Source organism: Engraulis encrasicolus, chromosome 9 (assembly GCF_034702125.1).
Source record: "Engraulis encrasicolus isolate BLACKSEA-1 chromosome 9, IST_EnEncr_1.0, whole genome shotgun sequence".
Taxonomy (NCBI): domain Eukaryota; kingdom Metazoa; phylum Chordata; class Actinopteri; order Clupeiformes; family Engraulidae; genus Engraulis; species Engraulis encrasicolus.
This window is the reverse complement of record NC_085865.1, coordinates 30,183,610-30,255,698: the sequence shown is the minus strand read 5'-3', so window position 1 is coordinate 30,255,698 and position 72,089 is coordinate 30,183,610. Positions and strand designations below refer to the sequence as shown.

Here is a 72,089-nt window from a genome sequence, read left to right as displayed (position 1 = left end):
GATCTAGGCTATAATTGCTGGAACTGACTGCTATCTTCTTGCCCCATATAGGCCTACACTATATTACTGCAAAGTGCAGTACCCAGAGAGCTTCATAATATGGGGTTCCATGTCGAAATTGAGTTATTGCCATAGTCATATTATAGTAGCACTACTTTACATCCTAGAATGTGTTTTTTTTTTAAGTTTTATGCATTTTTCACCGTTTAATCCTCAGGACCATAAGGTTCTATCTGCAAAACTGCACTTCAACTTAGAATTATAGGGTTCTATCTGACGCAAATGAATGTAGCAGCTTTGCAAAGCGGCTAATCAGCTGCTTTTTCATTTGTTATGATACCAACGCATGTCTCCGGTCTCAGTGCTAACATTGCCTCGCAAAATGTTGCAAATATGAGCTTCTGTTTGCCATTCAAAGCAAGGACGGCGACTCCTAGTACCCCCGCTTATTTGATCAGCAAAAGGCGGAGCTATGCACCAAGTTGGATAGATCTTGCAACTTAAGGGCAGATTATAGTTCAGCAACGGCGCCTGTTGCTTACGGTCGCTAACCACTGTTGATGTTATAGATCTGCGCACGAGGTGTCATGTCGTTAGCTACATTTGGCTACATAGCTACAAGGCTACAGTTCAGTAGTCAGACTGCAGGCATTGTGCTGCGAGTGCTAAACTGATGTAGTGTTTGTTTGCTACTTACTAATTCAGTCATTGTAGCTTCATTTATTTACACAGACTAGAAAGAAAGTGTTCGTATTCCACAGACTATTGACAGTTTGGCTCTCGTAAACTACCGGAGAACTGTGCCGCCACGAGAAGAAGGAAGTATCGAGACGACCAATCACAGCGCCTTTTCTCTGCGACCTTCGCAACCGTCTGTCGCGTAGTCAGGATTTTTTTGAGGCGCGCGACGACGGTTGCAGAGCCTCTGCGCGGGGGGTGTGGTCGCGCACAGACGGTTGCACAGGCTCTGCAACCGTCAGCGCCAATAAGTATAAATTGGCCTTTAAAGGGCAGAATAGTTCAGCAACGGCGCCTGTTGCTTACGGTCGCTAACCACTGTTGATGTTATAGATCTGCGCACGAGGTGTCATGTCGTTAGCTACATTTGGCTACATAGCTACAAGGCTACAGTACAGTAGTCAGACTGCAGGCATTGTGCTGCGAGTGCTAAACTGATGTAGTGTTTGTTTGCTACTTACTAATTCAGTCATTGTAGCTTCATTTATTTACACAGACTAGAAAGAAAGTGTTCGTATTCCACAGAATATTGACAGTTTGGCTCTCGTAAACTACCGGAGAACTGTGCCGCCACGAGAAGAAGGAAGTATCGAGACGACCAATCACAGCGCCTTTTCTCTGCGACCTTCGCAACCGTCTGTCGCGTAGTCAGGATTTTTTTTGAGGCGTGCGACGACGGTTGCAGAGCCTCTGCGCGGGGGGTGTGGTCGCGCACAGACGGTTGCACAGGCTCTGCAACCGTCAGCGCCAATAAGTATACATTGGCCTTTACAGTGACACTGATGTAGCCCACGTTAGAAAGTTGAGGTCGAAACACATTCAAAGAACAAACGTGGCAATACTTAATCCCATGCTTGCCAATTAGCTGTGCTTACGTGAGGCAACATTAGGTTTTGCGTTGCGTTGGGTCAGAATTGCTCATAAAGTGGCCTATCATGGACATGACCAAACTTACCTATCAATATTAAGCCTACCTTATCACATAGCTTTTACGATGAGATGCTATCACAATTTATTTTACCAAGCTAAGCAGTCCCTGTAGGAAGATAGTAATGACAGCAATCTTTACGCACGTGTTCAAGACTATAGACAGCGCTTGTATTTGACCAAACTGCTCGCTGGTTGCGCATGGTGTAGGCTACCAGCATGGTAATCTGACTAATATACAATGGCTTTGGTTCACTATTATTATTGTTGACACATTTTGGTTCCCACGCCAATAATGGGACACACGTTACAATAAAATATCGTTAGGCCTATCTATCTAGGCCTATCTATCTAATTTTGCCATGGCTAACCTTTCCCAGGTGCCACCTGTGGAACAGGTGCTGCATATCCTATTGGGCTTTTTTTGTTAATTTAATCCGATGGCAGTATAGTTAAGATTTTCTGGAGGCTTTTAGCATATTTAAGGTTGTGTAGCTTTTATTAGGTCTATTTAAGATAATGTATTGGTCTCAATGACAGATTACACTGACCCAGTGTGGTGTTGCTCACAGGAGGAATTGTAGTGACTTCAAATGATGAGGAAGAGACCGTATGTCAAGTTCATCCTTTTAATGGAACTGTCACGGGCACACTGAACAATGTGAAGTAGCGCAGTATCAATATATACCATGGATTGATTACACCTCTGCAGTGCCACCTACTGGTGGTGGAGTACATGCACCCAAGCATACTTAAGTAATACTGTAAACACAACATCTCCCCTGTTTCTCATAAGATTACTTTACCCATATGAAACTTAGATTAGATTTCACTGAACCACATTTGTGCATATAATGATCCATTCATTCTTTAACCATAAGTAACCTGTAGAAACACCAGATTAGAAGTGCCAACCTAAAACGGCAACATTAATGTTAACTGCAAGCATGACATTGTAAACTTAATCATCAAGCATCAGAAATAACTCAGGTAAGTATTATCAGCAATAACTCAGGTAATCATTATATCAGTGCATCAGAAATAACTCAGGTAAGTATTTAGTGCATCAGAAGTGTATCACTGAAATAAGGCAGATTAAACTCATACTGAAAACATTCAAAAGGTTTTTTTTTTTCATTGTCAAAATCAACACATTGAACAGTATTAAATTCTTCTTTTCATTGTCTTTTTTTTCATAGGGCAGCGTTCGGCGTGCACCCTGTATGTTTCATTTCTTTTTTTTTTTTTTTTTTCATAGGGCAGCGTTCGGCGTGCACCCTGTTTATTTCATTTGTCACTTCATCACGTAATCCTTCATCCATGAAGGTGAGTGACTTTCTCTGTGCCGTGCCGCAGGTCTAGGAGATGTCTCTGCTGGACTGGCACGGTCGTTGCTCTCGTCACGCCGAGGTGTCTCCCTGTGGAGAGACAGGCGCGCAGCATTCCACCTCTTCCCATCACTCAAGACGAAGGTGCTCGGGCCGGTACGCCTAAGCACTGTGAGGGGTTTGGTGTACCGTCTCTCTCCCTTTCCCACATGGAAAGGCTTGCGGATGCGCACTTTGTCACCAAGGGAAAACTTGGGGACTTTTGCGCCTCTCTTGGAGTCGACGTACAGCTTGCTCCTTTTCTGTCGGCGGATGACTGTAGCTCTGACGCCGTCGTACTCTCTGCTCTCTGTCGGCGGTAGGACGTGTAGCTTTGTCCTCATCGGTCGTCCTCTGAGCAGCTGGAAAGGACTTTTGCCGGTGGTTGCATGATCAGTAGCTCTGTAGTTCTGCAGCATTTCCGTCACTGCAGGCTTCCATGGACGCTGGGCTACCTCTGCTGCCTGGATACAGTCTTTTAAGACACGGTTGAAGCGTTCCACGCACCCGTTTGACTGTGGGTGGTATACGCTCGTTCTGATGTGTTTAATGCCTCTTTCCTTTAGGAAGTCAGCAAAAGCAGAGGACGTGAACTGGGGCCCATTGTCGCTGGTAATTTCGAGGGGGTTGCCTTCACGTGCGAACACGTTGGACAGGAATTTCAGCACTGTTGCAGTAGTTGCATTTGAGGTGAAGGCTACCTCCGGCCACTTGCTGAAGTAATCGATGAAAGTAATGGCGAATCTGCAGTCATAGGCCGCACGCTCGAATGGGCCTACAATGTCAATTGCCACATGCTGGAAAGGGCCGCCAGGAAGGTCAACAGGCTGTAATGGGGCTGGAGCAGCTCTGGCGGTTTTGTCACATGACTGGCAGATCGAGCAGGACAGCAGGACTTGATGGACAAGATCGTCCATGTGTGGCCACCAGTAGAGCTCTCTGAGGCGTTGCTTTGTGCGGACCACGCCTTGATGGCCTTCGTGCGCCAGATGCACGATTCTCTCCTGAAGAGCCTCGGGAACCAGCAGGCGTGTACCTCGTACGATCATCGGAGCCTCAACTGCAAGTTCATGTCGCACTAAGAAGAATGGCTGTAGTTCAGCAGGGAGAGCTTTCTTCACCTTGGGCCACCCTGAGTGAATCACTTGCCGCAGCTGTGTAGGTGGCGGGCCAGAAATCCTATCTTGCAAGTTCGTCGGAGTGATCAGGTGGCAACTTGGTTTTTGCTCATATATATCCATCAGAGTGCATAAATCAATATTCTAAGTGTTGCCATCGTCAAAAGTTGCACATTCATATAAAAAACAAAGGTTGAAATAGCGATTTTTGGTAATGTAGGAATATAATTAAAATTGACCTCTTCAACAAGAAAAGTGTCACCAAATAAATTTGAAGTGATCCACAAGAGCAAAACTTCACATATAAGTGTGTATTATGCCTATCAATATTTCTTTATGGGTGTAATGGCAGTCAGGCATAGCGCCCCATATGGTAGGTAATTGAACTGCTTGAAATGCACTGCAGCTACTGTTTATTCCATATAGGAAAAAGTGGTGAAGTTGATGTGTAGATTCTATTAAACATGGCCTATGAGTGAAATGGCAGTCAAGCATAGCGCCACCATTTGGTAGGCGATTGAACTGCTTGAAATGCACTGCAGCTACTGTTAATTCCATATAGGAAAAAGTGGGGAAGTTTTTTCTTTCTTTATTTTACTAGGGTAAAAACAGTTGATGTGAAAAAAGTTGATGTGTAGATTCTATTAAACATGGCCTACTTTGTGAATGGTTTGTTGATGTCTTGTAAAATAAGGAAATTGTGTGTGGTGACAAACGTACCACAGGTAAACCGTTAATTGTTAATTCAACATTCATTGCCCGACATGAATGATAATTAGCAGATCATGGCTGATTGTAATTATGAACACAAAACACATAATCACAACTTAGTTACTGTCATTTGCCTTTGCATGGCTCTTTCACTCAAGACTGATAGACACAAGGTAGGATACAGTAGGCCTAATTGCCAATTATGGGCCAAAGGTTTTCACAAAATTCTCAACATTTTAAGTAAGACTCTATTATTAGTTGTATTATTATGATTTATAATTATGATAATTATGCAAATATAAAAATATAAATCCAAGGTGGTCACAATTCTTCAACATGGTCACCCTCTCCACTAAAAAAAGGCCTGGAATAGTTCACTTAATGATGCAAGCATGCACTTTGGCACAAACTTTTCATCAGAATCCACTCTGAAAAAAGGTTGCTGGCCTCAGGGAATTCCAAGATGGCCACCTTCCACCAATGACTCATTAGCCTATATTAACTGATTTGCAGTACAATTATTTTAAGAAAAAAAAATCTGTTTGATCACTATCCTATCATACAGTCTGACCAAAAAGATCTGCTATTTTTGCACAATGGCATTTTTAAAGCAAAACAACAAATATTAGAAGTGTAGTCCTATAACAATCTCGAAAAGAGAACACTTTCAATTATTTTCCTATCCCCAGTCAGCTGGATTTTCTAACTAGTCTTGGCCTTATCAGCAGATATATTCCAAAAAACTTTGAACAGCCTCATTTCCCATCCTCTGACAAGTCAAGTGGAGTGTTCTGACTGCTCATTGGTGCTTTGATGCATTGGTGGCTTTTAAATTCCACTGAGGAAATTGGCAAAGGTGTTGTTATCCAAGTTGATAAGTTGTGGGAACCCACAGCTACTTTCTTGTTAACTACACAGCATTTACAGTCCTTCCATTTTGGCCAAGTTGTACAGTAGGTAAGGAAATTGGAATGATTGGCATGATGCTGTGCTGGAAACACAAGACCCTATCTCCGATAGAATTGATTGTGTTTAATATCTTTTACCAAGTGAACTTTGATGATGTTGAGATTTTCCTGAGTAAGTTGGGAGCTGTATATCTTTTGCCGTCTGCATCAGACTTGGTACAACCAAAACTCTCTCTGAATGAGATAGGCCTACATGGTCCTAGGAGGAAGCCAATAGCCACATCTTTTCCCATGCCAAATTAAGGTAAGGCAGATCGCCGAACCACGTCTGTGTAATAATAAAAGAATGTTAATGCATGGTGTGACCTTTTCTTAGTTTTCCCTGCCAAATTATACCAATGGCAATTTTCTCCACTCAAGTCTAGATGTGCAACATTTAAGGCTGATGTGTGGCCAAACCCAGAGCCTTCAATTCATTGTCATCCACAAACTTTATAACACAATTGGACAAGAGAAGGCCTAATACATGCTGTTCTGCCATGCTTTTACATGCTGTGACGTGGTCACAGCCTTCAAAACCAATGATAAAGGAAAGTAGTGGAATGAGAGATTCAGCACTTCAGATGAGTGATGCGAGCCATTAACTATTTTGCAGAAAGGCCATGTGAAGACATCCCTCCAACAGCAGCAGCACTGATACAACACACTACATAATATGCAACAAATCAAGCAGAGTCCCTGTGGGTTTTGAAGCATATGCCAACCAGAACTCAAAGAAATGAGTATAAATATATATAATATATATAAATATTGGCAAAGAATGAACAGGGCAGCCATTGCAAAGAGTAGTAAAAGTTTGCTAAGTGCGGCAGGTGCACATGCCTCAGGCTTGGTCTTACATGCATAGTCTAGTGAAGCTGCAAATGTGAAGTACAGTTCTGCTTAATCCTTTTACTTCAGTCCTGTCAAGATTTTGACATTATATTGTGCAGTTTTAGTATTTGTGAATCATGTTTTTGAATAAGAAATCACAGATCCTTTTCAGACTGTATCATGTATACAGTATTGTTCTTCAGTAATTTGTTGATTTCATTGAAGTAATTGCATATAGTATGTTAGTTAGCACTAGCAATTGTTGGTGGAGAGGATAGCATCTTGAAACGTGTCAAACATCTTGGATTTTCTTGTGAACAATGTCGTTGTTTCAAAGAGTATATTCTAATGAACAAGGGTGCGAAATGGCATGCTAAAATGGTGGCTTCTTTGGATTCTTTTGGTGGCCATCACACTTTTTAAAAGGGTGTATTCTATAGAACATTTGTGCCAAATTCCATGTTTGCATCACTAAGTGAACGATTCTTTGCCTTATAAGTGGAGAGGCTGGCCATATTGAAAATGGTGGCCATCTGGATTTTATCAATGGACAGTGCTCTTCTTTCAAAAGTGGATTGTAGATAACATTTGCAGTATTTCATGCTATCATAATTAAAGCTATTCGTGGCCTCATTATAAGTGCAGAGGGTGGCCATCTTAAAATATGGCCGCCAGCTTGGATTTTCTGCGCGGCCAAGGCCATTTTTTTAAAGAGTGCACACAAATGAACATTTGTGCCAAATCTATACTTGCACTTTTCTGTGCACTTACCGGTATATAAATAAGCAAAAACCGAAGTAGCGCCCCCTGTGGTGGCCAAGGGAGCAGGTTTATGCCCTGGCAACAGACAGATTTGGATTCAGCACCCCCAAATTGACCAAGTACACATATTTTTAAGTTGCCACTAAGAGGTCACAACAAAACTCATTTTCCAGATGAGCTATGATTTCATATCATATTTAGATGAGCAATGATTTCATATCATATTTAGGTATTTTCTTCCATCTTGAGTCTAGTTTGTAATGTATATGTATGTTGTTCTATAATTCAACCAATTAGCTGTCATGTTTAGAGAAAAACATGGCTTGAAGTAAAAAAACGGTCCAAAACCAGCATTTTAAGTCTGTTTGAACTAGCCCCCTGCACCCCCACCCCCCCCCCCCCACCCCATCCCGCCCACACACACACACACACACCAAGTCTTCAGTTTCATAGAAAATGTTGTTACAAAGCAATCTGTAAAATGTTATAACTGAACAGGAAAGAAAAAACTTTAAAACTCTGTTTCTACCCATGAATAAGCAAAAATGAATATAGCGCCCCTTGTGGTGGCCAAACGTGCAGGCTGACGCCGTGGCAACAGGCAGATTTGGATTCAGCACCCCCAAATTGATCAAGAAAACATGTTTTTAAGTTGCCACTAAACGGTCACAACGAAACTCATTTTCTAGATGAGCTATGATTCTTGGCCCGCTGCCTAGTGTAAGTATGGGGCAATTTTCACATTCAGCTTTGAAGTCTGCAAGCGGCAGTGCATTGTGAATCGTGATCTCAGCTATCTCTGTGCTCAGGTCTCCGTCAGCTTCCGCAGCAGTGTTGGAATCAGTGAGGGGAAGACGGGACAGGCAGTCTGCCATGACGTTTTCGCTCCCTGGCTTATACTGTATGTCGTACTGGTAGCACATCAGCTTAGCAGACCATCTTGCGATCCTCATGCCGGCTCTGTTCATGCCTTTGGTGTTGAGGAGAGTGGTCAGCGCTTGGTGATCTGTTCGAAGAGTGAATCTGTGTCCCCACACATACGTGCGCCATCTTTCCACAGCCCACACGCAGGTGAGGGCTTCCTTTTCTGTAGTGGAGTACTTCCTCTCGGCTACAGATAGTGTGCGTGAGGCGAAGGCCACTATGCGTTCTTGGTTGCCAGAGTGTAGCTGAGTCAGTACGCCCCCCAGGCCATAATCAGAGGCGTCTGTGGTAATGAAGGTAGGTAGCTTCGGGTCAAAGACAGCCAGGACAGGGCTCTCTAACAGCATCGCTTTCAGCTTGGTGAAACTTTTCTCTGCGTCACTGTCCCACTGTAGGTCAGACTGTGGACTTGAGAGCAGCTGACGCAGTGGCTCGACTAGTGTTGCATAGTTTGGCAGGAATTTGCTGAACCATGATGTTAACCCCAGGAAGGAATGCAGGGCAGGCATGTCTTTTGGGGCAGGTGCATCGGCAATGGCAGTAAGATGCTCAGCACTTGGGCGTAGGCCCTCCTGGGAAATGACGTGTCCCAGAAAGGGAATGCTTGTCTGGCCAAATGAGCTTTTGTCGTAGTTAATCTGAAGGTTTGCATCTTTCAGGCGCTGCAGAACTGCCTGCAAGTGCTCATCATGTTGCTCTTTGGACTCTCCACTGACTATTATATCATCTAAATAGTTCTGAACTCCAGGCAGGCCTTTTAGAATTGTTTGCATCATTTTCTGGAATGCAGATGGAGCGGACGCTAGTCCTAATGGAACTCGTGTGAATCGGTAGAGGCCATCGTGTGTAATGAAGGCAGTGAGGTTGCGACTCTCAGTGTGCAGTGGTAACTGATGGTAAGCTGAGCTCAATTCAATCTGACTGTAGTGTGTGGCGCCTGCTAGTGATGAGAACAAATCCTCCATATGAGGAAGTGGATAACAGTCCATGATCACACTTTTGTTGGGCTCACGGAGGTCAACGCAGAGCCGTATTCCACCTGAGCGCTTTCGTGCAACCACAAGAGGACTCACCCATTCAGATGCATCCACACGCTCGATGATGCCGGCCTGAAGTAAGCGATTCAGCTCTGCCGACACCTCCTCTCGTATGCTCAGCGGCAACCTTCTCAGCTTCTGACGAACTGGCTGCACCGTGCTGTTCACCTGGACCTTGTGAATGAAACCTTTCACACAACCGAGCTGCTGGGGTGAAGTAGAATCAATGTTATTCACAGTGACATTTTGAGCATGCTGCCTAGCAGTGTTCACCTTGCCTCCCATGATGTTCACATTAGCCTTGGTCTCATTAGCCGCGCTTCAGCGGCCCGGGGCCGCCCGGGGCTCAGGAGAGTGGCCGGCTCGGAGCTGCCGGCCCCGGGCCATTTTTTGCCTGATCGGACTCATAGCCGACCCCAGGCACATTCAGGTACACGCCTTGTTTGTGAAACGTCAGTCGGGCACAGCCCACTTTCGCCCCAAATCACAGAAGGACAACAACAGAACAACGACAAAGAAGGAGAAGAAAACGGAGCAAACTCTGCTGGAGCAGGTCGCCGTTTGGCTCGTAGCCTACGGACAAAGACGACAAGAACTGCAAAGAAAATGGCTTGCCTTTCAAGAACAGTTTTATTACATGGCAAAGTTGTCGATTCAGAAGCTGTATGGGACGCAGCGCATGTTAAGAAGACAAAGACGCATGAAAATACGAGCAGCTCGACAACTGAGAGAGCGAACAGAAGGAGACGTGCGAACATGCCCAGTTAATCCCCCCAATAGCGCACAGAAGCATGAGCCCCGGACATAGCGAGACATGAATGTGCAGGTAATTGAATAAGTTACCATGTGAAAGGAGACCAAATCCCGGAGACATAGCACCTTCATCAGTTGCTATAGAAAATTATGAGCCCCGGACATAGCGACACACCCCCTCGTTGCGGCGTGCCACCTGTCTATTCATGGTGAATGTGCAGGTAATTGAATAAGTTACCATGTGAAAAGAGACCAAATCCCGGAGACATAGCATCTTCATCAGCTGCTATAGAAAATGATGAGCCAGGGGAATAGCGACTATTTATTAAAGTAGCCACGGAAGTAGCGTAGCCTACAAGTCGTTCAATCTGCATAACATCGGTGTGTGTCCTGCAGGGAATTCTAAGTGTGCGCACTATGGCACATGTCTGCAAAACGTATGCCTATGGTTTAGTATGTCTGCAAAACATGAGACACTAGGGCAGCAGAGTGAGGATGATTTTAAATAGGCCTAAGTCAATAACAGCTGTGCTTTACTGTGTAATAATGTGGCTGCATGGGGGACTTATCGCTAAATTCTGGGCAAATTATTAGTTTGGGGTGTTTGGCTTTCTTATGGCATAATTTCATAAGATGCAACTTTGGCACTTCTGTTTGTGTTTTTAAAGTTATTTAGCCAACATAACTTTTTTGTTGTTATCAGGGCATCATGGGCACCACTACACTTAAACTTGGGATGTCATAGCTAAGTCATGTCGGCTTTTTTCTGCTTTTAGCCGCCAACTCTTGTGCCATTATCGTGATTTGGCATGCTTTCCACTGGACACCAATAAAAAGTGTCTCACAAATACTCACACATGACATTTATGTCGGCTTATTTAGCTTTTGCGCTATTATCGCCGAAGGTCTGGTAGGCTATATCGCACGTGGGCTATATCGCCCGAGGTTGACCCCGCCTCCGAGCCTCGGCGGTGCTTGCTGGCCCATCGAATTCGACGGGCCAGGGAAAGCGGCCCTTAGCCCCACAACCTGGCCCGGCGGCCATCTTTAGCACCTAGCCCCCTTTTGATGAGATCACCGTCAGCCCCCTTTTGTCCGGGCCAGCCCGGGGCTGGCCCTGCAGTGAGACTAAGGCTATTGAGTGCTTTGATCAGGTCAAGCCCCATCAGTGGCGATCCAGCTTTCACGATGTAGAAGTGAGTGGAGACTTTGTTGTCATCTGCAATGTAAACTGTAGCAGGTAAGCAGCCAAGTACATTCAATTCACCTTTTGCATAAGTGACTAATCTGATTTTTGGTTCACAGAGTGAGCAATCTGCAAAGTAGCTTTTGTACATGGACTCAGGCAGGATAGACACAGAAGCGCCAGTGTCAACAATGAGTTTGAGGGAGTGAGAGTTTCCCTGTGGTGCTTCGACATTCACTGCACATGTTAGCTTTTCTTCTGCCGCAGCCGCGGGCTTATTATCCACGCACAGCACCTCGAGCTCAGGCACCGTAACTTCTCTGACTTCACTCACTGATGATTTGCATACTTTAGCAAAATGTCCCTTTTTGCCGCATTTATTGCATTTCACGGACACCGCTGGACAATTCTTGTCATTCGCTACGTGTTTGTTGGACCCGCATCTGTAACACTTGCGATCGGAACTCGCAGAATGGCGGTCTGTAGCTGAGGGTTTAGCTGGGCGCGCTCCCTTTTTCCCTCGAAACTGTGCACTGGTAGCCCTGATAGCTTGCACGGATGCCGTTGGCGGGTTTTTAGCTGAAGACAATAGCGTTGAATTTTTAACGGCTTCTTCGATTTGGCACGCAAGTGTCTGTGCCTTGTCTAAATTCAGATCATCCTCCATCAGTAATTTGTCTTTTACGGCACTCAGGTAAGCACAAGAGATTAGCTGATCGCGAATCATTTCCCCTTCCATAGCTCCGAATTGGCATTGTGAAGCTAGGGATCTCAAAGCAGCTACATACTGGCTAGCAGTTTCATCAGCTCGTTGCAACCGATGCCTGAACTTGTGCCTCCATGCAATCACTTTCACTTTCGGTACGAAATGCTTTTCTAGAGCAGCCATGGCTTGATCAAAAGTCGTACCTTGATCTGGTAAGTCGTAGAAAATGCGTTGTCCCTCCGGACCTAGGCATTGTAGCAGTACTGCACGCTTTCGTACGTCTGGCCATGTGTTTCCAGTAGCATGAATTGCTAGCATATAATTATCGAAGATTTTCCTCCATGTAGCCAACGTAATCGGTGGCTCACCCACTTGTGGAAGGAAAAGTGGTGGACTCGGTACCAATGTGCTCATCCTCGTCGCCAATTTGTGGTGTTGCTCACAGGAGGAATTGTAGTGACTTCAAATGATGAGGAAGAGACCGTATGTCAAGTTCATCCTTTTAATGGAACTGTCACGGGCACACTGAACAATGTGAAGTAGCGCAGTATCAATATATACCATGGATTGATTACACCTCTGCAGTGCCACCTACTGGTGGTGGAGTACATGCACCCAAGCATACTTAAGTAATACTGTAAACACAACACCCAGGCCAAGTGACCGCAAGAACCAAGGGGGTCCTAAAGCTCATCATCCACGCTACAGTTTCAATATCACTTTTAAAACATAGTGCATATCATTATTCATCCCTGGAAAGTGAAAAACAGGTAGGCTACCTGGTAAAAGTGGGTAATGTATTACATGCAGCCCTGGAATAGTCTGGCAGCAATAGTGCAGTTTTACTGCAGTATGCAATATTTTAGAAACACAACTCCATACTATACAAAAATATTTCACTTAACTCTAGTGCATATTTGAATTGTATTGCAGTGCTGACAGATCTACACCTGGTATTTTACAGTAAATTACATAACATTAGGCCTACACTTACCATATGGTTTTCATCCAAAGGGACTTACAGTACAAGGTATTGGTACAGGGTATTGGCTACAGTCCCTGGAGAAGTAAGAGGTTAGGTTCCTTGCACAAGGGCATCATAGCCAGGGAGTGAGACACTGAGTGGTAGGGTGGGTTTCAAACCTATAACAATCTGCTTTGAAGTCTCCTTAACCACTTGGCCAGGGGTGGAGAAACTTTTGCATCTGTACTATGAACACAAATCAGGATTTCCCCCTGCACTTAATGCCTATATTGAAGGCGGCCACCTTCACAACAGACCCCACCTTCACTATGTCCCCTGAAAATGCAACTTAATTGTATTGCAAATGTAATTCCTAAGAATACTTTACAAAATATGTCATATTTCATGTGAAGCTGCATAACATTAAAAGTATATCGGGCCCGGATAAGATGATTACGGCCCTTGGGACATAGGTTCTCCACCACACTGGGCCATGGGCCATGGCTAAAAAAATCGACATTTTTGTGCTCCATTCTGGTATTGTGTTAAAATTTGACTTTTTTCCCCTCATTTTCTTAGGGAACAAGCCCCTGAACCCCTAATAACCAAGGGTTTCTAATATCTAGGTTAAACTCTATCTAACTACGGGTATTGTATAAATACATACAATATATACATATATATATATATAGGCCTACAGTGGCCTGAAATCTCCAAATACCAATTAATATTCTTTAAATAGTGTTGTTACATTTGTATTAGTTGTATTGTATTAGTAATCTATGAGTTTTGTTCAGAAATCATTGTTAATTTCTATGTTTTGGTAGATAGAACCCTATAATTCTAAAAACATTTTGCGGTAAGGTTCTATCTACATTCTACCTGTTTAAAAAACACCACTTCCAAATGTTCAATGATTTAAATATTTCAGATTTAGAGTTAAGGTGTCTTTAAGTCTAGTGTATCAAATTAACATTTTCCATATGCCAATTATGATCTACAGAGTGCCCCAATTATACAGTGCTAAATCGCATCTTACAGCAATACATACAGTGGCCTGCAATCTCCAAATACCACTTAATTTTCTTTAAACAGTGTTGTTACAACTATTTTATTAGTAATCTATGAGTTTTGTTCAGAAATTATTGTTAATTTTGATGTTTTGGTAGATAGAACCTTATAATCCTAAAAACATTTTGCGATTTCAGTGTAATAAGGTTCTATCTACATTTTACCTGTTTTAAAAAACACCACTTCCAAATGTTTGATGATTTTAATATTTCAGATTTAGAGTTCATTGAAGGTGTCTTTAAGTCTAGTGTATCAAACAAACCTATTCCATATGCCACTTCTGATCTACAGAGTGCAAAATCTTTAAACCTCAATATCTCAGAACTGGTCAAAAGTCAGATAGAACCCTATAATCCTAAGGCGACGAACTGTCTTTCTTGGGGGGGGAAACCTCCAGGTGAGGCCAGGTCAATAACAATCATCTAGGCAGGTGTCCAATGCTTCTTTGGTCTAATGAGGCTAAGCAGTTTCCACAGTTTCACATAGTGGTGGGGCATCAAGTTTAGTCTGTTATTCAGCCTCAGACACAGGGAGTCTGGGTCTGAATCTGGATTGCTGGGTCTTCCAACAACATGGTAACCCAAAGCATACACTCGCCTCCAAAAGAGTTGTCGCCTATCCATCTGTTTGGAATAACAGCTAATAACCTGACTTTCAATTAATCACTTGGCTTCAGAAGTCACTCATATGAAAGCTACAACCCTCCCGAATGAAAATGTATGTACAAAAATAAATTTCATGCACCAACGAAAGATTCACCCTTTATTGAACACAGACAGGCAGATTTTCACAAGACAAAAGTTTTGTTGCCTATCGAACATAATGTGAAAATGAGCAGATAAGTCACTTCAAAACACTTCAAATACGCAGATTGGGTGTCCTACTTAATCACTGAATCACTCTCACCTCTCCAGAAAATCAACTTTGGCCTTAGGTGTATGTTTAGGGTCATTGTAATCATGGAAAGCAACACAATGAAAATCAATGGAGTTCAATGACAGATGGTGACATATTCGCTATTCGTAGAGCAATACATGTTTAACGTCATGATGTAATCAATGATAAAAGCCCTCAAACACCTGCAGCATGCATGCAGCTCCTCATAAGAGCTGTATCTGTACCATGTTTCACGTTATGCAACATTTCTCTTTTTTCATATTCTTCATCTCCAACACCATATAGTTTAGATGCTATCAGTTCTAAAATGGTTGATCTTGGGATCTTGACTTCAGAGTATGAGTCCCATTAGCCTTCATTTTTGTCAGAATTAGGCCTGACATACTCTTGGCTGGCTTTTTTGAGACAGGACAGTGGGAGAGACTTCTTTGGTGTTAAAGGTGAAGAATTTGGAATAAATACATGGTGCCTAAAGTCAAACATGGGAGGGATACAGCTCTTTTTTTTCACATTATGTTCGATAGGCGACAAAACTTTTGTCTTGTGAAAATCTGCCCTGTCTGTGGTCATTAAAGGGTCAATCTTTCTTTGGTGCATGAAATTTATTTTTGTACATTAATTTTCATTCGAGAGGGTTGTAGCTTTCATATGAGTGTCTTCTGAAGCCAAGTGATTAATTGAAAGTCAGGTTATTAGCTGTTATTCCAAACAGATGGGTAGGCGACAACTCTTTTGGAGGCGAGTGTACATTTAGATTAGTTCAGAGGTTCTTCAAGGACACTAAAACCATGATATTGGAATCACCCGCTCATAGTCCAGTCCTCAATCCCACTGAGAGTCTGTGGTTAATGTGTATGCTCAGCATCCATGTAATTTGGACCAGCTAGAACACTTTGCAGTGAAGAAATTGGCCAAAATCCCTAGTGGGGCATGTGCCAACCTAGGTAGCAACTTATCAGAGCCTGTTGTCAGTTTTGGTTCATAAATGGCGCCATATTGACTATTAATGATCAGGAGGCTAATAATTTTGTCCTTGTCATTTTTGCCCTTTTTTGTTTAAAGTCATCGTAACAATAGAAAAATCCAAATTCAACTCATTGAACATTATCTCCATCAGTGTATTTGTTTCCAGAATAACAGAAACAGTTAATAATGGTCATTCTTACTGAGAAATCAAGAGAAATGTCTAATTTCAGGAGGGGGGCTATTCATATCGTCCTCAACTGTATTTGGGATGAATTAGAGAAGAGACTGAGCCAGACCTTCATGACCAACATCAGTGTGTAACCTCACTAATGCGATTTTGGAAGAATGGTCACTATTCCTATGAACACACTGGTCAACCTTGTGGGCAGCCTTCACAGGTGAGTTGAAGCTGTAATAGGGCCTACTTGCAAAAGTACCCCCTTGAAAAGTACATGATTCATCTCAAGGGGCCATCCTTAATAAATCTGAAGCCGAAAAGGTGTACCTATATCATATTGAACCCTATGTGTTAGGAATGGGATGTCACTAAGTTCATGCTTTGGTAATAGTGTACTTCAGATGGAAGTAATGCATAGACCAAATGTGATATTTATGGTGAAATGGTGACCCCTTCTGGTAGCCTTACATGCCAAGACTGACTCAGCAGTTCACAATGATATCTAATAACGTTCCACACAGGGTGCGATTTGTCAGAAAACCAGAAGGGGGGGATATGCTTCAGATTGTAATCAATATCAATGGAATTACATTGAACTGTGATAAAATCATGTAGAAAAAGTGGCAATATCAAGACCAGAAGGGGGGACAATCCCCCCCCCCCCCCATCCCCCCCTACAAATCGCACCCTGGTTCCACATCAAAATGATGTTGACCTGGACATGCAATGTTTTTTATTGTGCATTTCTGCGCCACACAAGATGAACTCAGTATGTTGGATTCTAATGTTCAGTCACGACACAGAAACAAGTCTGCCATTACAATATGCAAGATGTCAGGTCACCTGCAGTTGTTGGTGTGCAGGTCTGTCCCACCCACCTCATCCCTTCATAGCAGATTTTTTTTCACATCAACCTGAGCTTGAGCTAAGGATGTCTGACAGTGCCAAATGTGAAAAGAAGGAAGGAGCAAGGTTGCACTGAGATTTAGGGAAAAAATATTAGAAGCTTTGAATTACATGGCAGATCTATTTAAAGGACCACTCTAATAGAAAACTATAAGTTTACATGGTTACAAACGTGTTTTCATGTGTCCAGAAACAGAACTCTAATGTACATGGGCCTATGCGTTGTGACCATAGTCTTGATCAGGGTATAGGCAAAGAAAGTAGCTCAAAATTTAAATGGCACCCATTGTCACCCACCATCAAAACATTGCAATGTTGTTTTCTATTCACTTAAGTATTTGTATTTGTGCGAGAGGTTATGCAAAAACGGCTTAAGTTATTACAAGTTTCGCAATGTGAAAGAAACGTATAGGCTTTTTCCCCTAACGTTTTTTCCTAAATCTCAGAGTGCCTCTTCCCTTCCATTCTTTTTTGGATTTTAACTTAACCCATAACACAGTATGCAAAGTCTCCTGAGCGCTCTAAGCCCCTTTGTGTAGTCCAAAATGTACTTTCTGTAGGAAAGATCTTGCGCGCTCAGCTGAAACATCTCAACTCGTAGCAGTTTACAGCTGCTCTCATGGCTGGTCATATTTCTCCTCAATTTTGGCAATAATTTGGAAAAGAATAAGAGTTAACAAAGTCACACTAAAAATAACAAAAACATGCATCAGACCCGGCCTTAAATGATTTTTAGTTTTATTTATCATTATGTACTTTTTTCCATATATGTCAGGAAAACATTACAGAACAATGAGCTGCTTTGTCCTGATTGATGAGGGCATGAACGAGTTTACAGACTGGCGCTTCGTGATGTCAGCGGCGCCGTGGCCAAGGCAGAGGTGCGTGGGATGGTGATGATGGAGTCCTTGTTGAAGTCATGAGACACAATGAGACTGAGGAAGAGTTTGGGTGCTCACACGAGAGCAGCGACACAGGAGGTCAGACTTTCAACAAGGCACTAGAAATACCCAGACCAAGAAAAACCGAAAAAATACCAAAGAAACCAAAAATATAAACCAAAACAAAAACAAGAAAAGAAAAACAATAAATCAGAACCAGTGCTCGCTTTAGTTAGAATGTTTATTACAATACATACAATTCACATTTGACCTTGTGACCCCTGCCTGTCTGTCTTTCTCTGTTCTGACCCTGACGATGAGGAAGGGTGGGGTGGGCCACGTAATGTCCAGTCCTTGCCTGTGTGAGCCCCCCTCACGTCCAGCATCCTCAGCAGCACAACTCTCCCCGCTCTCTCCCAGCCACCCACATACACTTCCCTCTCCATCTGAACGTACAGGGTGCAAATGAAAAATGTGCAGCAATAATTTATGGATACAACATATCTGATATACTAATAATCACTGCAACTTTTTTTTTTTTTTTGAAATAAAGCGGCTCTCTCTTTTTCAAATTCCATTACTACTTCAGCAACTGTACAAAGGAATGGTCTTTTTGTTTGATGTGAGGGCACGTCCTGTTCTTGACAGAACGTGTTGCACTCATTTTCTTTTTAAAGTACAGCTTTTAAAAACAGACGGACAGACGGGCAACAGAAATACACAAGAAAAAGAGAGTCTGGATGGAAAGTAAAAAAAAAAAAAGAAAAACCCAGAAACAACGGGAAAAAAAAAGAAATTCAGTTGGGAGAGAAGCAAGAGTTCCAGCAACTAACCACCACATGTCCACGCTTGGAGAACAAAGCATTACTGATTGGTGGTTTTGCGTGCTGGGTTGTTTGGGCCCCCAGGGTGGGACCATTCTGTTGCACTGCGGCACCGATGGTCCTTGCCCTCTCACTTGCCCAACTGTGCGCCCTCTCGCCAACTAGCCCCCCTCCTCAATCCTCTTTGCCCCTCAGCCTGCCCCCCTGCCCCTCGTTTTCTTTTTCCTCCCATCATACTGACAGGCATTGGTGATTGCAGTACTGGAGCGAGGTCACCAGGGGGCAGTATCGGAGCATCACTGGAGGCTTTGCGTCCGGCCAAACAGACGGCTAGTTGGACAGACAGGGGAGGCCCCCACCCCTCATAACCAGACCGCCAGTAGACAAAGAGAGGATACAGGAGACTACACTGCTAACCAGGTACGTTTCAGCATTACAGTCCATACAATGAGTAAACAGTCATTAGACTCGAGTGCGCGTTTGTTGATGTCTGTCCATGTAGGGAAGTATGTATTTATGAAACGGGAGAAGTAGCGGGAAAAACTGCAGACGTGTGTATGCAGCCTGTGAGGAAGCGGGTATCATCCAGCGCGGAGTGGACACATGACTGTGCCTCATCTGTTTTCGTGTGTGTGTGGGGGGTATGTTCATTAAGTGTTGAGGGCAAAAAGGTGACGGTAGGGGGTTGGGTAATGATTTTTTTGGGGGGGTTAGGTGTTCAGTGACACTCCCATTCTGGATCTTCCCCATCATATCCATGCAGGTCCGTGGTGCGTGCTCAGGGCAAAAAAAAAATGGTTCGCCGCTCAGTCTACCACAAAGAAGGGGGAGAGGGAAACAGCCGACTGGCGTCCCCTCCGACTCCTCTAGAGCAGGGGGAAGGTTCCGGACGTTAGCCGGCTGACAGTGGGGGCCCAGTTGATGTCGGTTCCATTGTTTGGATGTTGAAAGCTTTTTTAATTTTTTTATTCCTCCTCTTTCGTATGTGTGTTTTTTTTTCTTGTCTGATAGGCATGGCTTTCCATGGCTTCTACAAAACCTATTTACAAACATGGAAATAACATCTACTGGAAATCTACACGCCCAAAAGGCAGAGAGGAGAGGCATGGGGCATTCCTGTTTCAAACACCCGAGACTCACATCCACCCACAGCAAACACACACACGCACACGCGCACACACACACAGGCGCACACACATACACACATTCTCCCTCTTGGTCCAGAAGTGGATGCAGTTCTGTTTATGGGCATACTGGAGCCCAAATATAGCACAACCATGGCTCTCCAGGGTTCTGAATGTGTGCAACATGTTGATAAACCACACAAAACATCGAACACACATGCAAGCCAACTCTCTCTCACACACACACACACACGTGTACACACTCACTGACGCACACGCACGCAGGCCACATGCACTCACACACGCATGTTCTTTAACCCCTCTCTCCTCTCCACTCCTTTTTCAGATCCCCAACGCTCTGGCACACTCAACTTCTCACATCATGAAGGAATTCTGATTCTTCAGCTTTTCAAGTTCCTTAATTTGCTGTCTCAAGAACAGTATCCTAGAGAGAGGAAGAGACAGAGAGAGGGACAGTTAAAAAAGTAATAACTACAACGGCCTGTTAATTCATTCATAAAAGTGAACATTTAACATTTACAGTACGTGGACGGGGTGGTTAAGCTACATTCACAAACGCTACTTGCTTCTCACTCACCTACTCACCACTGGCTCATAGAACATTTGCTAAACGTTCCTGCAGGTTTGACTGCCACGGCAAAAGCGAGAAGCTAACTAATAGTTCGAACTGTGCATTCCAATTGGTTTCTCGCCTCGCTGAAAGTTAAAATGTTTTTATCTCGGCATCTGAGCGCATCACATCACTTGTACTCTACTCACCAAAACACAAAGACATTCTATTGACTTCACTCGCCGAGCTAGTAACTAGTAGCGATGTGTGTGTGAATGTGGCTTTAAAGTCACACACAATGAAACCATGCAACCTTCTGCTTTTTGATTTTGTTTCTATTCCTCATACTGAATTACAGCTTTTAAGGCTGACGACTACTGGGCTAGAGTAAGCAGTGGATAACAAGAGAGTGCAGCATAGTCACTTAACACTGCACTAACACAGCAGCAGTAATCTCTGTTCATTCATTACAATCCAGTGGCAGACATTCCAAATAACCTGCTTTTAACAGGCCAATTCAACTAGTACAGGAATGTCAAACTCGGGGCCTAGGAGCCAAACTTTTACTTGTCCCATGAGGTCATTTCAAATGTGTATTACAGTTGGCACCATCAATATTTAGTGTAGGACTTCAACATGAAATTTGGTGTCATGGATTTTGAGTGGGCCCAGGCCAGTGCAACATCTCACAATCTGAATTTAAATTTAAGCATTAAGTGCGTGTATTCACAATTTCAGTCCATTTTTTAAGGCTCTCCACTTTGAAATTGATTGAGAGACAAAATCAAAATCTGGAACAGTTTGACACCCCTGAACTAGTTGATTGTTCAACCAGGTGAATCACCTGGACTGATAAAACCAGATCATCAGGAATACGTGGCACTGGATTGTACATAATGAATCCAGATTGCCCGTCACTGTTTAGCAGTGGTATAAGAAAGGACGCACGACCATGGTTACAGGAAAGTCTTGATGAGTAGAGGTTCATTTCATTAATCAGCCAAGCACTCACATTCAAGAAATCTTTACCAGTTTATTAAAAGTCTGAGTGTGATGACTCTGAAGCGAAGCCTCACCTCAATCACTACACTAATCAGGGGTGCCTAGAGCTTATGAAAAGCAGACTACAGGAAGCAGTGCGTAAAACAATGGTGTTTGATCCCCAGAGCGAAGTGGGTCGGCTCACCTTTGCTCACGCAGCGTGGCCTGGATCTCACAAACTCGCACAAGGGAGCGCAGGTTCTTCAGCTCCGTGCAGTTCTCCGACATGTAGATGCTGCCCATGGTGTGGGCCTCCTCGCGTAGCCGAGACGCCTGCACAAGCACACAGAGGAGGAGGGAGGAGATAAGGGAGTCAGTGGCTGGCTGTGGGAGAGCAACTGTGTGCGTGTGTGTTTGTGTGTATGTCTGTAAGCATAACTGAGACATTGTGTCTGTATGCTTGTGTATGGACCTGCATGTGTGTATGTACCCGTGGCTTTGGCTCCAGTTAAAACTGAGGGACAAAAACTAAAGCAACTGGGGGAGAGAGAGAGTGGGCCAGTTTGAAGTCCCTTGTACAAACAAATTGAGCTTTTGTAGAGAGCCAGCATGCCTACTGTGCCACATTTGCAAGTGAAAGCAGGCAGCCTCCATCAAAAAGCAGACAGTCTCCATCAACAACAGACAGCCAGGCCCAACATCAGGGAGACACAGTAAAGGGTGGGGGGGAACTGGGTAGACAACTGACTCTGCTGGGGTGTGATATTGGATTAATAGCTCTGATGCGTCTCATGGGTAAAAATAAATAACTAGGCTACTTTTGTCAGCACAGATTCAACGTCATTCAGACATTCATGTTTGGCTTTTATATTTGACAAGTAGGACACAAATTGCTTTGCCAATAGATGCAGCACCACCATAATGGGGCTAAGTTTGAATTCTCAGTTCAGCGATGCAGACCCTTCCCTGAGAACCACAAAACTCAAGTCACCTAAGGCAGATAGCACCAACCAACCCTGACAACTAAGTAATAAGTGTCAAACCAAATTCCTCCTTACGAAATAACACATTTTTCAGACCTCAAAAAGGCAAAGAAATTAACCAAATAAACTACCAAATACCAATACTACTTTAATTTGATTTTCAGAATTTCTAGATGGACATGAAGCTATCCAGAGACTTGAGGTACTTCAGTCTCTTCACATGCTCCAACAGCCAAAAAAATAGAATTAGAATTTATCTAATCCATGCATGCCAATCTAACAGCATGGAAGTCATGCTCTGTACCTTTGAAATACTATTTATCTATGTGCTCCGCCAAAGACAGAAACGCCTAATAATTGCTTTAATATGACCTCCAGACTTGATGGGCATTGCAATCTGGAGGCTTGAGGTACTTCCCAGTTTCTCCACATACTCCAACAGCCAAAACATTAGAATAAAAGCACATTTATCCGTGTACAAGAACGTACACAATTTGGAAATTAAAGATCAATAAAGTTGAGGTACTTGCCTGTTTCTCCACGTGCTCTGCTGGCCATCCCTGCACGTGCTTGATGAGGTTCTCATCAAAGTGCGACGCCAGAGAGGGCGTGAAGCAGCCCGGCCTTCCTGTGGGGTCCACCTGGGCCTGCCCACCGCCTGCTGCGGCCCCACCCACTCTACTGTTGCTGCCATTGTTATTGGTGCTGCTGTTGCTCGCGGCGACATGGTTGGGCCCTGGTGAGGGGCTTCTTTGACTGCTGTGGAGTGAGATAAAAAAAAAAAAAAGATTAGTTATTGTATGAAAGGCGGTATAGCGGCCATATGCCTTTGGTTATGCGTTTTTGTAGCAACTTTTATTTTGACGTTCGCCGTGGTGTGTCACGTGACTCTAGGTTGTCGATTAGATTTGTGTTAATGCACCTGGGCACCGGTAGACTGTCAGGGAGAGGAGCTAGGAATGGGAGAGCACAACTTTTGTTGACCGCTTCATTGCAAAAACTGAAATATTGCTCTGTAACGCACAACAGCACTTTACCCTTGTTCCAGTGTCCTACTGCACGGTGGCGGGTTCTAGGATTCATTCACTTTGATGTATTGTAACTGTTGGTCGAATAAAGGACTTACAACGATGAGAAAATGTTTGCAATGTCAACTCTGTGACTCCCTCACTAGTGTCTCGTGGCAGACTGCTTGTAGCCACCACAGCCGGCGTCACACGTACACAGAAACAAGTCAGGCCTATGATGAACAGGAGTTTATGGTGGTTATAGAATGTGAACATTTTCTGCGTTAATACTCGCTGTTGCGTCACGCAGCACAACATGGGCAACACTACTGGTAACACTCGTCGCTTCACTTCCTTGTTAGCTGCTTTCAGAGTTAAGCTTTTTTTTAGCCATGCGCTGCCTTCTAGTGACTCACTGAAACCTGTGCAACTTTTTGCTCTTTTTCAGTTACTTAGTCTGTAGTCATTTTGGACTTACAATGGTAAGAAAACGTAAAGTATATTAAGTGCTATTCAGTGCGGTCTCGATTTTCTTTTTCAACTACTCATGTATACATAATACCAGGGGTCCTCAAGTAAAAAGTCACAGAGGTCCATTATTTCCAAATCTTCCCAGTAAAAGGTCTAGAGGGGTATAAATAATGCAGCACGCAGCACGCGCACACACACACACAGTAGATCTCCCGTTCTGTTTCAATATGCACCAGGCCCCTATGTCATCGCACAAGACTGCTGCATTGTAGGCCTAACATTTGTCAATACAGTACTCCACAATGCACTCTAAGTCTCCTGTGTCTGAAAGGCTCACATTGCAAGACTTTCGATATTTCATTCAAAGCAAAATAGGACATCAGCTGAGAAGCATTAATGCAGGAATTAGTGATGAGTTGGTGGAATTGGAGTTAGTGATTTCATTATAGGGCCGGGCAATATGGAGCAAACATCTTGATATTTCTGCATCTCTTCTACATTTTTTATTCCCCTAAAAAGTTTTAGTAGGCAACAGACATCAAGCCATGCTATGGTAACCTACGGACAGAATGGCTATCTCGGAATTTTCAGTGCAGCTTGCCAAGCTGATCGAAATGCATACCTGGTGAGAGCTAGGTTGCTTTCCCAGCTATCCTATCTCCAAAATACGGCACTGCATCTCGCCCCAAACCCCATGGTTTAAGAAACATTGGCCCTAGTTTGTCAAAGCAGCGTACGACGAGAATCATACGTACGTCGTGCGTACGTTCATTTTCTACAACCAGTTGGCATTTATCAAATCGCATCGTAAGCGCAGGAAAGATGAAATCGTACGACTGCTCTCAGACGGTGTACGCCATTTTCAAGTTGGACTTGCTATGACTATGATCACCAACTTGAGCAGCAGTTGTAGCGCAACAACTCATCATAAATATATGGCCTACATAATTTAAATGTTTTTACATTGTATATTTTGGCTATAAGCCAACTTCTACCCGTTTGAATTGATGCACCATACCTTGGAGCACTGCATTAATTTGGCATAGGTCAACAACTGCAAGAGACTTCTAATTTGTGATTTGACGTGATGTGTGAATAATTGTGCAATATACAGCCGCGTATTGGAATGTGCCTTCAGTCGTGGGATCAATGGACCGACGTCCCTTCTCTTGAACAGCTGGGAGTTCAGGTGCACATCAGTCAATACATACAGTAATAATCTCCCGGTTGAGTTTCGCCTTTTCACGAACAACTATTAACCGAATAATCACCTGACGTGTGTGTCCGATAACACTTTATAGTCGTCCATTTAGGTGGCAAAATGGCTATCCCCTCGAAGGACTGGAGCGCAGGAGAGAAACAGGGCACACATGAGCGCGAGAAGAACAGGTTCTTCTCAGCATTGCCGCTACTTCCTTTAACTTGTAAGAAGATCCTAATTTTCTCTGCTCGTCGTGACTAGGCATCTCTCGAGCAGTGCGCTGATCAGACTCAGCAATGTAGCCAGTGGGAGGTGGTGCCAGATGTTGATTTAAGACTTGATTGGTTTAAATGACTGAAGTTTGTCACAGCAACAGCACGCACTGTCAGGCATGGCATGGGATGAAAATTTTTCCAATTTGCTTTCAAGTATTTTTTAATATGCACATTAGAGCCACGTTCTGAACTGAGAAAATACTCTGGTATACTAAATCATTTCTTGACTTTTGTTTCTAGATCCAATTTACAAAACGGAATTGAAAAACGAAATAAACAAACCACAAAAGGACTGCGCAAGACTTCTTCCTTCTCATCACAGGCTGCAGTGCTTCTATTTGATCCCTAGATGGCAGCCTCCACCTGCTTTGACAATTTCAGCAGCCATAATAATGGGAGGCAGGGATCAAGAGGGGCCTCTCCAGTGTGCCGTCTACTCCCATTTAGGAGGGGACTCCTGAATGCACCTCGACGCTTGACTCACTAACTGACTCCAGAGCAGACTGCCATCTGCACCGCACAATGGACAGCTGCATGCAGACAGGCTGCTGAGACTGATCCCAGTGCAGTGTGTGTGTGTGTGTGTGTGTGTGTGTGTGTGTGTGTAGGAGCAGGGGGAAAGGGAAGTGGGGCATATTTTACACACTACCACACGCATGACCTACATTCTGATAGGCCGCGTGGCGTGCACACACAGGCCTGCTTACACATACACACACACACACAAGCCTGTGCAGTAGACTTCAGTTGCAGGCTCAAACATGTCAGGCTTACTGAAACTAGCATCAGAAAATAAACCAACACTGCACACATACACAATCACACACAGTGGTCTCAAACAAACACACAGACTAATGTCTCGGCAGGGGGGGGGCAACACAAACACGCACCATATGTCTGCTCAGCAAGGACCAGCACGCGCACGCACACAGACGCACATACACATAGGCAGACACACGCACGCAGTCACACACACACACACACACATAGGCACACACACACACACACACACAGGCACACACACACACACACACACACACGCACACACACACACACACACACACACACACACACACACACACACACACACACACACACACACACACACACACACACACACACACACACACACACACACACACACACACACGCACACACACACACGCACACACACACACACACAGCAAATGGTGCAAGAGCGTTTTCTTCGACCACACCATTAGTCAGCCTGAGGAGATCAGCGATAAGTGAAGGATGCCCCATTCAAGCATACTTTGCGTTTTTGTAGACAAATTGTGCTGCAGTGGTGTGCAGACAGCTCCAAAAGAGGCGAGTGATGGCATGATATGACAGATTGACTCATCAGAAATACACAGCCTAAATATGGGCTCCCCTGGGCATTTTGCTGAAGATCATTACATCAGATCTAGTGTCAAAACATGTTGTAACACACAATTACATCATCAATAATAAACCATATTTGACTAGCACCAAGGGGGAACAAAACACGACCCAGAAGTAGTAGCATAATTCTCATGAAGAGGATGTTTTTTTTCTCCCCTAATCGTTATGTCAGTGTAAATAAAACATGGGAAACCCTACTACATGCGAGTCCATTTTTCCTTGACCCATTTACCGGTCTTCTGGTGCATCCAAAGAAATGTAAGTCAATGGCTTTAAGCTCATTTGCTTTTCTGACTTCGTAATTTTGATGTGCTTACAAAAAAAACATGTTTGTATTGCACATGTAAAGGTTTACTCTGTTAACATGTTATACTTCATAACTACCTCATCTTCCAGAGGTAGGTGGACATCTCAGGCTCACAAAGTCAAAATCCTGGCACATATTTGATCAAGCCAATGCAATAGACGAGGTGATCCTGATTATACCACATTCCCTCGGCCAAGTTGATAAACCAAGTAGTGAAATCACACGCGTTAGCAGCACAGGCATTTAAGTAAAATGTAGCAGGACTCATCCTTGCTTCCTCCATTGATGTAGTCAGCAAGTATGGGCCCGCCCATGAAATTGCTTGTTTTCCCCCACGTTTGCTAATTTATATGCCTAATGACGGGCTGAGATTGGCACAGCACGACCACATGTGGAGCATTTGGATGGGAAAACAATGCCGTTTTATGGGCGGGCCAGAGGAGCCGACTGGGTCAATCCAAATGGTGCCCCGCTGGTATACTAGCTAGCCCGGTACCTAAACAGCACACTACTGTACAGCCTCCCAAAACAGCCGTGGCCTAGTGGTTAGGGAGTTGGTCTTTCAATCTGGGGGTTGTAGGTTTGAATCCCACCCTCACCTCTCCCTACACACCTCCATCCATGGCTGAGATGGCCCTTGAGCAAGGCACCTAACCCCACCAGGGACTTTAACCAATACCCTGAAAAATTTAGGAAATGTAAGACGCTCTGAATAAAAGCGTCAGCTAAATGTAATGTAATGTAACGTAACGTAACACCACTCAAACAAAACATCCCAATAACTTTGCAAATAGTCACTCAATTAAGACCTTCTCCTTATCATCCTCCTCCTCCTCATCATCATCATCCTCTGCCAAGCACAAAATCCCTGCTGTAAAGATACACTACGAATATCCCAACTTACAGTTCACAGCGATACTTCTGGGAAAAATTGGGTAAGGAAAACGGCTCTGAGAAAGGCATCGATGTGCTTTAGGGAGAATGGTTAGCTTAGTTGTTCTACCCTTCACACACAACTGAAATATGTATGAATGCAGCAAAAGCATGCCTTGCCAAGAAAAACCTTCCTAAATGTGCAAAGCTTTCAGGAGTGTCGTAATGAATAGTTATCGTCTTTGCAATGTTGGATTAAAATGAGGTTGTTGGATTTCAGGTACAGGCCAAGTGGTCTTCGTGAAGTACCCACAAAGAATGCATAGATGATTCTGAATGATTACAAATGAAAGCAATGAATTCAACTGTCATGGCTCACCTCAGATGGCCACACAGCACAGGCCTACAGAAAAACCACAGCACACTTCTGGTACACACACACACGCCCGCGCACGCACACACACCTCGAACTCTGAATGCAGCTACGCACACACACACAAGCGCATGCACGCACACGCACACACACGCGCACTCACCTCTGTCTCTGCAGGGTGCGAGGAGAGCTGGCCGTGTCGTGGTGCTTGTCTGTGGGGAGGGGCTGCTGGGGGGTGGGCTGGGGAAGAGAGCCAGCCTTCACCACAGGTGTGTTCACCTGAGAGGGAGAGAGACAACATCATCATGCACAACATTACATAGTATAGACACAGCTCTCATTCTCTTAGGAACAGTCTAACTCCTTTCAGGACACTGTACATTTGTAGTTAAGCCAGTGTAACATGAGAATACATGGGATTTTTCCTCTGTATGTTCGCATTGTCTAGTTTAACAGTATAGCCATATTAAGCGTAGCAATTGAAGTCCATGGAACTAAACAAAACCTCAAATGTACTTATAAACTTATGTACTTGAAATAAAGTAAAATGTATATTGTGCACTACAGTCATCTATAGCATTCAGGGAACTTCATTTATTTTCAACCTAAACACATGGATCCCGGAAAAACATGGGCTTGATTCATCTCTACCTTTTGCAATGTCTCTGCTTACATCACTCTCATAAACAGTTCATCAAATCCCCAACTAACATAATCATGCATAACAGTACACAATACACCACTCCTTTCCTCATATACATGGGCAGCCCTGGGTACCTTTGCCTGGGTGGCGATGGGCGGCGTGCTGAGCAGGGGCTTATGGGGCGCGGTGTTGGTCTGCGGGGTGCTGATGCGGGGGGACACGTAGGAGCGGGGCGACGAGGCGTCCGAGGTCAGGGACATGGGCGACTGGCTGGAGGGCTGAGCTGCTCACAGAGAAACAGAGGAGTAGACACACACACGCACGCACGCATAAACACAGACCCAAAATGAGATGAGTTGCCCATAGGACTGCTCTGTGACCTTGAATTTAATACACATTTTCCCTTCCTATTCACGATGGTGTCTTTTCAGATACAGGTGTGTGGCTATTGAAGCCCAATATTGAAGGAAAATGTGTCCTTTAAGCCTTATGCCTAATGGCAGCAGGGAATGCAAGCCCTTGAACAGAGTTGCACAAGTAATGTACCTACCAATAGTAATTGTGTGCATGTATAGTGTTGTGTGTGCATGTTTGTGAGTGCGCACATGCATGCGCGCGCCTGCGAATGTGCATCCGTGTGTGTGTGCACGCACATTTGACAGCATGACGGTACATAAAAAGTGTGAGTGAGGCTGGGTATGCATGCGTGTTTGGTGTGGTGCGAGCGCCTACCTTGGTTGGACAGCTGGGCAGCCTGGGAGAGCAGGGAGGTGATGTTGAAGGCAGATGGGCCGGCCGTGAGGATCTTATGCAGCATGGACTGCAGTGACGCCTGAGTCACGGCTGCTGTCAGAACTACAGCACAGCACGGAGCCCAGACAAGCAGAGCAGGAAGAGGAAGAGGGGAAGAGAACAGGGAAAAGAGACAGAGACAAAACATTGAAATTAGGGCTGGGTGACATGAGAAAAAGGTATCGTCAAAGCTTTTTCCCCACATCATCTTGGACCATGTTGAGTTCAGGGCCTGAATTTGGCCACAGGATTGCATATATAATTCTAGGACTTTTAACAATTCTAATGCAAATGAAATTCATGCCATGTAGTTAGCACAATGATTAAGAATGCACTTTCAGTAGACTTTCAAATAAAACCTGTTTTCGAACATACATCTCCGAGATACCATTAGTATGAGAGTCAAACCACATCCTAAAACCTACTGAGTACATGCATAACTATAAGCCCTCTAGGTATCCTTCGTGAGCCAGCGGGTCTATGGAGCCCTTCACAGACAACTAATGACAATAGCACAAAGAGCACAGACTCACCAGAGGCTAAAAGCCCTCTAGCAGTCTCATTAGGTTTACTAATCAACACAAATAGACAGAGCACCACATCAACACACGCCAAGTGTCGAAACATCAATCATAGCCTGTCACCAGTCCACTTCCGGAGTGTTTACTATAAAAAATGCAGGAACGGGAGAGAGATTAACAAATCACACAGCATTCTAAACCCTATGAGCAGCTAAGCAGCCAATTCAGTTCAATGACACATGGCAGCTTGGAGGGATATGTTGTGTCACCAGACTCAAACAGCTGAGGGAACAAGAGAAAGTTAAAATTCAACTATTCAACTCGAAGGGAGGTGGGAAATGAGCATTTCCAAAAATGATGAACTTCTGGGGTGATGAAACTTGCTTGACCATGTAGACCATGTACTTCTTAAAACTAACAAATCAAAACATTGAGTTTTTTTTTTTTTTTTTTTTTTTACACCTTGTAATTGTTAAGAAAGAAAAATAAAGTTAAAAAAAAAACAAAAAAAACATTGAGTTTGTTTATGATGGTTATGGGTATGCCGCAGACTCATACCTGATGAAGATCCAGGGTGATCGAACAGTTGCTAGTTTTAATGAAATTAATCTTATTTTAGGCACTTATTTGCCAGTGCGCAGACCTACATTATTCAACTGACTGACACTATTGTCTGGCGACTACAAAAAGTGTTTTTGGATGCGTGTACCCTTCCCTAAATACCTCTTCCTATGCAACACATTGTCACAGTATGGGGGGTAAAATCAGTGATGCATGGAAAATCCTAATAACTATGCATTGTTGTGCCATTTAAAATATGAAAGACACATTAAGATATAGAGAAAGTGCTGAATAATAATCACCAAGGCTCAAAATGAGCACTAAAAGACCGGCCAAATGTTGGTGAAAATTCAGTTTGGCTGGTGGAAAAGAAAACTTATTAGCAACGTTGACCCATTAATGAGTGTACATGCCATTTTGGCTGGTGATGGAAAATGTTAACATGGAGCCCTGATCACTGCTCGTAGATTTCAGCACATCCATTTTTTTCAGGCGGAGCAGGACAGGGCTGTTGCTCGTCCGTTACACTGGGAAACAAAAGTGCTTACTGGTGAGCAACTCACACTCCTATAGCATTTTTGCTTTCCTGCGAGGTTGTAAGTTTCATTGTCCAACCCCTGTAGATGTCACCAGGTTGCTCTGATAAACCTGTCATTTTAGTGTGGGAAGATTGATGGCTAAATTGGACCAGCCTGGCAGCTAATATTCATTAATTGCACATTGCACTAGTAAGAGCAGAGTGTGAAGGTTCAATTAGCAGGGTAAAAGCACAGTTTTGCTAAAATATTGCAATTCACACAACATTATGGGCGACATATTAACACATTGACTACCAAATCACGGGAAAACATGTTTTTTTTGTTTTTTTTTAGGGGATTCTGAATCTACACTTTCTGATGCACATTCTGTGAGATTTTCGTAATTATGTGATGAACAGAACTGACATAGATCATGAAATCACCTACAGTCAAAACTCCTACAGAGTCACAACTGGATATTTCATCTCTGCAACTCATCACAACGCAGTATTTGTGTGTTATTACAGCGAATTAAATCATGCACACTTCCTGTTCACGACACATCAAGTCGGCTGAGTCATCAAAACATACCAAGCGTCCTATCAGGGCTTTGCTAGCTTATCGTAACCACAGGCCTACAGAAAGATAAGGAGGTTTGCAGTCATCAAATTAGGTGTGAAAATGGAAGCTTGGAATGAAAAAAACAGCACAACACAGTAAGCGTGGGCAAAAAATCAATGCGATTTTAAAATCGAGTTTGAACGTCAAATTGGTTCGTTTTTGAGAAAATCGAGTTAACACAATTTTTTTTCATCCTCTGTCCCTATGCCGTTCATGTTTCCAAGCGCAGAGTGCACGCATTTCATTTTTACGTTCGACAAGACCTCCGGAGACAGCCTACCTAGTGCATTTCCTGTGTCTCCTCCCCTATTACATGCACAAACAAACATGGTGGTGAAACAGACAGAAATATAGTGAAACGGGTGAGGAATAGGGGGTCCTGTTAAAACAAGGTGCCACTACCTCCGTTATTTGGAACTGCATCATTTTGCCAATGATGAATACCAAACAACACCACTTTGTGAATTGTGTATGACAGTGTTGTCGTAACGTAAGCTGTAGCAGGACGACAATCTTGTTTCAATATTTGAAACTAAAACATCCCGCGGAGTGGAAGAAATGCAAAAGAAGTTACTCTACCCCTACGAGAAGAGTTGCAAGGTGGACAGCAATCATGGATGCAATTACCTACTTCATAGTATGCGTATATGCTTCTAATTTATTCGGTGGAGAAGAGAGGTTTTCAACATGTATGGTTTTCAACATAAGTTTTGGATGCGGTGCTTCCTCGCCTGTATAATCTTACCCATGAGATGTGAGTGAAAGGCATCCCTCTCCCTCCCCCTCTCTCGCTCACACACACACACACACACACACACCCCCAAACACACAGAACGCTCGCTCTCTTGCACTCTCTCTCTGCCTCTCTCTCTAAAAGTCCTATTCGGACGGGACTAGTTAAATGGGGAGACTTGGGGTAAAGTCATAATAACCGGGACATTTGGTCCCGTTCAGGCTTGCAAACGTTGCCGTCTTGAAATAGCCTAAGCATGCTTGCAGGGTGTTGCTCCAAAATGTTTTCGCTGTTTAATCAGTAAGGAGAATCAAACAGTCTTCCGATGCATCGACATGCATTCAGACTCATTATCATGGGCTCTGATGGGTTAGTAAACAAGCAGGCAATTGCTAAATTTGTTCATTAGGGACAAGAGCCTCCATAGATCTGTAATATAATGCTTAAAAATCAATAATATATTGTGGGGATGGCACAGAACTATCTCAACAGTGCGTGAGGGTTTACCCCTCCCACTTTTTGTTCTTTCATGTTCATGAAATGTTTTAATGTCGTCCCAATCGGTCATTTCTATGACCAATGTTCTGAGATAAAATCACATTGGGCTTTGGGCCAGGAGTTCCCAAACTTTACCATGACAAGGCCCCCCACCAGTAGATTCAAGGCATTGAATCGAATCGTGAATCAAGTTTATGGGGGGTGGGGCGGGCGGGGGGTGAATCGCCCAGGCCTACAACACAGCAGCAGAAACTAACGGTTAGTGTACTTCAGCGCATCTACTTTTTTCTATAGGCTACTTAAGTACGACACATGCCCATCAGAATACACTAGTAACTAGCTTTTTTTGGCCGTTATTATCACAGGACAGTGTGAGAGTAGACAGGAAATGATTGGGAGAGTGATGGGGCTCAAACCGGGGACCCCGTGGACAATGTAACCTAGCAAATCTAACCCAGACTGTATCCAAGAAACAAAACTACACCTGCCCATATTACGCCAGAATTAAATATGCACCTCAACTCTATAGAACCGTCTGTCTGGGGCTCCACAGGGCCAATGTACACGACCAGGCTGCTATAGCCAAACCTGTCGAAATCCAGGAGTTTCAGTTTCATTGTCGTCAAAGTTTGTTACAAGTCAAAGAAAACGAAGTATTTGTCAGTTCAGATCGCAAACTAACTTTCTGGTCCTCAAGATATCCGATATGCAGTGTGAAAACATCAGTCCGTTTCAGATTCAAACCCCTGCCCTGCATTTTAGCAAGCTGTCCATGTTGAATGGCTGTAAAAAAAAGTTTTGGCATAATTCAGTGAGAGGAGGAGGGGAGAGAGAGAGAGAGAGAGAGAGAGAGAGAGAGAGAGAGAGAGAGAGAGAGAGAGAGAGAGAGAGAGAGAGAGAGAGAGAGAGAGAGAGAGAGAGAGAATGTGTATGTGTATGTGTATGTGTATGTGTATGTGTATGTGTATGTGCTTTGTATCTGTTGATGCCACGGTTCTGTAGGCAAGCCTTTTTTAAGTTATGGAGGCAGAGGTGGTTCAATCCTTACCAACACAGAAGTCAAGCAACATAGAGGAACAATGAAAATTAACTCCCACTCGCCACCCCAAATTTAGTCCACGCTAGGGATGGCACAAACCGCACCGAAAACCGAAACCGTACAATTCACACACATACCGAACCGAACCGTGCAATCCATCGCAAACTGCAATTCATGTACTGCCCAGAAAAATATGTAAAACATATTCTAGACAGATCTAGAACAGATTCTAGGAGTATCTTATCCAGTCTCTCTGATTAAAACATTAGCTTATAAGACCAAATCAGAGGATGACACAATTAAAATTACACCATTTTCACATTATAAGCCTATACAAACCATATGTAGGATATTTAGTGATAAGTCTGCTTCTATTAGCCAGTGCACTATTTATCATGAACTAAAAAAAAAGAACCGTAGAGAACCGAAAACCGTGACCTTGACACCGTGATAGGAATCGAACCGTGATTTTTTTTAACCGTACCACCCCTAGTCCACGCTGTATTTTAGGTGCAGAAGGGTTGAAAATACATTCTCGCACCCCAGCGAGAATTTTTATCGCTTTGCAAAATCAAAGTTTCTGTCACAGATCCCAGAGAAGCACCTTTCAATCTCAATCTTTAGCCACCTCCTCAGAGAACCTCAAAAGTATTCTCTGCAAGGTTAAGATGGACGACTGGATTCTGGAGTAGTAAATCCAGCAATAGCATTACTCTTACTCTATTGCCCACTTTTTGGTCACTGTCATTTGACGCAGAGAATTACAAGCTGAAACCAAGAAGAGCATCAGCTTCCAATGTGTGGTCATCACCAAATCCTTGCTAGCCATAAATGCAAAATGCCAAAGTATCACTAAACCAGCTGGTGCCCAACCATGAAGGCAGCAGTAAATCATGCTGAGACATGTCCAAGATGGCGACAATTTATGGGCGCACAGACGTACAGAGGGGAGAAAAGAGGACTAGTCAGCCTCCACATATGATGAACATTAGCGGCCAAAGAGGGTCGAAGTCTCCCTTGACTATTAAAAGTCGACTTCATTCTTAATCATATGTTGGAGGACTTAAGGCTCTGGAGCATTCAGGGCTGAAGATCATCTATGTCGCTGTGGCCCAGCGTTTTCTCTGAAACCTCAGACACCAATTGGTCCAACCTGCTCAGATTGAAAATAGAGCACTCTTTTAAGAATCTCCAGCATTCCCAGACTTTTCCAGCCGCAGTTCATAGTCTGGCGTGTCACATTAGGTTAGGTAAACAGGAGAGCAGCGGAGACGGATGGATAAAACAAGCAGGGGATAAGCGTTATATAGGGACTCTTTCGATCAAACCCGCAGTTTAACATACAATACTGCACGAGCCGTCAAATAAAACCCCCAAAAGGCGCTTTGAGGGGCTTCCTGGGGTCATCCAGGAATTTTCAAACATCAAACAGGAGTATGAAAGAGGAAAAGTCCACAGCAGACATTCTTGTGTCAGCCTCTTCCCCGACAGGAGAGTGGTTTGGTGTGCGATTACCATTGCAGGCAGTTGCAGGCCAAACTATTTCGCTTTCTACACAGTCTCATCTGAAGCTAGTATTTCATTTTCTACTGTGCAGCGTTAAATGGCTTTCACTGGTGTGTACACTGCACTTGATAAGCACAACACTGACTCCTTCCAAAAAACAACAGCATCGTAGTGCTAGACAACTGCTGATCTGCACAGTGCATGATCCAGATGGAGAGCCACATGGACACTCGTGGCCTTGCACTCAACTTGTTAAAAGATGTGAAAGAACATCAGCGGAGAACGGCTGATTGAATCATGAAGTGTGTTTGCGTGAGAGACAGATCGAGAGTGGCAAATATGGAGGCCGGGCAAGTGAATAAGCGAGCGAGAGACAGTGCGCATTACATCAACTGTAGATGCCCGTTTAACTGCTGTGGTGAGACACCAAATCAACATGTGCAGTACAGCAGTATAGGAAGCGCCACATGAAAAGTAATCAGTCCAAATCAGGCGGCTAAAGTTATGGCTCATAGAAACATCAGCACCAGTTGACTCATTCCTTGTCAACTAACACGCATACGCCGGCCACACACACACACACACGCGCACATGCAAGCACGCCTCACTCACCCTCGTTGATCTTGGCCATGTCCACGCTGGCGTTGTTGAGCTGCAGGGCGGTCTGCAGGGCAGGCAGCAGCTGGCGGAGGAGGGAGGGGTCCTGGAGCAGGCTGGGCGTGACGGGGGACTGCAGCACGGGGGACACGGGCACCGTGGCGGCCGCCGAGGACGAGCCGCCCTGGCTAGACGCCGTGCTCGCCACTGCCACCGCCGCAGCAGATGACGAGGAAGAGGAGGAGGAGGAGGTGGACTGGGACGTGGAGGACAGGGAAGGCTTCTCGGGTACAGACTCTGAAGAGGGAGAGGAGTGAGAGGAGTGAGAGTGGGTGGGTGATGGCAAGGAAGAGGGGGGGGTTAGGGAGTGTGGATAGAAGAGAACATTTGTCAGTCACACATTCTGTTGTAATTACACAGTGCACGCATATTTGGATTGATCTCGGGGACGTTGAGGAGAGGAAGGAATACTCAGATAGCGACTCCGTGGACAAGAGAAGGGGGAAGCAGAGGAAGGGAGTGCATTGCTGTCAGGGTGTGCGTGGTTAGAATACATGCAGCATTTGTCACATGTACTCTAAATCACACACTACACAAATGTTTAGATTGATCTCAAAGCCATCCCACATAACCACAAGGAGGTGAAGATATCTGGTGATTCTAACAGCCTCCTATAGCATCTGTTTGTACAACGAATAGGGTCGTTTGATTGAAGGAGTCTGAGCCTTGGGGAAAATGTAGCATAAGTGCTTTAAAATCTGTAATCTATGATAACCTGACCAACTAGACTGCCCTTGACTGCGCCATATACACTAGTTTTGTTCTCATCTTCCCGCCTTAGCCTAGATTATATTTTCTAAATGTTAAACTTTTCAAATATACAAAGTTTCAATTGTTAGTTAATGATTTTTACTGTATTATTACTTATTTCTTGTTACACTAGGTCAGGGGTACTCAATTAAAAGTCCCCGAGGGCCAGTTTATCAAAATTCCTCCCAATAAAGGGCCGGGCCGGGCCGACACGCCCACCCCATAATATTTTTTTTTTAAAATAAAAATAAAATGATAAGTCCTTTGTAAGCACAATACACACGCACTCATACCCACAGCAGATATTTAGTTTCCAGTGACAGGATGGGAGAACATTTCTCTCATAAAGGGCCTGCATTTTTCTGGAGCACTGTGGGGTGCCTGCCTTGCTCTCATTGCCACCCACCCTTCACTATTTTTTTTAAATGACATAAGATTATCTGTTAGCCTATATTTGCAGACTACATTCATAAAGATTTATTTCTTAGTTAGAAAACCTATAAGCCTGAAGATAACACTTTTCAAATAAATGTTGCTTATTATGACTTTGTTTATGCAGCTCTCACATGCATAATGAGAATCAGACCCAACAAAGAGGACACATAGATAGGAGAACAACAGGTTTTGTCAACAAGAAAATGGCACATTTGATGCAATGTTGATTAAATGCAAAAGCCAATAATAAATTGTCAAGTTGCTCATAACTTTGTTTGCAGTCTTATGAGGGTCTTAGCATTCCAAACGAACTATTTGGGGACTGCTTAAAAGTGTGTAAAGTTTATTAAGCAATCCGTTTTTACAGTAAATAGGCTACCAATAGTTAGCTGCCAGCAGAGCTCAAACACAGTTTGCCTTCATTTGTGTTAGCAACTAGCTACAGCTACTGCTAAACCAATTTGAAGTCCTAACACACTGTTTACAATCAAATGTGGACCATTACTTTCAAAAACGAGTTATAGAGAACTTTGTGAATAATTTATTTACAGGCTCTGATACAGTCCTCCCCTTGTAGTCTACCTCACAACCTCTAATGCCACTGTCGTAGGTGCTTCTGTCCGAAGCCTGCAGTGACTGAGGGAGAAACTGCCTGAGGAGGAGGGGCACGGCACGCTTCTTCATAGCGTCTGTGGTGCGATTTCAAAATAAGAGCTGACAGCGCGATCGGACCAAAAAAAAAAAATATATATATGTTTTTTTTTTTTTAATTTTTCAAAATTATTCGAGGGCCAAAAATAGATGGCCGCTATTTGAGTATGGGGGCACTAGGTTATTGGTCCGGTCTTGCACTTCGGTATCGGTCCTGTTAATGTCAGTCTTTTGTATGTCTATGTCTTTGCATGGGACAGAGAGAAAAGTGATTTCAATTTCCTTGAGTGACCTGTGCATGTGAAGACACTGACAATAAAGCTGATTGGACTCGACCTGTACATATGACATTGTCTTTCACTGTGAGCTCACTAGGGACAAGCATTTAGCCAAGGCTATAAATGCTATGATGCTGTTGGGCTTGCATAACCTACATGATGTGTATCTGTCCCTATCAAATAAACCAAACTGACTGACAGACTTCTCCAAACAGCAACAAAATGCAACAGGCCAACAAATGTATCCGTTGTTCAAAGTTGAATGAGATCATAAAGTAACCACATCTCTACAAACTTCATGACAGATAACATATGCTAAAATTTCACTTTCACACTCATCAGCACAGCAAATTGAAAGATTGATGGGTTTCTGTCGAGTAGTTGACTATTGCAGCCCCATGTGACTATTTAAGCAGTGGATGTGAGCGTTCAGTCAGTAGTTTGGACTGCTTCCTGGTTCTTCTTCCTGTTGTGGTCTACACAAGGAGTAGTGGGCAGAGCCACCAGCAGCAATTTTGGCTACTTGCACTTTCGGTTTCAATATTTCATCATTATGTTATGGTAATGGGCCTTCAAGCAAGAGGCAAGGTTTCTGTTCCATACCATAGTGGACTACAGCTCTTTTCATTGCTACAATAGTTGGAGGAAATTCATGTCCATCGAAAACCCACTTCTTGCATTGTACACGGCATTGCAAACATTCTTATCGCTCATTGTACCATCATTTGCATTGAGCGCGTTTGTGAGTAGAATGTCGGAATGAAATGTGTGGCTATTTCTCTGTTTTGTTTAACATTAAGGATTTAATATTGAGTTTTTCCAGACCCAACCACAGACACATGCAACACACCCCTTACGCCCTGACATTAAACGCACACATTGTTATTTAGCCTCCCCACCCCAAGACTTTACAAAATGGTGACTGAACGATGCTGATCTGCTTACCTATACCGGTGAGTATAGTTGTGCAGTTTTCATGTTTGAGCGCATACCTACTTGGTGAAAGCCTATTTTAGCCTGTCTCAAGAGTTCTCAAGATAAAGCACTGAAGGACCATGCATGACCCATCACAATAAAAAAGAAAGCCTTTACAGACTCATTAGTTGTATTGAAACACATTATTGGGCTTGATTTACAATATGTTGATTTACAACATGTAACGCACACAGCATGAAAATTCTAGGACAAAATAAAAGTAAAGCATAGTCAAGATTGATGCATGAGGAAAGCCAAGTAGTAGCCAAATTTAGGATATGCTTTAGGATAAACCATTCAAAAAGGGCTTGGGAGATTGTAACACACTCACCGCAAAGAAGTGAAACCTTTGCTTTGAGGGCTTCAAAGAGGGTAAACTACAGCATAATTTGATTGATCATAACCTGAGGCACATTAAAATGCTCACTGAGCCATCCTTTTTGATAAAATGCACACAACAGGGACACATTTGTCATTCATCCGGTTATAGTAAGCTTGCAATTTTAAACTGTGATTTAGATTACCCTGATGGAATAGAAAGCTTTGCAAGACCTCATCTTTAACAATCATTACCCTTAGAGTAAAGCTAGATTTATGCTTCGGACGCAGAGCCTCTGCGTCCGTCCGTCTTCTGTCTGTGCGAGTCCACGCCCCCCTCGCAGAGGCTCTGCGCCCGTCGTCGAGCGCCTCGAAAAAATTCTAACTATCCGTCGGACGGACGCGGAGGACGCAGACAAAAAGGTGTTATGATTGGTCGCCTCGCCACTTCCTTGTTCTGTTCTTGTGGCAGCGCAATGCCAGTAGTTTGCGACAGCAGAGCTGTATTCTGTTTAAAACTATATTAATGCTTTGTGCGTAAATGTGTGTAAATACAAGAAGCTACAAGCTAAGTAACAAACAATGCATCAGTTGAACACGTGTGGCACAATGCCTGTGGTTTTACTACCGTAGCTTCCTCCACCGAATGTAAACACACATCGGCAGAATCAACTGTCTTTACGTGCTTGCATTTTCTGCTCGTGAAAACAGACTGGGTATGTCAAATAATGATACCAGTGCATTGCCTTTGCAATTTGTGTGAAAATACCTAGCTAACCGGGCTAGAAAGCAACATTGCTTAATAATGACCGCAGTGCTTACAATGCAGTGAAAAGTAATCGCCCAATTTCAAATGTGTCTCGCGACGAGACCTCGGACCTCGCAGAACTCGCAGATGCATGAATACAATGTTGGTTCGTGGCTACTTCCAAGCGACTTTTGACGAGCGCAGTTGCAGAAGTCTAATCTGACCTTAAGGCCAACTAGCAATGTAGAAACTACATTACCCAGAAGGCAACAGTACTCACTATTGGGGAAGCTGGAGGCAACCGTGGCCTGCATGGCCTCCCGTCTGTAGTCTCTGTCTTTGGGGAAGTTGTTGACTACCGTTGTTTTGGCAGCCTCCTTCTGCCTCTGCTCTCTGTATTGAGACAAATTAAACAGATTAAAGAAATATGAACATTACAATGAGTGGCATCTGTGAAACACTAACCAAGAAGTAAAAAGAAATTAGGAACATATCAAGAGATACTAGGCCAGCAATGCACTCACTATATCTAGGTTAAGAGTTCTAGGATGATGAATGGATCGTTAAATATTTATAGGTACATCTGGCAAGGCAAACAGAGCTGCCATTCTGCATCCGAACAGGCAGCGAGTCGACTCAAGTGTCAACAACGGTGTTCATTAACAACAATGTTCATTAAAAGTGCCAAAATGAACCTCGGATATCGGAACTCGTCATCTAGAGTCTTTGGCAAGTTTAGTGTCACAAGCTGCTAAGAAACTAAACAGTCATCTGTGATGGCGTATCGTCTCTTTGTGGTAATTGAATGGCCTGAGTGTATGCAACCTGCTCCGGGTAAGCAAGCAAGCAGTCCAGGCACAGAGCACAAGGGCCGTAACGGGTACAATGGCAGTCCCCAGAGAAGACATTCTAGATGCCAAACACTAAAGTAGACATCTGCTTGCCTTTAACATTTGTAAAAACATTTTTTTTTTAAAAAGATAGCATGTCTGACAATTGGAGTGCCAGCTGTTAACGTAAAAACATTAGTATTTAAGCAATAAAAGAGGAAAACACATTGTATGCACTGTACAGAATCGGAACAGAGTGTGTGTGTGTGTGTGTGTGTGTGTGTGCGTGTGTGTGTGTGTGTGTGTGTGTGTGTGCGTGTGTGTGTGTGTGCGCGCACGCGCATGTGTGCATGCGTGCATGTGTACAACCGCTTACCTTTCAAGCCACTCCTTGGGTTTCTCCCACTGTGACACCTCCGTCCTGCAGTTGTAGTAGTACTTCTTCCCAGAGGAACTAATGTGCTCTGACCAATCATCTGCAGGTTCATAGGGCTGCAACAAAACACAAAGACCAGGGTTAAAAGCTCATAAAAGCCCTTGTTCACAAGCCTTGTTAAAAGTAATACAACATGTATTATTTTATACAGACATGTGCGGGGCTTAATTTTCATCAAGGATCAATATTCAGCTATCAGTTTTCTCAATATACAACAGCCATGGTTACCCCATGCTTCTTTGAGAGGACAATACAGAGGGAAGGACATGGAGGAGGAAAGAGTGGTGCTCAACAACAGAAAAATAAAGGATTTGTGTCAGAGAGGCACATCAAAAAACAGGGCAGAGAGAAATATAGATGGGCTGGTTTGGATGGATGGGTAGAATGTGCATGTGGCAGAGAAACATGGCTAGGAAGGGATGGGGGTGGAGGGGGGCATAGAGGTGAGGAGTGATGCAAGAGTCGGTAATGTGATGTAGCACAGGCAGAGAGCGGAGGATCTGTTGTTGCTTTCCTGCTTAGCGACTCGCTAATCGGCCAACATCAGACTACTGCTCCTCTCATCAGTGCCAATCCAGTGCACAAAATGCTCACGAGCCAGACACACACATACACATACCAGAATGAGTCTTTCAGCGACAGAACTGAAACCCCTAATATTTTATGACTAAGCTTACAAATATGTTCCAGCCTTCTCTGACCACCCTTCTCTAGGCTAGCAACAGGCTCTGGACCAATTGGTATCCTTTTGGCGGGGCGACAGGGCACACTGTGAACACCACTGTCTGGTTCTGGGGCGGAGATGGCAAAGTGTTTAGTGATGCTAAAGAGTAACTTGGCACCTCCGGGGCTGATGGTCCCAAAACATCCTCAGTCTGAACTTGTACAACAATCAGTCTGGCTAAACAAAATGTGGACTGTTAAATATAGAACTGAATATTCTCTGTGCTAATCAATTTATATATATATATTCGGGATGCAAATGATTAATGATCAATGCGTTAATCGATTAAAAAAACATTAATCGCAATTAATCGACAATTCAACCTACAAGAGACCCAGGTGAAATGGGCATGTGAAGAGTGTGTGTGAAGAGGGGTGTGAATAGTGGGAATATTTAAAACACCTTTGGATTAAAGAATTGAAATAGAACTAAATTAAATGTGGTATCTTATCACAAATTTTAATTAATTTTTAGATTTAGTAGGTTTTTTTTTTTAGAAACATTGTGATTTCGGGGGGAAATGCAGCTTATCAATTAATCGTAAGTCGATCGATAAGGCTATCAACTAATGATGAATGAATTAATCGATAATTTGCATCCTTGATAGATAGAGAGAGATAAGGTCCGTACACACACGTCGCTGCTAGTTACTCGCTCAGCGAATGAACTCAATAGAATGTTAATGTGTCCCAGCGAGACTCGCAGGCGAGTACTGTACAAGCGATGCGATGTGGGCGGATTCTGAGTTGAAAATATTTTATCTTCGAGCGAGGCGAGTAACCAATTGGAATGCAGAGTTCGGTACTTCTCGGCTGTCCATTGGCAGTTAAAGCCGCGGGAACTTTCAGCGAACGTTCCATGAAAGAGTGGCGAGTAGGCGAGCAAGCGAAAAGCTAGCTTTGTGTGTGTACGCCGCTATAGAGAGAGAGAGAGAGAGAGAGAGAGAGAGAGAGAGAGAGAGAGAGAGAGAGAGAGAGAGAGAGAGAGAGATCTATACATACAGTGCCCTCCATAATTATTGGCACCCCTGGTTGAGATGTGTTTTTTAGCTTCCAATTATTTTATTTTTTTCCTAAATAATATGGGACCTTAATGGAAAAAAAGAGAAAAATCCAGCCTTCAATACAAGTGCATTTATTCAGTGGGGAAAAAATCCCACATAAAGAAATAATTATTTGACATCAAATAATGTGTGTCACAATTATTAGCACCCCTGGTGTTAATATTTTGTACAACCCCCTTTTGCCAACAAAACAGCACCTAATCTTCTCCTATAATGTTTCACAAGATGGGAAAAGACAGAAAGAGGGATCTTCAGCCATTCCTCTTTGCAGAATCTCTCTAAATCATCCAGAGACCTGGGTCCTCTCCTCTGTACTCTCCTCTTCAGCTCACCCCACAGGTTCTCAATGGGGTTGAGGTCAGGGGACTGAGATGGCCATGGGAGGAGCTTGATTTTGTGTCTGGTGAACCATTTCTGTGTAGATTTGGCCATATGTTTAGGGTCATTGTCTTGCTGAAAGACCCAGTGACGACCCAGCTTCAGCTTTCGGGCAGAGGGCAACAGATTTTGATTTAAAATGTCCTGGTATTTCAAAGCATTCATGATGCCATGCACCCTAACAAGGTTCCCAGGGCCTTTGGAAGCGAAACAGCCCCACAGCATCACTGACCCACCCCCATACTTCACTTCACAGTGGGTATGAGGTGCTTTTCAGCATGCGCATCTTTCGTGGTACGCCAGACCCACTTAGAGTGTTTGTTGCCAAAAAGCTCAATCTTGGTCTCATCTGACCAAAGCACACGGTCCCAGTTGAAGCCCCAATACCGCTTGGCGAACTCCAGACGCTTGCGTTTATGATTGTGAGTGAGGAAAGGTTTTCTCCGTGCATGCCTCCCAAACAGCTTGTTGGCGTGTAGACAGCGCCTGATGGTTGATTTGGAGACTTTGTGACCCCAGGATGCTACCATTTGTTGTAATTCTGTAACAGTGAGCTTTGGAGATCTTTTGATTTCTCTTACCATCCTCCTCACTGTGCGTGGTGGCAAAATAAACTTGGGTCCTCGTCCAGGCTTGTTTACCACTGTTCCAGTTGTTTTGAACTTCTTAATTATTCCTCTCACAGTGGATATGGGCCGCTGCAGTTGAGTGGCAATCTTCTTGTAGCCTCTGCCTGACCTGTGAAGGTCGACGCACATCTGCCTCACTTGTATGCTGTGTTCCTTTGTCTTTCCCATGTTTAAGAGTGGATAAGAGAAATGGCCTCGGTGTCACGTCATATTTATACCCCAGGGAAACAGGAAGTGATGGATTACTAATTAAATGTTCCTACATACTCTGGTAAACTTTGTAAACTACTGTAGAAATGACAGAAATGCTTCAATTATATTTATTTCCTGGGAATTGTTAAGGGTGCCAATAATTGTGGAACAGGTGATTTAATGAAAAATAATTATTTTTTAGTCAGGGATTTTTTTATTTTCTTACAATTCATTTGAGTTGAAGGCTACATTTTCCTACAATTTTCAGTGTGACAGTATTCTTCTGCAATAAACACTGAATTTATTTTAAGGCTTTTAACACATCTCAACCAGGGGTGCCAATAATTATGGAGGGCACTGTATCTATATCAGCCTTCCAACTTTGCTGTTTGTTGCATTTTTGATGCAAAATTCAATTATATAAAAAACGTCACTGGATCAATTTGACAGATTAAGCGTGTGATTTTAACACACTTTTTCACTCACGTGCACATGCTCACCGCATTAATGCACCTGCACTCCCGTTCTCATGCGATTTTGCTGTTAATTGGGGTTGTCTAGCCCATTTCCATGATTGCATTTCAGTAAACAATGCTAATGTTAAGTGCTTACACCAACGACTAGAAGATTGCTGTAGCTCATGGTTGACTTCGTCAGATGGTTTCATATAGACTTTCCCAATGTCTGACATTAAAGGTGATACAGTTTAGTTATGAACGGTAGATGGTACTTTCTCTCAGGATTCGTTTCAGAATCGAAAAGATACTTAGGAAAACAAACTCTACATGTGACTTTCAAGGTAGAGTCTCAGTTGGAGACTTGCAGCCAAGCAGTAGTTGCTGGGCAACCTATTAAAGACTGCTGTGCTGGTGACAAAAGCAGCCACTCAATAAGCAGCTGGGGATCATTTATTTCTGGTCATGTTAAGGTGGTCTCAAGTAGGCAGATTAGTGCTATGTACCATGGGCGACAGCCAATTTAAAAAATAAAAAAATAAATAAAAAAAAAAAAAGTCTGAGGGCGTGAAAACAGACTCTCACCAGTAGGCAATTATGCAGTTGACAATACAGTAAATTCATGCCAGTTGATATCCTCACGCACACTCGCATTGACTCTGTGGTGCCTACACCACTGACTGGACTATCCAGTTGTGATCCACCCTTTCGCATTACAGTAAAGATAGCCTGGATGACAGTAAATGTCTCAGTTACACCCATGATAAACACCTGCAGCCTCGCTGTATGAATAAACCCTTGGCCAACCTCACTTTTACAGTGGCCATTATGCTGTTGGCTGGTGAAATGCCACTGGTTGCCAGCGTGAGAAGTGTGACGGCACCTCTTAATCAGTTGTGAAATGATAATTGTTAAGTGTTAAATACATGTACAGGTAATGCTGTGAAACATTCTACCTTATTACCACCTTATTCACGTCCACAAACAAAGTTTTCTGTCACAGGACATCCAGGAATTACAAAAAACATAAAACAAGGCCTGATGGAAGAAGTAAATCCTGAGATTGGAGCCTTAACCCTTTTTGGAAAAAAAAAACCTAATGATGATATTATATTCATGCAGTTGCAAACATAAGCTTACACCGTCAAGTCTAAAATTAGGCACTGAGCATGAATACCATCAGCCCTGGGTCTACAAACCACAAAATGATTAAATTCAAAGTGGTTACTCCACATCAACGTTTCATCCCTCAAAATGTTTAGCTCGTCACGCAAGCTAACGTTAGCATTGGCACAAACACAGAAAGACAAGTGTACTTGCATATTCTTCCTGCGTATAGAACAATTTAACTGCACCTAAATGTTATCTGGGAAATAAACAACAGTAATTAACCCTTTCAGATGCTACAGTGTGTATTGACTGAGTGATGAGCAAGGCAGCCGTCAGCTGTATGCCAGCTGTTACATCTTTTGCCCGTAAGCTAAGCGGTCAGTAGGCTGGCTAAGACTGGCAATCTAATGCCGGCTTCAGCTGAATATCAATAGCCGTCTAATACCACTGAAGACCAAATAAAATGACCCTTGGGCACAACCGAAATAGAGTGGCAGTAATGGCACCACCCTTGCAATCATGGACCATACTGTGGATAGGCCTACATTAATGATAGACCTCTAACCTACAATACTGATCCTACAGTCTGGTAATCAACCCTAACTCTAATTCTGTGTTCAAAGATGACTCAAAACCTCAATGCCGACTCCCCCCACCACCCCATTTCACCATTTCCCACTGATTAACCTTGAAGGTTGAATGACTCACTAGTTGTTGAGCTCACTGGCACACATCCAATCATGTTTCCTCCCATGAGACCATCTTTACTTGTGTGTGCACATGTGCCTAATACACACAGATGCACACAGGGCTGGTCTTCTAATATGCTTACATCATCTAAATATTAGGGTCACATATATGCTGAACATGGAAAAGACTTGAAACTGCTCAGAAAGTACAAAGCCCAAAGTGTCCTCTGTTTCAGGTTACAGCAGGAAGCACCTTGCAGATATGCGCACTGGAGGGATGTGAATGTGCGCAGCATCATGCGTGCTGCCAGTAACCAGTGTAGTGGGAGGGTAGCGGCACTGATGCAGAAACAACATTATTGAGGATACTGGAGGAGCAGAGTGCATTAAAGCAATATTAAGTAGTTTCTTAACCTTGAAACGATGCTCCAAAATCGTTTCATTGATTCACCGATTTAGAACAGGGTAAAAGGCACAGCTCAATATGCTTTGACACTTTCCATTAACAATGAACAACTTATTTTTTTAGACAGAGCCATATACTACACTACACTATCTGCTTCCCCATTTCCACTTCCACTACAGGGAGAATAATGAAAACTACTTAGTATAGCTTTAAAACACTTTTGTTGGCACCCATGCTGGTAGTTTTTCACTGTAAGAGAGGTACAGGGGTCTCTGTACTTACTGCGTCAGCCGTCCTGTTGGGGTTGGAATGAGAGTTGGCGCTGTGCAGAACGCTGTGGTTGTGGGAATTCTCCTGAGGGGAAATGCTGGTCCCTGTGAAGACATAAAAAGCACCTAGATCTTAATAATGCAGCCACACAAAAACATGACTTGCCAACATGACTTGAAGCACAGTAGCGCACATACAATTCAGCAATATTTTACCACAATCACCTGAACCCAGCAGAACTTTTCAGGTTTCTACCTTGTAAATGAAGGGCTTAAATAACGGTTTTCATTTCCTCTCTAATGCCACCTAGAACTTCTTCAAAGACAGAGGCGTGCTTGAAGAAAAAGAAAAAAAAGATATGCCAGGGACACATTTAGGCCAGTCATCAAGTGAAATTCAGTGTTCCATTCTGAAAGCCATTTTTTCCTCACTCCTGTTTGCCTACCTTCGCCCCACTTTGCTTGGCCAATAAAATGAATGGCAAATTTTGCCCCACTTCACCCCACCATGTTGGAATGAAAATTTCAGCTACTGATGGTTTGTTTCAACTGAAGCACAGCATGATGTAGTCGAGAAGGTCAACAGCTAGAGCATTTTGTGCAAATCGTATTAGTGTGTGTGTGTGTGTGTGTGTGTGTGTGTGTGTGTGTGTGTGTGTGTGTGGCTGTTGACTAGTTATTTGATTTTGAGTTATATGCTTTTAACGGGTCAGAGGTGGGGCCCCGAACATTTGTGAACATTTAACAGGCATGCAAACAGGTCAGGGTGAAAAAGGTGACAAGAGTGCTGACACTGAACGTGTGTGGGATGGATGGATGGATGGATGGAATAGGAGTAGAAGAGGAAGTGACGCATTCTTGTGATTGTTGGGGGGCAACACAGCTTTGGAAATGATCAACGAAAGTTATTTCAGATGCAACAGGTTAGACCCCGCAGCCGCCGCCACAAGCCGCCAAAACCGCCATAAAGAATTTCAGCCGCCGCCAGCCAATAATTTTGTAAGCCAAAATGTGCCGCCATCTATTAAGATTCGGCTGAACCATTTATGTGCATCAAATACCGGAGGCTGTCGTCATGTTTTAGCGTATGTATAGCACCCCAATGCATTCTGCGTGTTGGTGCGACGAATTTTGAAGTTAAGTTACCGCGTGCTCCTCAGACGAAACGGTAAAGCGCTTTCATGCAATTTTGACAAGTGACAAGGTTTGCGCAGGTTTCGCGCTGTGTCAGCGATTTTCTTTCGCCAGAGTGCATTTCTGTTGCTAAACGCAAATAGGCCTATGCTTTGCTGTGTCCTAACCAAATCCATCCCTAAACCTAACCTGTCAGTAAAGCAATGTTTCTGCTGCTTTACTTTTGCCAAGAACAGCTTAATTTTGCCCAAACCTAAACCATCCCTGAACCAAACGTCTGCGTGTCATCTATAGCCTACGCAATGCATGATGACATTTTTCACCGGAATACACTGCACAAAATGAAGTCTAGGCTACAACTATCTTTTTTGTCAGTGACAGTGACAGGATTCAACAAGTTTTTGTATGAGGGTGAAAAATTCTGAAGCAAGCAGTGATGTGCTGAAATAAATAGCCTACACTATTTATTTTAGTGGGCTACAATCCCTTTCTTCTTCTTTCTAATTATCCACCTGTGTTGTGGAAATCTAGCTTGTGTGCAACCAGTAGCCTAGGCCTACACTGCATGCGGGAACCTTATTAATTAACAGTAGCCTAAAATGCAGACCATGAGCCATTTACAGCCATGAAGGTTTTGGCTGAGCCAGCTAGCCAGCCAATAATTTCACCAGCCAGCCATTATCCTAAATACAAACGGCTTCGGGGTCTACAACAGGTCCACACATTTATTTTTCATATACATGAATATATTTTAATTGGGCAATAATTGGTATTAAATCAGTCATGAGTGGTCGCTAAAATGGTCCAGTTTTCCATGGCCTACTCTGAAACCCACAGCATGCTCATCCACCAACCAGGGAGTACCAGAGGTGAAGTGAAAAGGCCATGGTACTACTAGTACATTCGTTCAACACAAAGAACCAGAACAGAGGCTAACCAAAGTTACCACTGCACAGCTACTCCTCTAACAGACTGTAGCTTCACTTAACTTACAAGCAGTCATCTCACCTGTGACCAACATCCCCATCACAAGCTTGCAAACATACATGCAGAGCTCCCAGTGGCACAATGATACTCAGTGAAAACCTGAGGTGTGAAATGGTGAGATCAGACGATAACACACATTTTAGAATACAGAATTGTACACAAGGTGTATCTACTATGCCAAATGCATACAGGTTGGCAGGTCCTCTATTTATTCATTTTAGGTCCTAGGTCTGTCTCTGACAATTGACATAACATGGTTATCCAATAGGTAAAGGAACCACGATAACACCGATAACTGACAGTCATTCGACTGAGTTCAACAAGGAAGGTGCACTTCCCTGCGAGTCAGCCAATGTAATACTTCCTGATATAGGTCAGGCTGTGATCATTTAAATGAATAAATCAGTGATGCACGTTGGTAGGAAACTATTGATGCAAATGTGGAGACAGGTGAGCCACAGGTGTGCTACTGGGAAAGAGGGACTAAAGCAGATGGACATGCACTGTGGGGTGGAGAGACTCCTGTCAGACTGAGACCAGGGGAATTGGAAGTGGTGCGTGCGTGCGTGCGTGTGTGCGTGCACACAATAAAATGTGTATGGATTGTGCCCGTACTTTGACGCACAAGGTACGTTACAAAAAAACTGTTTCAACCAAACAAAGCTAGCATGCCATTAGCAAGAGTAAGAGACAGAAAGGTTGGGAGGAGTGTTGTTTGGTGGGGTGCAAAGTAGTGAGTGAGTTAGCGGTTTGGTAGAAATGAAGGGGGCCACCAAGACTCCCCTGCACCTGCCTAGCAGGGATTACCCACCCAAAAAAACACAGACACAAGAGAACCATTACTATGGCAACCACGAGTGCAATGAGGACCCCTAGGACACTGGCAGCTGTGTGTGTGTGTGCGTGTGTGTGGGTGCATCAGACGCTGTCACACAGAGTAAGGAGGTAATGGGGTTTGAAGCCAGACACAAAGCAGTAGGGCAAAAGGATGTCAGAGATACGCTACCTAAATACTAGCATGATGGCAACAGCCAGGGGGGCCTCTATACCCTGCGTCTTCAGGTTTGCTTCTCTTCTCTACCCTTTACAATCAGTCAGTGACACAGCCAGGCATACGACCAGTGGTACAAGGTATACCTTGACGAGAGTGTTTTAAAAAATATTTTATGCCCATTATGTCTTCTACCAATGTTGCAGCAGTGCATTATGCTTATGAGATATTATTTGATTAAGGAGTATTTAAGTTCAAATCAAGTTCGAGACAAACAAATACTACGCTTTTTGCCGCTACGAGCCAACTCCCGAAAAATGAAACAATATCAGGTGAATTCTATAGCAGGCCAGTCAGACATGCACAAGTAGTCAATTTGCAGTTAGGTAGCGAGGAGAGCTCCCCACGTCCCATCTAGATATGAATATACGGCATTGCTGATGACAGAAAATAGTTAATGTATTTGAAGTTAATGTTTTTAAAGCGCAATAGCAATAGATTAGCAAAGTGTGATGTCAGTGTGGGCTAGCAAGAAAGCATGGAATGGATAACAGCACACGCTTAAACAGCAGACGCTTAAAAAAATTAAAAAGAGAGAAATGTACTTTAAAATTGATTGTCAGTTTCGTGTGCATGTGTGTGAGAACACAAGTGCATGCAGGAGTTGCAGGAGTCAACAGTGACTGCGTTCTAATATGCTACCTTGCGTCCTCCACTTGTGCCTGTGGCCTCACCCCGCCTTCTGATCCCACCTCCGTGGAGAAAACAATAAAGTTTCCCCACTGTCAGCCTAGCCAAAACAATTTTTGGGGGACTATTCTTCATTCACCATCCAGTTTTCAAATGAGAAAATGTCTTTACAATTAAGCTTTTGCGAGATATTGAAATATAACGCTGTTGTCAGTGATGTCATCATGACATTTTACTTCCTGGTACAAGGCCACAAGCATAAGTGGAGGACGCAAGGCTGCATATTGGAACACTCCCTGTGTGCATGGTACCTCCAGCCAACAGGTTTTCAAAAAAGTAGACCCTACACAGTGGACAACCTTGTTTGTCCACAAGTTATTAGGTAGCCTAAGCCATAGCAATAAGGGCCAAAACATACCAAGGCGGAACGGAACGGTCTCGGGACGAACGCTGTCTTTCTGCTTAGTTTCGGCCGGCGTGTTTTTCTCTACCTTTCACACTGACAGCGTCGGCGTGCGTGGCCAGTCCTGTTGAAAACCCTCCCCACAGCCAAAGCTAGCATGCTACTTTGTCATTCATTTGAATGAGACACCGCCGGTCGCCGGCGTGAAAAATACGCTCGAGTTCTATTTTCCAAATGCAGTGCGGAACGGAGCCGGCTCCCGTGCCGCTGACGCTCGACTACCGCCGGTTGGTGAGTAAGGACAGATATGTTTAAATGTATTTTCACCGACGCCGGTAAAAAACGCGGCCGTTCCGCGACGCTTTACCGCCCTGGTGTGTAAGACCCCTAAGAAGCGGTCACTTGGTTTTGCTGTGGTGAAAAAATTGACAACTAACTAACAAATTATCAAAAATCAGTTAACACCATTTTGATCAGCCTTGATAAGCATTGCAATTTATGCACTGGCTATGAGTTAGAAAATTGTATCTTTTCAATAGGATAATATAATAAAATATGGTTTCCTTCTTTTGGTGCATGGTCTGAAGCAGGCTGGTGTGTACCTTACTGTTCAATTCTGTTGGCGCAGCTGTTATCTGTAACCTCAGTCTGGAGCATTGATGAACCTCACACTGAACTCACTGGCATAAAGATAAGACAGATTAACTGAGAGATTTAAAGCACTTCATGGCTTGCCAGTTTGGTCAAATTTGCAAGCCACTGCCCATCTCGGCAAGATCTGTGTCTATACGCATTTATCGCCTCTCAATGCATATATTTAATGTGCAAAAGGATTTTTAAAGGAGCCCAACACTGATCTTGCATCGAAATTGTCTTGATCAATCTGAGGCATGCGTTCATAGGGAGCATACCAAGTCAGGCCATCCATACACAAGGATATTGCAATGATGGACCTCTATGAAGTTGCTTTAAGATCATGGAAAGAGTGTGTGGCTTTGAAAAGCCGATTTCAAACACTTTAAGATGCCAAGAGATGTGGCCTGGAGGTTTCAAGGCAGGCTCCCGATTTGCATTCATGTATGATTAAAATCGGTGTCGGTCGGGTCCCAGAGTGTCTGATTTCATGTGAAATGACCCATGTGCTCTGTTGCATCCTTTGCCATTAACGCCAGCCTTGACCACTTAGCATTCCAGCCTGTGCCAAAATGGTGATTCAATGAGTTGCATGTAAACTGGGTGGCCCTCCAAAACGAGTGGACTACTTGAGTGCAAGACTAATAACACAGTTGGTAGCATGAACAACACACCAGCTCCACAACTGTTTTAAATGCAGGGCAAATCTTCTTCTGGAAGACAACAATAATACTTCCAACATGATTAAAAACTACAAATTGGACTTTCTGTCCAAATACACTTTCAAATCCAAGAAAATTGACGTGTTAACTCTAACTTACCACAAGGATTTTTCTTCATTCACACAATTGCTTTGTTTGTACATGTGATGGAAATCTTCTCATTAGAATTCTAGCCCAGGGGTCAGCAACGATTGACACGCCAGTGTTGTAAAAAAAGTAACCGGCTACCTGAAAGTGAATGCTGTTTGCCAGAAAGTAGTCACTGTAAAACTAGTTCAGAATTCAGAACTTTTTGGTTTCCTACATTTACCCGTCATTAAGCCATTGTATTAGTCCCATAATCACGTTAACGTGTGTTCAGAAATATCAGACTAAGCGAGTAATAAAGCATTGACAAGTAAGTGACCGGTGAGTGTGCTTTTCAGTGAAAACATCGAAATGTGCAATATACATTTAAATCTAAAATAATTTGCTGTGATGTGGGAAATTTGAATATCTATGCATATTCTCTAATTTTGGGTAATTTTAACGTTATATATATTTAAAAGTGTCGTTTCAGTGCAGCAGCCCAGGCCTACTGCAGTATCACTGCAGTTTTACCAGGTGAAGGCAGCAACTTATACAATAACAAACTGGAAAAATACATCGATGTGGACATGAAAACACCACACTCTTGAGGGAGGTGGGGTCATCATGTACACGCAATCAAAATTCATCTGTCTGATCAGAACACTTGGTTCTGTTCACAATTCATCTGTCTGATCAGAACACTTGGGTCTGCAGTCATCCTTCCATTTCATACGAGCCCCAGTGGTGGTCACACCATTCCAGTGTTTCAGTGAAGGCGAACTGTTCAGATTTTAAGTGAAAGTGAAAGCCCATTGGGAAACTCCAACTCCCATTGTCATTGTGACACAGCACACAAGTGAACACTGCGCACAACGAAATTGCATTTATGCCTCACCCGTGCAAGGGGGCAGCCCTCAGTGGCGCCCCATGGGGAGCAGTGCGGTGGGACGGTACCATGCTCAGGGTACCTCAGTCATGGAGGAGGATGGGGGAGAGCACTGGTTGATCACTCCCCCCACCAACCTGGCGGGTCGGGAGTCGAACCGGCAACCTCTGGGATGCAAGTCTGACGCCCTAACCGCTCACCCATGACTGCCCTGCAATGTCTCTTACCTGCACAGAAAAGTCTTGAAATTACCACACTGGTGGGGACAAATTATGGTCCTTTCAGGGAGATGCATATTTTTCCACTGCTTTTATACTTTGGTAATAATATATTGCAAAAATACCTTCACAATGAAGAATACTGGACAATCAGAATGAACCGCCAGTGTTGAGAGTGCACCACCACAGCATGCCAATGTATTGCATTCACTGTGGAGGGTTGATTTCCCCTTGCAATGACGTCATGGCACAATACCACTAATTCATGTTGTGCGTTTCTAGATTTCTCTTAAGACTCTGAATGGCAAGTTTCTGGTGTGACAACCTGGTGGGTGGAGGAAGCAGGGAAAGGTATGGTAAGAGCTGGATGGCAAACGTGCAGATACTGTCTAGGTAAAAACACCACCAAAATTATCTTCCCTTTATCCTGCTTGACATTACCACTCAGACTCGCTCTTGCAGTGGATAGCGGCAGTGTGTCTTAACGTTTCTGCCATTGGCAGTGGGGAGGTCTCGGTTCCCTCTGTGAGTCATGGCCGTCTGGAGGCATAGGCCTTCAGCTTTCACACATGGCTCATCTGCTTCAGTAGCACTCATCTAAGGGCTCAGAGGCCTTGGCCATCTGTGGTGAGGCGATGTGAAGCATAACCAAAATGACCCCCCCTTAAAAATCCTTTGCTTCATTCTTGAACCTTTTTAAACTAAATGCTAGTGACACACGAAAATAAATAAAGACCAACTTTTTGCGGTTATTAAATTCTATTACCAGTCCCTCCAGGATTTTGCACTGGGATTTTGTGATTTTTGCGGTCAAAATGTCTGATTTTGCGGCGGCATTTTCCCATTTTTTGCAAAGATTTTGCGGCATTTTCTAATTTTTTGCAAAGATTTTGCACCCCTTTCTGGGTTTTTTTGGTAACTGAAAACCACAATCAGTCTAAGCAGGCTTAAGACAAAAGAGAGAGAGATTCAGAAACACACTTCCTATAATATAATAATAAAATATTGACAATAATAAAATATTGTCAAAAACTGCCAGAGTGTCTTATAAGCCAGTGCGTCCAATGTGTAAAAAAAATCATGGCCGCGACACTCATAAATGTCTGTCGATATTTTAGAACGACTTCGGGGGAAAACGGGACTGCGCGTTATGAAAAAATACTTGTGGGTATAGCCTACCAGTAGGCTAATGAAGAGCGTCGCGGGGTACAGTAGCCAGGTTGTATGCAAGCGTTACAATGTCACCTGTGAGGAAGACGCGTCTCTCTCTCTCTCTCTCTCTCTCTCTCTCTCTCTCTCTCTCTCTCTCTCTCTCTCTCTCTCTCTCTCGTGCTCGTATTGCAAGCTGTTGCATATTATTTGCTTGTGATGGCATACACGCTCTCGTTGACATGGTTGTGTGCATGGTTGCATGGATTCGCAAGACTTTATTGCAATAACACAGTGAAAGCGTGGAAGGGCCGTTCACTTCCTATCTCGGTGTCCTTGACTGAAACAAGTTGCAAAACTCCACACTTCCGAATCCTTTGCGATCGGCACTACAGTGATTGTTATCAGAAGGCTTGTGCCTACGCATAGACATAGACCCTTAAATTACAAACATTAGCGAACATTGAAAAAAGATCAGACAACGGCCGTCGGGTAGCATGCTCATGAAAGCGACAGGGAAAATGTAGCCTAACGTAAGATGTTTGCTATGCGACAGCACCGCCACTATTTCATGACTGCATACACTTTTTCGTCATGGATAAATGGGCAACAATACTAGCCTAGAAATCTAGACACCCCTAGCGCGTACGGGTCTGGCTCGCTAGGCTACAACAATACTTTTGCCAGCCAGAATTGCACTGAAAAGTAGGCTACTGCTGTTTAAAAAAGGTAACGGGTGTGCAGCACCGACGCCTGCGTGTAGGCCTATGTGTGAGGGAGGGGAGGAGAGAGACGGAGCAGCTGAGATGAGGGTCGCGACTTGCGAAATAGCAGGCAATTATTTTTCAATGTTTCAGTGACATATTAACAAAAATGCTTCCTATTGGTTTTCGTCTCCGGTGGTATTGTAGTCACATTTTTTTTTTTTTTGACGAAAATATAAATCAATAAACTCCACAGAATGTTGAAGGGGACAAAGGGGAAAATTTTGCGGGAAAAATGCGGCTTTACAGGAATTACGTGGCATCGTGAAATTATGCGGAATATCATTGAATTTGCATGAATCCACGCGATCGCTGAATCGCGAAAAACTGGAGGGACTGTATTACTGCCTTATTGAATGATAGATGGTAGATGAGGTGGATGAAATTGAACCACCAGTCTTGAAGTCAAATTTACTACCATTTAATACCCTTTTTCACTACCTTTAGATATTTTTTACAACCATCACGACACTCCTATGCGAGTATTAACAAGACATCTTTTGTAATTTCTACCTCCTTAACATTACAGTACACGTTCGCTTTTTGCAAAAAGACGCCCGAAAGAAAGCAGTGCGGCGGCACTGTACCATGCTCAGGGTACCTCAGTCATGGAGGAGGATGGGGGAGCGCACTGGTTAATTACTCCCCCTCCACCAACCTGGCAACCTGACGCCCTAACTGCGTACCCATGACTGCACCTCATACTGCCCTCAGATACAGAATCAATATATTTTTTTGTCAAAATGGTACAACTAAAAAAAAAATAAGACCCAGTTTTTCAAAAAATAATACCTTTTCGGCAAATTTACTACTTTTAAGGCCATTAAATGTATGCTTTTTAATTGATCACCTTTTAATACTTTTCAAAACCCTGCATACACCCTGTGAACTACCTATCTACCCTGATGAACTTCAGCATTGTACATGAAAATAACCAAAGGACTTCCTCTAGATTTGTAGACTCCAATACCCTCCACGTAGCTAGCAGTGTGAAAGGTTTGAAAACCCTGCAATATTCTGGGTCAGATGTCAGTACATTGGGGAAAAAGAACTAAGGTACTAATTTCAAAGTGCAATAAGTTCTTTACTCCTTGGCAAAAGGCGGGCAAGTCAATCAGAACAAGTACAACGCTGTGACCTCACTTGTAACAGGCTCAGATGTAGACACAAGCAGAATCTACCCAAAAGCCACATGTTGAATGGAGATGGAAGGACTGCAAAAAAATACCATGACTGCTTGTCTCAGGCATTGACAATACTTGAGGCAAAAAACGTGACTGTACAGGTCCAATATAAAACATGAAAAACTGATGTCCAGCACAGACATGATGTTCATGATCAAGGTTTGAAAAAAAGACCTCCACATACACCTATGCATGAATGACAACTCGCAGCTACCACCCTCAAATATTTTCCACATCTCTAACTTACTACCTTAACCTGAAAAATGCCTGAAAAACCTGTATCTCTTCTCTACTCTGTAACCTGCATCTCCACTCAGGCTGAATACATTCACCGCACCAACATCAAGATTTTGTCTCAGTGCAGGAAAAAAAGGCAGTCGTCATGGCATCTGTGTTATCTGTGGTGGCAGTCACCCAAAACTACACACTATCTGCAGTTCTTGCTATACATCATTCTATAAGGAAGGAACGTGAGGGGGGAGTCAGAAAGGAAAGATTGTAATAGAGAATCAAGAAGGGAACAAACAGAGGTAGGAGAGCAAGATGATGAGACAAAAGAAATTAGACAGGGGAGGGTTTTGCCTGGATTAAATATAGAACCGGTTTAACCACATGGATCCGTGCATTTAATCATGCTTAATTACATTGTCATGATTGGCACTCTGCGTTCATTACCCACCATGGGAGAGAAGAAGGATCCCTCCCTCCCTATCCCCATCCCATCCCTTTCTTATCATCAGACTAACTGTCCCTTCCCAGCCGGTCACGCTAATGCACTCGCATCCCAGATGTTTGAGGCAGAAATTGATAAGGTGAAGAGGACGATGAGGCGCGGGCGTGAATAAGTAATGAGCGGGGCTGAGATGAGGAGGTGGTTATCTCATCCCACTCGAGTGCGGTGGGCAGTGGGCGAGGAGCGAAGTCTGACTGATGCGGCGAAAGACCAAAATCTGACCAAGTCATCACAGGAGAAGGGAGGAAAGGCACTCAGGTGGACAGATGGCAACATACAGTATATTAGGAGGAGCTAACCCTAACCAAGCAGCTTGAGTAGCGGAGGGACACACATGCACATACCTTTAGTGCAGACATGGAAGGTGTGCATGTGTGTGATCCCTTAAGATATGTGTGGACCTGACCGAGGTGGGTTTTTTTTTTCTTTACGATCTCTTCTTCAGATAAATCAGCCATAGAGCAACTGCTCAGTCAAAGGTAATGCAGAAATTCTTGGGACTGCTAACTGAGTTGCCTGCACACCAACTTGAACAAAGCCATGATGCATCTCACACCGGGAGATGAACCTATTGGTTTGTGTGAAAATGTTGATAACTGCAAAATCATTCACTTGACTTGGTTGAGTCTAGCATACGACATTTAGGAGAGTGCATGGGACCTGAGCAATGACAGATGCCTCACTGGACAAGCCTGCCACAAACAGTGGCTTTACAATACTTCATCCTGAAAAGAACAATTTTGTAGGGGCGACATGGCACAGTTGGCTAGTACACCATTTAATTACACTGGGGACCCAGGTTTGTTTTTGGCCCAAGGTTGTTTCCTGACCCTTCCTCGTCTCTCTCTTCCCACTCATTACCTGTCTCCATCACTGTCCTTTCAAAATGATAAAGGTGTAAAGGCCCAAATGTATATAAAGCCTATTCACGTGGGCACCCTGTCCTGTTCAAATACTTGTTGATTTCTTACTTTGAAATGTTAAATAGGGACCAATTTTACCACTTGACAGCTGCAGCAGCATAGCCTGGCTATTGCCAGTCTAAATCACAAGTATAGATATTTGGTGTGTTCCATTACTTGTACTGTGTACCTTGTTTAAGTGCAGTAAAGTACCTTTTCCACCTTCCACAATTGACAAGACGAGTACATTCCGATTCCCGTTCTGTCTGATACACTTAACGGAAATGACGGTTGGTCGCGCGTCATCAGCGTTTACCAACCGCCAATATACAATTCATCACAGAAGGCACTGTTTGTTATGCTGACACTTAGTTACCCCTGCCTCTAATACACATGCCGATTGTCTTTGGAATCAAAACTATGCTGTTATCACAGAGATTCGGCCGATTGACATATCTGACACTTAACTACGAAACAAACATGGCGGCCGTTGAATGCGAAAAGTGTACAGTAACTCCACACTTCAAAAAATTGCCGTTTTGGGGACGTTATCCGGGTAATTACAGTACACTTTACCGCCGCGATTAGAAATGGAACACCCTGCATGCATACCCAAACAAAGAGCAGAGGGGGCGGAGAGTATGAGTATTGGAACACACCAATAGTCTTGGAACCATGTACTCATTTCCTCAAAGTGGAGGTCAATCTAAACCAGTGTTTCTCAACCTTTTCTCAGGCGAGGCACCCTTTCAATTCATGAAAAATTTCAAGGCACCCCAAACCAACAAGCCGTAACATGGCATCGCATCCGATACCACACCAGCTTAGAAAAGTAACACATTTGCAGACGTCACACGGCCTACGTTCGAAGTTGCAGCTGACTGGGGCGACCTAAATTGTCTTTATTGTGCATGAATGGCAGATGAAAGATTCCACTGACTAACATTAAATTAACAATTTAGACAAATATGTATTATATTACATAATTTATTTATCAGCCACGTTTCCGCGGCACCCCTGAGAGGGGCCTGCGGCACCCCAGGGTGCCCCGGCACCCCTGTTGAGAAACACTGATCTAAACTATATCTAAAGCTGGCTATTCATCTTGTGTCATCATGATGAACCTGTGAATTAAGTATGAGCTTTCGTTTGTTTCATATGTATTCCTCTCCCTCCCTACTCTGTGGCTGGGATCACAAAGTCGAGCAAAGTTTTCAGCTAGGGTTTCCATGCGGTCCTTCAGATCGGAACCATCACATCATGCAAGGCAGCAAGGGATTTCCCAGGCTGATGCCAGCACAGATCCAAAGAAGGTCCCATCAGCAGGTATTACCCTCACACCTCACATTTATCAGTGCCAGCGGGGGAAGCTATTATGCAACTAAATGCATGGATCAGTCGTATCGTTTACAACCAGCATTCATGAAAACCCATTTCCCCATCCACTCAAATGAAGTTTTGAAGGCAAATTACTTATCAGTTTGGCTTGCCAAACTGTGCCTTCCTGTTGCAAATTTTGTAGCATGGCCAAGATAACCACAGAAACACTGAGAAGAAGCAGGGCATCGGTTGAGCCCTTTCCAGAAGTTTTCTAGACTCCCCATCAAGCAGACGACTTAAGAGTTCCAAATCTGCCATGTGTAGCTAAATGGGATGCAATCACCCTCTAGAGTCCTCATTCATGTTCCCACAAGTGTGCTATCCCGCCTCATCCCCACCGTCTCTCCAGGGATGAATTACAGTGCATCTCTTAACAACTCCTGATCATGAGTAGATGCTGACTGAATTATAAGCCAGGATCAGAAAATGTATGCTTCACATGTAAATGTTGATGTGGCTGCGATGAAGACAAAAATGTAGTGTCTGCATGACAGCTGGAAGCCATGCTATAGATAAGTTAAGATGAGTAAATGAAATGCTAAGGCCCAGCAAATGTCGATTTAATGTAGCAAAAAATGTTTTTCATTCCACCTTCAAGCGTCCCAACTGATACATGTGTCTGCACATAAACTGCATACTGTTTCTAGTAATGAACAAGACCACAGTGCTTATTTATAACACGGTTCACTCAGATATTGCAATGTAATATTAAACATAGGAAATCATCATTATTTATTCAAGTTGCATCCTTGATACAACAGATGGGTGCTTTAAGTGTCTGTCAGTCAGCTGTTCTGTACACATTAATTCTCTGTATCTAGTATTGCATTGACTATGTGCAATAGGGCAGGCATCCAGCCACTCCTAAAGGTTCTCATTAAACGTGTGCTGTTCAGTGTCAACCATCATGTGATGTCTCCTCTGAATGCATCTAAGACACATTCCACCACATATTATAACATGTTATGCTAAGAAGACAATGACAGCTTTACTTGATACACTGAAATGCTGCAGTTTTTACAATTGGTGTATATATGCATGGAGGTACGGTGATGTGCCCACTTTTGTTGACAATTGCTCCATTGACGGTAATAAAAGAAATTGAATGAATGTGGCCACACTGCCAACCTAATGGCAGCATGTAGGCTACTGGCCTATTTATCAATACTGTACGCAATCTTCTTAATACTGTAAGCAATGACATGATTTCCACAGCATTTTATTTGTCTTTTCCCTAAAATCTACAAAATGCAACATCAGCTCACCTGCATACTGCAGGTAAAACCATGCACCAAATCCTACTAGTTTCTCATCTCCAGGGAATATCAACACAAATGTACATGTATTTTGACAGCCGTATGGCCTGTCATTTTGACTGTAAACGCGTGAGCATGACAGGGGTTTTAAACTTCAGTATTAAGGCAAAGTAAGGCCAAACAGTTCGGGATGATGATGGGACTTAGGCTAAGTATTCTTACCTCCATCCCTCTCTCTGACTCGGTGTGCGTGGATCGGTTTCGCCCGGCCATGACTCGAAGTGTCGGTGTGTTTGTTGTCTGGGCTGTCAGATCGACGCAGGATTTTGCATGGTGGGGTAGCATCAGCTGGGTCTCGCATCTTGTCATGTCTGTGGTCGCTACCGGGGTGACTCTTTGATGAGTATTTAAGAGTCTGCAAAGACATAGATTACACACATAGCTAACGATTTGGGATACATTGCAATCAAGGAAATGTACTTATTGGAAATTCAGTCGTGAAATAGGTCTTTATTATGACACTCCCAATACCACTAACTGCACATTTTATCAAGTAATTAAGAAATATAAGCTTACATGACTCTTTTTAATCCAATTTAGCTCATAAGAAAATAACAGTCGTGACTTAAATTGAGGTGAAGACATGGCTGTAGTACGTCACTGGCAGGCTAAACATAGCGATCGAAATAGTTCCTAGAAACCTAATGGCACACGGCTGTCAATGTTTATTTTATTATATACAATTTTATGCGTTGCTTTCGCAAATACATTTTGACGTCCGCCCCAACACTTTGACACCACTGATTACGGTGTTTCGCACTAAGGCTGCTAGATATGCTAAGAGAAAAACAGCTCATAGTGCTACTTAGCCGGAAACTGAGTACGCGATCGTTCAGATATCGATTCAAAACGACGTTACTAGTCATTTTAAATAGTACTGCACATATATTGTGCTGCTAACATTAAATATAAACGTTGACTGGTCGATTGCAGGGCCAAACAGGCCTCGGTTTACCAGACAAGCTATGTGATCTAGCTAGCTAGCTAATAAAACTCGTTAGCAATATATTAATATTGTTATATTCGACGATCAAACTCGTCTTGTCAAAATCAGATTGTCATTTTAACGCTTAGGGTTGAAGTCAGCGTGTTTCTAGTCCGAAAACGACTGAAACCACACACTTTTCTTGCAATTTTCCGCACAGCGGCCTACACTGCCCTAAAAGCCTGTACTAGAGTACCCATTTTTAATCTTATTTGTTTCTTGCTAGCTTGTAGCTACCTGATAGGGCTGTGAATCCCTTCGGTCGTTGCACCTGAAAAATAAAAGACAGACTGGTTAGTTGGGTTGAAGTCATTGGTTATTACAGTAAGTCGCTAAATAATTGCAACAGCTGAATTAGCTTCCTTAAGTTTCTGGCTACTTATTTTGGTTTCAGCAAAAATGGCGGATTGTCAAAGCGGAGAAGAGAAGGAGGAAAAATCGGAATATAGCTAGCATAAACGAAAAAAATGTTTACCCATCGCCGACTTTCGCTGGTCTCCTTGCATACATTACCATCAATCCCGTGTTGGTGTGTGTGGAGCGGATGTGAAAGATAGTAAAGTTATTTGTTGTTGTTTTAGGCTAAGGCCAACCTAGTCTGTTTTATCACTTGCTAAGCGAGTCTCTGTTAGCATTTGCTAATCGGAAGAGCACCCGAGGTCCATCTCCCACTCGCACACACACCAGACTCTGCCCCGAAGAAGAGAAGCGCAGTTCGACAAGCCGCCCCGCCTCCCCCTCCCACAACGACATCCGGGATATTTGAGCCTTTTCATAAGTCGTTGCTGAAACTCGGCTGGATTCAGCTGGTGCCCGAGTGGGCATCAGTCTAAATCAAACAAATCATGAAAATAATAATCATATCGACATATGACGAATATTGTAAATAAGTTTGTTACATAGTTATTGCATAATATTCAGTTTGCCATGGTAAAATATTATCATTGACGGATTTATAATTCAGCACATGCATAGCCAAAACATGCCACAAGCCTACAACTTTGGACGTATATTCAATATGAATTTTCTGCATGCTTATCTCTATATTCAGTAGGCCTAAAGGTTGCTAACTCATCAGGAGAGATCTAGGCTACATCATGCGAAACAGTGCAGTGTTGTTCTCTATTGACATCTGGTGGTTATAAGTGGTAGTAGCAAAGATTCTCTATTCTAACTCAGTATGACAGACATAATAAATACGCAAAATCAATTGACTAAATGACGGGTCTTTACAAAATCCCTACAACCCAAACCAAGACTTCTAGAGATAGCCTTTGCGATTCAACTTCAATGTGTCTCCCTTCCACAACATGTGAGTGCGTGCGTGTAGTTGTGTATGCTGTGTGTGTTGTGCATGTGTGTGCTCTGTCTGTATAGGCCTATGTGTTTTGTATATTTGCATATAGCCTATGTCTGTGCTTGTGTGTAATGCATGTCTGCATTTGTATCTAATTTGATAGTGTATTTATGTGCGTGTGCCGTGCGTGTCTGTGTGCACGCGTGTGCGTGTGTATCTGTGTGTCTGTGTAGCCTACCGTTCCGCCGGTCTGCTGAAACAAGCGGGTGTGTGATGGTGTGCTTGAGTTGGTTGTGTAATCCAGTGTAGTCAGGTAATGAGGGCCACATTGAGGGGCCATATTGTTTATCACTCTGGAGCTCAGCCCTGCTACGCTGTACTCTATGGCTTACCCAGATCCACAAACACACTCACACACACACACACACTCACACACACACACACACACACACACACACACACACACACACACACACACACACACACACACACACACACACAGCGTGGCCATATCAGATTTCTGCAGCGTAAGAGAGCCAGAGTTGATTCCAAGCACACAACCTTCTTCCATATGGGAGCAGAGGAGCAGCTATTCTAAAACGTCATACCATAGACCCCACATCTAATATCGCACTCCAACACACACACACACACACACACACACACACACACACACACACACACACACACACACACACACACACACACACACACACACACACACACACACACACACACACACAGCCTTTGGAAATGTCCTTTGGCCTTGTGAATTGAAGATTATAATAATAAGTAATTACTGTAGGCCTAATAGCCCGACAGGGAATGTGGACATGCACAGAAACTTATTGGGATGCCCTGAAGTCATTCCTGGTTAATGCAAATCTCCTGAAGAGCTCTTAAAACAGAAAGAGAGAGAGAGAGTCTGCTGCCGGGATGAGGCAGGAGCCAAAAAAACAATGCAAACACTGCTTGTCAGCAGAGTGTATTGTGGAGCCACGTTCAAAAGGTTGGCATAGGGGGCATCTCTTTTTTTTGTGGGGGATCGCTTTCTAGAACTATCCTGCAGCAGGACCTTTTGCCATCAGAAGACAATGCGCCATACACTGGAACTAATTGCATTGAAAACCGTGTTTAGCTCAAGCAGGGCCAGCCGTGAAGGGCTGGAGGTGGGGTGAGGGGAGCAAGACATTGAATGGTTGGTATGGAAAAAAAACATGTGATTCAATTGAGTAGTTTGGTTATTTACTTTGTCAATCCTAAATCATGACAAGAAAGCGCTGAATATGTGCTTTTTTCACATTCTTATATATTTTTTCATCTAGTCTGGGGCTAGATTAAGCCATCTCGCGGTCCGCATCTGGCCCCCGGCCTTAGGCTATGTTTGACACCTCTGTTTTTTTATTGTCATGAAATGAATTTCTACCAGTTGACAAATTTCCAGATGTTGACAGCAATGTCGACACCTAAATCTAAAGAATATAGGCTATAGTTTGGGTTCAGGGTTCTCAAGTCTCACTGGGAGTGAGACTTTTGGCCCTTTCGCTCTTTCTCACTCAACGCTTTGTATCTCTCACTCTGGAAAATGGTCATAATAAAGCTCAAATCTCATTTGATTTAGGGTTTTTTCCAGCAGGCTTCACTGCATTTAATTTAACCCATTGAGTGCCCGTGAGGAGAATGTCCCACACCACACAGCAATCAAAAAGCTATATTGCACAGAACTAATTGGATCTGTTGGGGCTACTGTACTTCTGAACGTCAAAATCATATGATGCCAGTGGAAAGGGTACAAGCCAATCCAAGCAGGATGCTGGTAAACTGAAGCATTGATGAGAGGAGCGGATGAGGCACTCGTGAGAAGAATTGATGAAGGTGTAGGGCTGGGTGAAAAAAAATCTCACTGCTCAACTCGGGTCAAAAATTGACAGCCGATGCTGCACAACATTCAGAGGATGAACCTGTCTGGCCAAGTTGGCCATCTTTTGAAATCCCAATCGTCCTCTCTTCTTGGAGCCTGGTTGGGCCTGACAGCGGGCCCTTCACTCATTTATATCATAACAACATTGCTATGACATTACTGTGAGGCTTAAGTAAAAGATGAATAATAATAATTTTGGTGATAGTAAGGTTATAACATAGGCTCTGCAAAAAGGGGTTATATGTTTGAGCTTACAACACATGAATGGGACAGCAACACAATAAATCTGTCATTGGCACTGCTGGTTGTTAGTCAGAGGAAAGAGAAAATATTATTGACTGTAGATGCAGAAGCACTTCAAGCGCAGGTTAAGCTCGCCCGGCGCCTTTGAGAATTCGGTTTAATACCTCGTAAAACAGGGGTGGGGAACCTATGTCTCGAGGGCCGTTTACGGTCCTTGAGGCCGTTTTATCTCCTCCATGACTGAGGTACCCTGAGCATGGTACCGTCCCACCGCACTGCTCCCCATGGGGCGCCACTGAGGGCTGCCCCCTTGCACGGGTGAGGCATAAATGCAATTTCGTTGTGTGCAGTGTGCAGTGTTCACTTGTGTGCTGTGGAGTGCTGTGTCATAATGACAATGGGAGTTGGAGTTTCCCAATGGGCTTTCACTTTCACTTATCCGGTGTTCTGCCAGATTTTCCTACATTGTAATATTTTCCTACGTACCGGTAATATTGTTTACAGTAAAATACAAAACAGTAACACCAAACAGGGTGTTAGATTTACGAGATGAAAGATATGAAAATAAAATCGCATGGTCATGGATACAAGTACTACCGAAAACCTGGCTTTTTATTAAACTTCAGTAAAAGCGCTAGCAAAACCTCTAGCATAACGAGTAAGTTAGCTAAGTTGCCAGGGTCACACTTCAATTTCTAAAATACACATAGGCCTACACAAATAATGATAAACACACACCTAGTGTAAATTGTAAATTAAAGTACTCTATTCATCTGTTCTCCGCTAATATTGCACAGTCTTAGGATCAGTTGGGGTTGACGTTTCATGGTCTGCGCATGCCCAATGGGGGTTTGTAGGATTATATTACATGTAGGAGGATTTTACAGAACACCGGCCCCCGACATCATTTCAATGTTATGCAGCTTCACATGAAATGTAATGTATTTTGTAAAGGAATCTTAGAAATTACTTGCAATACAATTAAGTTATTTTAGGGCACCAAGGGAGGTTATCTGTTTTAAAGCTGGCTGCCTTCAACATAGGCCTAAAGTGCAGGGGGAAATCCTGGTTTGTGTTCATAGTGCAGCCCTCGGAGGACTTTGACAGCCCTTGGAGGAATTTTGAAGTGGCCCCTCGAATGAAAAAGGTTCCCCACCCCTGTGCAATCTTAGGAAGCCCCTTAAGATAAGTGAAGAGTCTTTACTTGCTTCTTGTGCTGTTCCAAGCTGTAAGAGTGACTGCAAAAACTTTAGGGCCTACTACACCACTATAGTACACAGGGACTTTTGTAATACAATACGACTTGGTCATTGCCATTTTGGAAACAGGTCATTTATAACAGGGGCTGTGTCTTACTGGATTTACATTGCTGTCATACAGTGCCCTCCATAATTATTGGCACCCCTGGTTGAGATTAGCCTGGCTCTCGCGAGACCCCTAGTGCTTCGTGCATCTTCGTTACACTTCGTGAGCTCGATGACAATCCATCTGAGTGAGAGCCAGGTTAGGTTGAGATGTGTTAAAAGCCTTAAAATAAATTCAGTGTTTATTGCAGAAGAATACTGTCACACTGAAAATTTTAGGAAAATGTAGCCTTCAACTCAAATGAATTGTAGGAAAATAAAAAAAATCCCTGACTAAAAAATAATTATTTTTCATTAAATCACCTGTTCCACAATTATTGGCACCCTTAACAATTCCCAGGAAATAAATATAATTGAAGCATTTCTGTCATTTCTACAGTAGTTTACAAAGTTTACCAGAGTATGTAGGAACATTTAATTAGTAATTCATCACTTCCTGTTTCCCTGGGGTATAAATATGACGTGACACAGAGGCCATTTCTCTTATCCACTCTTAAACATGGGAAAGACAAAGGAACACAGCATACAAGTGAGGCAGATGTGCGTCGACCTTCACAGGTCAGGCAGAGGCTTCAAGAAGATTGCCACTCAACTGCAGCTGCCCATATCTACTGTGAGAGGAATAATTAAGAAGTTCAAAACAACTGGAACAGTGGTAAACAAGCCTGGACGAGGACCCAAGTTTATTTTGCCACCACACACAGTGAGGAGGATGGTAAGAGAAATCAAAATATCTCCAAAGCTCACTGTTACAGAATTACAACAAATGGTAGCATCCTGGGGTCACAAAGTCTCCAAATCAACCATCAGGCGCTGTCTACACGCCAACAAGCTGTTTGGGAGGCATGCACGGAGAAAACCTTTCCTCACCCACAATCATAAACGCAAACGTCTGGAGTTCGCCCAGCGGTATTGGGGCTTCAACTGGGACCGTGTGCTTTGGTCAGATGAGACCAAGATTGAGCTTTTTGGCAACAAACACTCTAAGTGGGTCTGGCGTGCCACGAAAGATGCGCATGCTGAAAAGCACCTCATACCCACTGTGAAGTATGGGGGTGGGTCAGTGATGCTGTGGGGCTGTTTCGCTTCCAAAGGCCCTGGGAAGCTTGTTAGGGTGCATGGCATCATGAATGCTTTGAAATACCAGGACATTTTAAATCAAAATCTGTTGCCCTCTGCCAAAAAGCTGAAGATGGGTCGTCACTGGGTCTTTCAGCAAGACAATGACCCTAAACATATGGCCAAATCTACACAGAAATGGTTAACCAGACACAAAATCAAGCTCCTCCCATGGCCATCTCAGTCCCCAGACCTCAACCCCATTGAGAACCTGTGGGGTGAGCTGAAGAGGAGAGTACAGAGGAGAGGACCCAGGTCTCTGGATGATTTAGAGAGATTCTGCAAAGAGGAATGGCTGAAGATCCCTCTTTCTGTCTTTTCCCATCTTGTGAAACATTATAGGAGAAGATTAGGTGCTGTTTTGTTGGCAAAAGGGGGTTGTACAAAATATTAACAACAGGGGTGCTAATAATTGTGACACACATTATTTCATGTCAAATAATTATTTCTTTATGTGGGATTTTTTCCCCACTGAATAAATGCACTTGTATTGAAGGTTGGATTTTTCTCTTTTTTTCCATTAAGGTCCCATATTATTTAGAGAAAAATAATAATAATTGGAAGCTAAAAAACACATCTCAACCAGGGGTGCCAATAATAATGGAGGGCACTGTATGTTTGAAAGAACAGGGCAGTCATGGAGCAGCCGTGGGGTAACCGTGGGGCAGCCGTGGCCTAATGGTTAGGGAGGTGGGTTTAAGATCAGAGGATTGCAGGTTCAAATCCCTCCCTCCACCTCAATCCATGGCTGAGGTGCCCTAGAGCAAGGCACCTAACGTCACATTGCTACAGGGACTGTAACCAATACCATATTTCTAAATAACTGTAAGTCGCTTTGGATTTTTTTTTTTTAAGTGTCAGCTAAGAGTAATGTAAGTGAAAGAAGAAGGTTGTTGTTAACCCATTAGAAATGGATGTGCACTGGAATGTTTGTCTTGTCTTTTCATGAACAACATCATTTGATTCCTCTGAATGCCAAGTGGTCTACACATACAAAGACATTGACAATAAGGTAGACTTTTGACTTTTTCTTTCATCAGTATACACTATGTTTCATTTTATTGTGCACATCATTGTTGTTCATTGGGTGCCACATATGCAGATATCAACTGCAACTTACAGAGTCTGAATGATGAAACTACAGGGAATAGACAGACATATAAGTGCAATGTTGGGCCATAGGGCTATACTTGCTACTTGCATTGTGACTAATCTCCAGTAATGCGTACAAGGTCTGCAGTCTAGGCCTACGTACGGGTACACAATGGCCTCATTTGAAAGGGATTAATTTACTGCTTTAGCGCGTTGCCTAATGAGGCAGCAGGTCATTAAGGTTCAGCTCTAAACTAATGAAGTTATTTTGTCCCGTACACTCAGTTGCCTTCAGACTGCCCCTTGTCATCATGGCCATTTTGAAATATATATTTTGAGGGAGGGATGGGATAGGGTTGGGATTTGACCCAGGTAAACTGGAACCAGAGATGGGGCAACTGTTTGTGTATGGAGCACAGCACCATCCCTCACTCACTGGGAACCTACCATTGTCATTGCCACACAGCACACACAATAAAATTGCATTTATTCCTCGTAGGTGCAAAGGGACAGCCCAATTGGTATCTCAAGGGCAGTGGAGGGGGATGGCATATCAAGCTCAGGATACCTCAATGCCATGATGTCAGGGACAGGGCAATCAGTCGCGTGCATAGGGAGGGTGGCGTCATTGGCATTACATTACATTTTTTTTTAACCAAAGCGACTTACAATAATACATAATCATAGCCAACATTACTAGTAGAAACAAAGCGCACAGGAAATATGCGGAACAACAAGTGTCGATGCAAGAGATTTTTTTTTAAATCCATTGACGCCTAAGGCACCTGCAAAAAAGGGAGCTGAATGTTTGCGCCCTTTTTAAGAAAAGCTGCCCTCAGCCTATAAAAACCTTAATATCTCAGCTTCTGAAGCACATAAAAATATGCACTAAATTGCATTTAAACGCTAAGACCCTCATCTTTCATTAGAATGTGTTCATTCATCTCAAACAAACAGAGATTTTTTTATAAAGTTGCCTCAAATCTCATGAGCCTGAATGTTGCGTAATGCAGCTCCAGGCGCCAGGGCCAATGTTGCGCAACTCAGCATCAGGCATCAATGGGTTAAGGTACATTAACACACGGTTAACAAACAAACATACAACATCAGTTCAAGCATTAGTGTAGTATAGTCTCGAAAGAGAAGAGTCTTTACTTGATTCTTGAAGGCTGAGAGATGTGCCTTGTCATGCTGCCTGGTCGTGACCCGCCCATGACACTTCTTTTCATTCTTATTCATAGCTTTGAGTGCTAAATCTAAGTTATTCTAATATGGACTATGAATTCCGTCCAGTATTTTTTTTCCAATATAAAATTGCTTAGTTGGTGCATGTATTCTTCTCAGAACATCCAAAAGGTTATACAACATCAGCAAACAACTACAAACAGAGGTACCTTTTGTGAAAATATTTGGAGTAGGCCTATGTTGTTTTAAAAAAAAAATTAAGCCATTAGAATAGCTCATATCCCGGAAAGGGCTGAGCCGCAAAATGTGGCATCACCCGGTACTGACAAGTCAAGGGTAGCATGAGCAATACAGTAGCATATTGAAATTGACTGAAGTGGTCTTTTAACCCCAAGTTGCTCCTGGTGGCAGGGTGGTACCCTGCATGGCAGCCACAGCCACTGGTGTGTGAATGTGAGTGTAAATGGGTGAATGTGAGGCATACAATGTAAAGCGCTTTAAGTGCTCGAAAGAGTTGAAAGGCGCTATATAAATTCAGTCCATGTCCAGTTTCATGCCAATGACTGGACCTTACCACCCACAAACCATCCAGAATGAAGGGTACTTGGGCCATGAGTCGTGTGTGACAAGGCTCCTTGGGGCAACAGTGGCCTAGTGGTTAGGGAGGTGGACTAATAATCACCATTGCCTCTCCCTATGCCTCTAACCATGGCTGAAGTGTCCTTGAGCAAGATATCCAACCCCGCATTGCTCCAGGGACTGTAACCAATACCCTGTACCTTAAAAAAAAGCGTCAGCTAAGTGCAATGTAATGTAATGTAATCTAACAACAAGCATAATAACCGTAGCGATAACCTGTGTTGGGAAAGTTTCTGAAAAACTGTAATACTATGTTATATGTTACTCTCTTTTCAAAAGAATCCTATACATTACAATATTACTATATTTGAATGGAACATTACACTATTTTTACATTACTTTTAGCCTCGCGACGCCATCCTCTGTACTCCACCCAAAGATTTTGGCTCCG

At 43.4% G+C, this 72,089-nt stretch overlaps 1 protein-coding gene across 1 annotated transcript; it reads right to left on the bottom strand.

The window, feature by feature from the left end:
* Positions 1-17,713: 17,713 nt before the first annotated feature.
* Positions 17,714-63,552, bottom strand: waca (WW domain containing adaptor with coiled-coil a). The gene is made up of 13 exons (XM_063206906.1): positions 63,314-63,552; positions 63,076-63,109; positions 62,016-62,208; positions 47,706-47,797; positions 41,718-41,833; positions 40,792-40,904; positions 36,312-36,593; positions 29,643-29,765; positions 29,045-29,193; positions 28,431-28,546; positions 22,887-23,115; positions 21,579-21,706; positions 17,714-20,266 (listed from the first exon to the last, which is right to left on the bottom strand). Exons 1-13 carry the CDS (start codon positions 63,352-63,354, stop codon positions 20,197-20,199), a joined length of 1,686 nt encoding a protein of 561 aa, XP_063062976.1. The 5' UTR covers positions 63,355-63,552; the 3' UTR covers positions 17,714-20,196.
* Positions 63,553-72,089: the final 8,537 nt, after the last annotated feature.

Coding starts and splice junctions, on each gene's coding strand:
- waca (XM_063206906.1), bottom strand. CDS start 63,354: ATGGTAATGTATGCAAGGAGACCAGCGAAAGTCGGCGATGG. Junction 41,834..47,705: donor CCAACAGGACGGCTGACGCA/GTAAGTACAGAG, acceptor GTTTTGTTGCAG/CCCTATGAACCTGCAGATGA. Junction 23,116..28,430: donor CGCACCCTGCAGAGACAGAG/GTGAGTGCGCGT, acceptor CTCACTCCACAG/CAGTCAAAGAAGCCCCTCAC.